Below are 72,089 nucleotides of genomic sequence, written 5' to 3'. Positions count from 1 at the left end.
TATGATTCATCTATGCAAACAAAGCCCGTGTTACATCAAGATCGTTCCATCTCAAGAACACGAGAGGGAGAGAGAGATACAACACATAGCTATTGGTACATACCCTCAACCCTCACAGAGGACTACTCCCTCCTCATCATGGTGGCCGCTGGGATGATGAAGATGGCCACCGGTGATGATTCCCCCTCCGGCATAGTGCCGGAGAAGGCTCTAGATTAGATCTCGCGGTTCTAGAACTGGCGGCAGCTGGAACAAAATTTCGTCGACTCCCCTAGGGTATTTGGAATATTTGGGCATTTATAGAGCGAAGAGGCGGTGCGAGAGGCCAATGAGGTGGGCATAGCCCACCTGGGCGCGCCTGGGCCCAGGAGCGCCCTGGTGGGTTGTGCCCCCCTCGAGGCATCCCCTAGGTGCTTCTCTGGCCCACTGGATGTCTTCTGGTCCAAAAAATTCACAAAAAGTTTCGCTGCATTTGCACTCCGTTTGATATTGATTTCCTGCGATGTAAAAAACAAGCAGAAAACAACAACTGGCACTTGGCACTATGTCAATAGGTTAGTCCCAAAAATGATATAAAATGATTACAAAACATCCAAGAATGATAATATAATAGCATGGAACAATCAAAAATTATAGATACGTTGGAAACGTATCATACGTCTCCAACATATCTATAATTTTTTATTGTTCCATGCAATTATATTATCTGTTTTGGATGTTTAATGGGCTTTAATATGCACTTTTATATTATTTTTGGGACTAACCAATTAACCGAAGGCCTAGTGCAAATTGTTGTTTTTTTGCCTATTTCAGTGTTTCGCAGAAAAGGAATATCAAACGGAATCCAAATGGATTGAAACCTTTGCAAGGATCTTTTTTGGAACAAACGCAATCCAGGAGACTTGGAGTGGATGTCAAGGAAGCAACGGGGCGGCCACGAGGTAGGGCGGCAGGCCCCCCACCCTCGTGGGCCCCTCGTAGCTCCACCAACCTACTTCTTTCGCCTATATATACTCTTATACCCTGAAAACATCCAGGGGAGCCACGAAACCACTTTTCCACCGCCGCAACCTTATGTACCCGTGACATCCCATGTGGGGACCTTTCCCGGTGATCTGTCGGAGGGGGATTCGATCACGGAGGGCTTCTACATCAACACCATAGCCTCTCCGATGATGTGTGAGTAGTTTACCACAGACCTTCGGGTCCACAGTTATTAGCTAGATGGCTTCTTCTCTCTCTCTCTTTGATTTTCAATACAAAGTTCTCCTCGATGTTCTTGGAGATCTATTCGATGTAATACTTTTTGTGATGTGTTTGCTGAGATTCAATGAATTGTGGGTTTATGATCAAGTTTATCTATGAACAATATTTGATTCTTCTCTGAATTCTTATATGCATGACCTGATATCTTTGCAAGTCTCTTCAAATTATCAGTTTGGTTTGGCCTACTAGATTGATCTTTCTTGCAATGGGAGAAGTGCTTAGCTTTGGGTTCAATCTTGTGGTGTCCTTTCCGTGACAGCAGGGGCAGCAAGGCATGTATTGTATTGTTGCCATCGAGGATAAAAAGATGGGGTTTATATCATATTGCTTGAGTTTATCCCTCTACATCATGTCATCTTGCCTAATGCGTTACTATGTTCTTATGAACTTAATACTCTAGATGCATGTTGGATAGTGATCGATGTGTGGAGTAATAGTAGTAGATGCAGAATCGTTTCGGTCTACTTTACATGGACGTGATGCCTATGTTTATGATCATGCCTAGATATTCTCATAACTATGCGCTTTTCTATCAATTGCTCGGCAGTAATTTGTTCACCCACCGTAAGATATGCTATCTTGAGACAAGCCACTAGTGAAACTGTAGGATCGAAAGTATGTCTAGAGGGGGTGATTAGACTACTTGACCAAATAAAAATCTAGCCTTTTCCCAATTTTAGTTCTGGGCAGATTTTAGCAACTTTGGACAAGTCAAGCAATCCTAACACAATTCAAGCAAGCATGCATAGAGTATATGAGCAGCGAAAAATAAAGCATGTAACTTGCAAGAATATAAAGGGAAGGGTTTGGAGGATTCAAACGCAATTGGAGACACAGATGTTTTGTCATGGTTCCAATAGGTGGTGCTATCGTACATCCACGTTGATGGAGACTTCAACCCATGAAGGGTAACGGTTGCGCGAGTCCACGGAGGGCTCCACCCACGAAGGGTCCACGAAGAAGCAACCTTGTCTATCCCACCATGGCCATCGCCCACGAAGGACTTGCCTCACTAGCGGTAGATCTTCACGAAGTAGGCGATCTCCTTGCCCTTACAAACTCCTTGGTTCAACTCCACAATCTTATCGGAGGCTCCCAAGTGACACCTAGCCAATCTAGGAGACACCACTCTCCAAGAAGTAACAAATGGTGTGTTGATGATGAACTCCTTGCTCTTGTGCTTCAAATGATAGTCTCCCCAGTGCTCAACTCTCTCTCACACAGGATATGGATTTGGTGGAAAGAAGATTTGAGTGGAAAGCAGCTTGGGGAAGGCTAGAGATCAAGATTCATATGGTAGGAATGGAATATCTTGGTCTCAACACAAGTGTAGGTGGTTCTCTTTCAGAAAATATAGGTTGGAAGTGTAGGTTTGTTCTGATGGCTCTCTCTACGAATGAAGAGGAGGTGGAGGGGTATTTATAGCCTCCACACAAAATCTAACTGTTACACATAACTTTCCAAACTCGGTGAGACCGAATGATTAAACTCGGTCGGGCTGATTCAGCAAAGCTAGTGATCGTTAGGGTTTTCGGTGGGACCGACATGCAACTCGGTAGGACCGATATGACTAGGGTTAGGGCATAACGTAATCTCGGTGAGACCGATTACACAAACTCGGTGAGACCGATTTTGGTAATAAGCTAGCCAGAGAGTTGGTTAGGTAAACTCAGTGGGACCGATCACTCATTTCGGTGAGACCAAAATGTTATGAAGGGAAAACGGAGAGTTTACATTGCAATCTTGGTGGGACCGATCGCTCATCTCGGTGAGACCAAAATGTTACGAAGGGAAATAGAGAGATTACAACCCCATCTCGGTGAGACCGAGATCCCTATCGGTGAGACCGATTTGCTTAGGGTTTGTGGCAGTGGCTAAGACATTTGAAACTCGGTGGCGCCGGATAAGAAGAATCGGTGGGGCCGATTTTGACTTTTGGTTTAGGTCATATGTGGATGTGAGAAAGTAGTTGAGGGTTTTGGAGCATATCACTAAGCATTTTGATCAAGAACCTCATTAAGCAACACCTCATCCCTCCTTGATAGTATTGGCTTTTCCTATAGACTCAATGTGATCTTGGATCACTAAAATAGAAAATGTAGAGTCTTGAGCTTTGAGCTTGAGCCAATCCTTTGTCCTTGGCATTTTGAGGGGTCCACTTTTCTCATCCATGCCATGCCAATCATTGAGCTTTCCTGAGATATTAATCTTGAAATAGCATTAGCTCAATGAGCTATATCTTGTTAGGAATTACCAAAACCACCTAGGGATAGTTGCACTTTCAATCTCCCCCTTTTTGGTAATTGATGACAACATATAGATCAAAGCTTCGACAAATGATAATAAGAGTGAAAAACATTATCGCTTTGAGAAGTATGTGAAAAGCAAGAGCTCCCCCTAAGTTTGTGCATAGTTTAAGATTTGCTTTGGACTGCAAATGCAAAAAGAGTTAGGATCATGGGTTACTCTTCCATGTCACATACATCTTGGTGGAGCGCTCAAAATGATAATAATTAGAATACATGCACTCATCACCAAGCAAAGTGAATGATCACATAAAAAGGATAATGTCATCCAACAAGCACTAAGGTAGCATATGATCAAACACATGATCATCTAAGCAAGCACAAAGGCATAAAGTATCTCAACCAAGCAAATAAATGAAGTTTAACCACCAAACAAAAAGAGAGAATAAAAAGCAACGCTCTCTCTCGAAGCCTATGATCTATACATTTTCTCCCCCTTTGGCAACAAGTTACCAAAAGGTTCATAAAAAATGCATAGTGCTAAATCAACTCTTAAGCTTGGTCTTCAGGTGGTGGTGTAGACAGAACTCCAAGAACGAAGGCATCAGTCGATGTAGATGGAGCTGGTGGAGTAGGTGCTGGAGCCGGTGGTACTGAAGTTGTAGCTGGTGTAGATGAAGTTGCTCTGGTGTCTGGAACATGCACTGCAGCAGACCTCTGACCTCTGGGCACTCTAGCAAAAGCATCAATGGTTGTCTTGCCCTTCTTCTCCTGCACTTCATCCTGAAGTTTCTCAACGACTGACTGGATCTTAGTGACCTTCACATCTAAGTCATAGAACTTCTGCTCCACGATCCTCTCCAAGCTCTCCTCATTTTGAGTCAGGATGACCAGTCCCTTCTCAATCCTCAGAGTGGAGGCCATCAAGTAACCAAGCTGATCTTGCTTGCTCTTTAGAAGATACTGAGATGCTTCTTCAGTAGTTGGCATCCTTGCAGCCTTTTCAGCCTTTTCAGCCTTTGCCTTCTCCTTCTTGGCTTGTGCGTGCACAGAAGATGGTTCATTTTCATCCATCACCATAGTGTTGTCCTTAAAGTCTGGGTAGATGGGCAGGTGCTCCTTTTCCAGCAAATATGTGGTAGTGCCCATCTTGGAGTTAATCAGCTCCTGGATCTGTGGGGCATATCCACAACTCCTCTTGTGATCTGCAGCTGTCCTCTTTATGGTTTCCATAATTAGGCTCATGACTTAGAACTTCTGTGGGACATCAAAGATGTGAAGCAAGTTAATTGCATGGCCTCTGATCATCTTGTGTTCACCTGACTTTGGCAAGAGAGTGTGCCTGAGGATCCAGTTGATTGTTGGCAAGCCTGACAGAAGGTAATGTACAGATCCAAACTTGTGTGTCTCAAGAGCAGCATCTGGGATCTCCTTGTACATGTGTGCCATCATGTTGTGATCCTTCTTCTTCTTGGCATGGACATCCAAGTCATCTTCACTCTCTTTTGGGGCATTGATCAACTTAGCCCATTCTACAACTGTTGACTGATACCTAGTACCTTCAGACATCCAGACAATCCTTCCATCTGGGTAGAAGTGAGCTGTGGAGTAGAACTGCATGATGAGCTCATCATTCCATTTTGTGAGTGTTTGAGCCACAAACTCATCAACTCCACAAGCCTTGAAGCTGTCATATACACCAGGGAAGTGATCCTCATTTTCCTCAATGAATGACCAATCGACCCATCTCATGTCACACACTATGGGCTTCTTGTCAAGCAAGATGGTCTCATAGAAGTCATGTTGTTCCTTTGTATGGAACATGTAGTCCACATCAGTCCTTCTCCTGGTGGCATATGGATCAGACTCTCTCCATGGCCTTAGACCAAAGTTCTTCCTGACTTTCATGTTCTCTACAACTGGATGAGCATCATTGTGGTCTGGAATTTTTGGCTTCAATTTCCTCAAGACAATAGAATCATCTTCTTCTTCCATTGCAGCTTCAGGCATTGGGGCCTTGTTCTTCTCTGCTGCTGGGATGTTCCTGGTGCTCCTCTTGGGTGCAGTTTTGGGTTTTGGAGCAGCTGGCTTAGGAGTTCCTTTGGGCTTAGATGGAGCAGCCCCTGATCTTATGGCATCTCCCATAAGCTTTTGAGCTTTGGGTGCTGGTGCTGCATCCTCTTCCTCTTCCTCTTCTTTAGAGTCTTTCATTATTGAAGATCTCCCAAGCACTCTGGCAGTGGTCTTCTTGACCCTTTCCTTTCTTTTCTTTTCTGCCACAACCTGCTCTTTGGGTGTAGATCCCAAAGTCTCTTGAGTAGATGTTCTGGCTTTTGACATTGGAGCTCTCTTGGCAAGAACCTTTTGCTTCATCCCTCGCTTACTGGCAGTAGTTGTGCCATATTCCTTTTTCAGGACTTTCCTCTTTGAGGTGGCTTCTTCCTCCTCATCCACATAGTCCTCATCCTCTGACTCTGAGGTTCTTTTCTTGCTGGCCCTGGTGGCAGCCTTTGGCAAATTGTTGGGTGTGCTCCTGCTTCCATCATCTGAGCTGCTAGAGGGATTAGTGCCCTCACTCAAGTGAACCTGTTCCTCTGACTTGTTCTGACTTTCACTCTGATCCGACATGATGCAAACACTGACAGCAGACCCTGTGAATAGATTATAGATGAGGTAGAGTGGATGAGCATCACAAAGTACAGAGGTTTTTGCAAAAGAATGAATTAAAAACTTAGTTTTAGTTTTCCACAGAAAGCATTTCGGATCTACCGATTTGCAAACTCGGTGATACCAAAGCAGCTTTTGGAACCTAAACTAGTGAACTCGGTCAGACCGAGTCACAGTTCGGTGGCACCGAGACTGCTAGGGTTTCACAAAGTGCTGAACTCGGTCACACCGATTTGCAATTCTCGGTCAGACTGAGAATCACATGTGCAATGGCCTGAGCCAAATCGGTGGAACCGATTTCATCAACTCGGTCGGTCCGAGATGGTTTTGGCGGAAACCTAACCCTAAATTTTCAATTCACGACTAAACTACGGAGTGTTTTCGATGGATAGAATGATCTCAATCGTGGCAAGATACATGGCAAAGCAATGTGCTGGGGAATCGGAGTAAGAACAACACAAAGATCAAGTTCATACCCTAGTTCAGCGATGAACTTGCTACAGCGGCAACGACGGAGACGATCCCGTTGACGGCGGCGGAGACCAGCGACAGGAGGCGGCTGGCGACGAGGAGGATGATCCGGAGACCCAGGGAGGCAGAGCAGGCTAAGCGCGGGCGAGGAGGTTCGAAAAGTTTTCCAAAATTTGACCCGTGGATATATATAGCCTGACCCTGTCGATGTGACCGAGTGGAACAACTCGGTGTGACCGAAAAGTTCAAATCGGTTGCACCGAGATTGAAAACCTAGATCGACTTAGTGATCTCGGTATGACCGAAATGGATGAATCGGTCAGACCGAAACACACAAAGAAGTTTTGGAAGTTTAAGTCTATGACGAATCGGGGACTCCGAGTGCTCCTCACACGGAGTGGTTTGAATCTGACTTGATCAAATTTTGTGATGCAACATGAATAGAGTTTGAGACGAGAAAAGCATAGATAGCTAGAGAAGGTTGATACGTCTCCAACATATCTATAATTTTGATTGCTCCATGCTATATTATCTACTATTTTGGACATTATTGGGCTTTATTATCCACTTTTATATTATTTTTGGGACTAACCTATTAACCGGAGGCCCAGACCAGAATTACTGTTTTTTGCCTGTTTTAGGGTTTCGAAGAAAAGGAATATCAAACGGAGTCCAAACGGAATGAAACCTTCGGGAACGTGATTTTCTCAACGAACAAGAGCCGGGAGACTTGGACCCTACGTCAAGAAATAAAATAGGAGGCCATGAGGTAGGGGCGCGCCCACCCCCACTAGGCGCGCCCTCCACCCTCGTGGGCCCCCTATTGCTCCACCGACGTACTCCTTCCTCCTATATATATATATATATATATATATATATATATATATATATATATATCCATGTACCCCAGACGATCAAAACAGGAGCCAAAACCCTAATTCCACCATCGTAACTTTCTGTATCCACGAGATCCCATCTTGGGGCCTGTTTCGGAGCTCCGCCGGAGGGGGCATCGATCATGGAGGGCTTCTACATCAACACCATAGCCTCTCCGATCAAGTGTGAGTAGTTTACCTCAGACCTACGGGTCCATAGTTAGTATCTAGATGGCTTCTTCTCTCTTTTTGGATCTCAATACAATGTTCTCCCCCTCCCTTGTGGAGATATATTTGATGTAATCTTCTTTTTGAGGTGTGTTTGTTGAGACTAATGAATTGTGGGTTTATGATCAAGTCTATCTATGAATAATATTTGAATCTTCTCTGAATTCTTTTATGTATGATTGGTTATCTTTGCAAGTCTCCTCGAATTATTAGTTTGGTTTGGCCTACTAGATTGATCTTTCTTGCAATAGGAGAAGTGCTTAGCTTTGGGTTCAATCTTGCGGTGTCCTTTCCCGGTGACAGTAAGGGCAGCAAGGCACGTATTGTATTGTTGCCATCGAGGATAACAAGATGGGGTTTTCTTCATATTGCATGAGTCTATCCCTCTACATCATGTCATCTTGCTTAAGCCGTTACTCTGTTTTTAACTTAATACTCTAGATGCATGTTGGATAGCGGTCGATGAGTGGAGTAATAGTAGTAAATGCAGGCAGGATTCGGTCTACTTGTCTTAGACGTGATGCCTATATACATGATCATACCTAGATATTCTCATAACTATGCTCAATTCTGTCAATTGCTCAACGGTAATTTGTTCACCCACCGTAGAATACTTATGCTCTCGAGAGAAGCCACTAGTGAAACCTATGGCCCCGGGTCTATCTTTATCATATTGATCTCCTACTACTTAGTTATTTCCTTTGCTATTTACTTTGCCTTTATTTTACTTTGCATCTTTTATCATAAAAATACCAAAAATATTATCTTATCATATCTATCAGATCTCACTCTCGTAAGTGGCCCTATAGGGATTGACAACCCCTATTTGCGTTGGTTGCGAGGATTTATTTGTTTTGTACAGGTGCGAGGGACTTGCATGTAGCCCCCTAGATGTGAGATCCCCCCTAAGAGGGATGAACTAACCTTTGGGTTTTGTTGATGATGACTTCATGTAGGTGTTGAAGATGTGGATGCTCTAAGTTGATGTAGATCATTCGGAGCTGTCCTTTGGAGTGAGTTGCACTTTCAATACCTACACGGGTTAGTCCCACAAGGAACAAACAAGGATATCCATAGACATAGAGTGATGCACACACAATATGATGTCCATGAAAGCATTAGGTTACCTTGTCCCTTGTCTTACCAACAAGAGGGTTTGTGACTCCTTGAACTAGTGCAAGATGTGGAAGTTGGTTGCACTTGTTCTTGCCAAAATGATAAGAGTGAAGTATGTTGGCGGAGTCACCCTCAAGAACTCTCTAGTTCTTCTTCTTCGGGATCCACGCCATCTTGATGGGAATCCTCGGAGTTGTAGTTGTACTTGATGAAGTGGAACTTGAAGTAGTCTTGGGAACCCACTTGACCAAGGCCTTAGGAGCTTCTTCAAATGCATCAATTTCCTCTTGAAGCTTGTCCTTGCCTTTTTCCTTATGGTCTTGTGGTGGAAGATCATCTTGAGCTTGTGTCCCTTTGAAAGAAGTAGGATCGTACTTCTCTTGTTGAGGAACAAACTTCGTCTTGGGGTATTGATCTTCTTCCCACTCACCATTGGCATTGAACTTTCGTTCAAAACCAATACCTTGGTTCTTCCGGTGCCTTCCTTGCTTGCGTACAATTTCCTCGAATTGCTTACTCCCGGCAAGGCTCTTGTAAACACCTTTCTCTATAATTCCCTTCAATAAGCTATTTTCTTTCTCAAGTGTAACTTGGCTAAGAGAATCATTAGTGGAATCAAGAGAACTACTAGAAGCAACAACATTGGATTTAGCATGATTATTGTTACTACTAGAGGAAGAATCCTTCTTGTTCTTGTTACTAGACTTGACTTGAGGCATGTAAGTGGATAAGAGTAAACGCTTGGCAATGTAAGAAGAACTTTTCTTGCGAAGATCATCATTGATTGCCTTTAAGAACTCATGCTCTTGCTCAAGATTGAGCTTCTCAAAACGTAATTTCTCACGAGTCCTTAAAAGTTCTCGATGATCTCCTAAGATAGTTTCATGAGCTAACTTAAGAGTGTTTAGTTCTTTAGTTAGAGACTCAATCTTCTCCTTATCATTGTCATTCATTTCATCTTGATTAGCATGATTAATTGACGTTTCATCATAGTATTCATCACTAGAGTTGTCAACAAGTAAATCATCATCACCTAACAAGTCATCTTCATCACTATTGAAATCAACATACTCGGGGTGTGATACCTTTGGGCCTTTAGCCATGAAGCATCTTCCAATTCCTTCATTTGGTGAATCAAATATGTCGTAGGAGTTGGTTGACACAAATGCTAGACCGACAACACCTTCATCTTGAGTATATTTAGAGTCAGAGTTATAGCTTCTCTTGGAGTGACTGTCGGAGTCGGAGCCGAATACCCATTCACCAACATGAGCTTGATGTCTTCGTTTTGTGTAGCTCCTTGATGAATTGTCCTTCCTTTTCGAATCCTTCCTTCTCCAAGAGGGTCTTCATTCATAACAATCATCCCTACTCCTTCTCTCCCTCGATGGTGATTCTTCTTTTCTACTTCTTCTTTTGGGAGAATCTTCTCTTCTCTTGTAGGGTGTTGTACACTCATTGGAATAGTGTTTGGGTCTTCCACAATTGTAGCAGTTTCGCTCTCGACTAGAAGATCTTTTGTCATTGTAGGACCTTGACTTGGAACTTCTCTCTTTGCTTCTATTCTTGTAGAACTTGTTGAAGTTCTTCACCATTAGGCTCAATTCTTCATTGAAGGTTTGTTTCTCACTTGATGATGTGGGAGCTTCACATGAGGCTTTCTAAGCACCACTTGACTTGTTATGGAGCTCCTCCTTATCCTTGAGTGACATCTCATGAGCAACAATTCTTCCAATGACTTCCGTTGGCTTGAGATCTTTGTAATTTGGCATCATTTGGATCAACGTGCATACGGTATCATATTTTCCATCCAAGGCTCTTAGGATCTTCTTGATGATGAATTTGTCGGTCATCTCTTCACTTCCTAAGCCGACAATCTCATTTGTGATAATAGCAAGCCTAGAGTACATTTCAGCGACAACTTCACCATCCTTCATTTTGAACTTGTCAAGTTGACTTTGAAGCACATCCAACTTGGATTGCTTGACGGAGTCGGTACCTTCGTGCATATCAATCAAAGTATCCCAAATTTCCTTTGCATTCTCAAGACGGCTGATTTTGTTGAATTCTTCGGGGCACAATCCGTTAAAGAGGATATCACAAGCTTGAGCATTGTATTGCAACATCTTCAACTCTTCCGCGCTAGCTTCACGGTTCGATTCTCTCCCATCAAAGAATTCACCTTGCAAGTCAACACACATAATAGCCCAAACGGCGAGGTTATTGTAGGATCGAAAGTATGTCTAGAGGGGGGTGATTAGACTACTTGACCAAATAAAAACTTAACATTTTCCCAATTTTAGTTTTTGGCAGATTTTAGCTAATTTAGGACAAGTCAAGCAATCATCACATAATTCAAGCAAGCATGCAAAGAGTATATAGGCAGCGGAAAGTAAAGCATGCAACTTGCGAGAATGTAAAGGGAAGGGTTTGGAGAATTCAAACGCTATTGGAGACACTGATGTTTTTCCCGTGGTTCGGATAGGTGGTGCTATCCTACATCCACGTTGATGGAGACTTCAACCCACGAAGGGTAATGGTTGCGCGAGTCCACACAGGGCTCCACCCAAGGGCAACGGTTGCGCGAGTCCACACTGGGCTCCACCCACGAAGGGTCCACGAAGAAGCAACCACCCACAAAGGGTCCACGAAGAAGCAACCTTGTCTATCCCACCATGGCCATCGCCCACGAAGGACTTGCCTCACTAGCGGTGGATCTTCATGAAGTAGGCGATCTCCTTGCCCTTACAAACTCCTTGGTTCAACTCCACACTCTTGTCGGAGGCTCCCAAGTGACACCTAGCCAATCTAGGAGACACCACTCTCCAAGAAGTAACAAATGGTGTGTAGGTAATGAACTCCTTGCTCTTGTGCTTCAAATGATAGTCTCCCCAACACTCAACTCTCTCTCATAGGATTTGGATTTGGTGGAAAGAGGGTTTTTGTGGAGAGCAACTTGGGAAGGCTAGAGATCAAGATTCATATGGTAGGAATGGAATGTCTTGATCTCAACACATGAGTAGGTGGTTCTCTCTCAGAACATATGAGTTGGAATGGTGTGTGTGTTCTGATGGCTCTCTCTCGAATGAGAAGGAGGTGAAGGGGTATATATAGCCTCCACACAAAATCCAACCGTTACACAGTTTTCCAATCTCGGTGGGACCGAATCAATAAACTCGGTCGGACCGAAAATGTAAACCTAGTGACCGTTAGGAATTTCGGTGGGACTGACATGCAACTCGGTAGGACCGATTTGGTTAGGGTTTGGGCATAACGTAATCTCGGTAAGACCGATTACACAAACTCGGTGAGACCGAATTTGGTAATTAGCTAACCAGAGAGTTGGTCAGGCAAACTCGTTGGGACCGATTTGCTCTTTCAGTGAGACCGAGTGGAACTTGGTGAGACCGAAAAGTTACAAAGGGAAATAGAGAGTTTGCAACCCCATCTCGGTGAGACCGAGATCCCTATCGGTAGGACCGAATTGCTAGGGTTTGGCAGTGGCTAATGACAAGTGAAACTCGGTGGCGCCGGATAGGAAGAATCGGTAGGACCGAGTTTGGCTTGGGGTTTAGGTCATATGTGGATATGGAAAAGTAGTTGAGGGTTTTGGAGCATATCACTAAGCACATGAAGCAAGAGGCTCATTAAGCAACACCTCATCCCTCCTTAATAGTATTGGCTTTTCCTAAAGACTCAATGTGATCTTGGATCACTAAAAAATAAAATGAAGAGTCTTGAGCTTTTGAGCTTGAGCCAATCCTTTGTCCTTAGCATTTTGAGGGTTCCACTTTCACATCCATGCCATGCCAAACATTGAGCTTTCCTGAAATAATCATCTTGGAATAGCATTAGCTCAATGAGCTATATGTTGTTATGAATTACCAAAACCACCTAGGGATAGTTGCACTTTCAATCTCCCCCTTTTTGGTAATTGATGACAACATATAGATCAAAGCTTCGACAAAAGATAATAATCATGAAATTTATCGTCGCTTTGAGAAGTATGTGATAAGTAAGAGCTCCCCCTAAATTTGTGCATATTTAAAATTTGCTTTTGGACTGCAAATGCACAAAGAGTTAGAGTCATGGGTTACTCTTCCATGTCACATACATCTTGGTGGAGCACTCAAAATGATAAGAATGAAATACATGCACTCATCACCAAGAATAATAAATGATCACACAAGATAGATAGGATAATAGCATTAAGCAAGCATTAAGTGTAGCTTATGATCAAACACATGATCATCAATGTCTCACAAATAATGACGTAGTATCAAGCACTCAAAAGCAGAAAAGGTTCGAAAAACCGCCAAATAAAGCAAGAGAGAAAAGCAAGCAACACTCTCTCTCTCGAAGCCTATGATCTATACATCTTCTCCCCCTTTGGCAACAAGTTACCAAAAAGTTCCTAGAAAGTGCATAGCACTAGATCGACGCTCAGGCTTGATCTTCTGGTGGTGGTGGAGTCCGGATCACTCCAAGGACGAAGGCTTCTGTAGATGTTGAAGTAGTCGCTGGAGTTGGAGCGGAAGTAGATGCTGGAGCTGAGGCTGTAGCTGGTGCTAAAGTGGTGGCTCTGGTGTCAGCAACTGGCACGGCAGATGACCTTGGGCCTCGTGGCACTCTAGAAAAAGCATGAGTCATGGTCCTGCCTCTCCTCTCATTCATGTCCTCCTGGAGCTGCTCCACTACAGACTGAACTTCCGTTACCTTGACGTCCAAGACATAGAACTTCTGTTCCATGATCCTCTCTAGGCTCTGCTAATTCTTGGTGAGGGTGGCCAGACTTTGCTCAATTCTCAGCGTGGATGCAATCAAGTAACCAAGCTGCTCTTGTTTGGTCTTCAAGAAGTACTCAGATGCCTCCTCTTGAGTAGGCATCTTGGCAGCTTTCTCCTTCCTCGCCTTCTCCTTCTTTGCAAATGCTTGAGCAGATGATGGCTCGTTCTCAGTCATCACAACTTCATTATCCTCGAAATCTGGATGGATGGGCAGGTGCTCCTTATCCAACAAATATATGCCCGTGCCCATCTTGGAGTTGATGAGCTCCTGAATCTGAGGGGCATATCCACAGCTCCTCTTCTGATCTGCCGCAGTCCTCTTAATTGTTTCCACTATGAGGCTCATGACTTTGAATTTTTGAGGCACGTCAAAGACATGAAGCAAATTGATCGCGTGACCTCTGATCATCTTGTGATCTCCAGACTTGGGCAGAAGGGTGTGCCTAAGGATCCAGTTGATCATAGGCAATCCTGATAGCAGATAATGCACTGAGCCAAACTTGAATGTGTCAAGAGCTTCATTAGGAATTTCCTTGTACATATTTGACATGGAGTTATGGTCCATCTTCTTCTTGGCATAGATGTCCAAGTCATCTGCTTGCTCCTCTGGGGCATTGATTAGCTTCGCCCATTCCTCAACAGTAGAGTTGTACCTTGTACCTTCTAACATCCATGTGATCCTGCCATCCGGATAAAAGTGTGATGTGGAGTAGAATTGCATGATCAGTTCCTCGTTCCACTTTGTGAGCTTCTGCCCAACAAAGTCTGCAACTCCACACGCACTAAAGCTGTCAAATACTCCAGGGTAGTACTCTTCATTGTCCTTGATATAGGTCCAGTCGACCCATCTCATGTCACATACAATTGGCTTCTTGTCAAGTAGCACTGTCTCATAGAAATCCTGCTACTCCTTGGTGTGAAATCTGTAGTCCATGATAGTCCTTCTCCTAGAAGCATATGGATCTGCTTCTCTCCATTTCCTGAGCCCTGAGTCTCTCCTGAGCTTCATATCCTGAGCCACAGGATGAGCATCGTTGTGGTCTGGGATCTTGGGCTTGAGCTTCCGAAGGACATTTTCTTCCTCGTCCTCTGCAACAGTCTCAGGCACTGGGGCCTTGTTCTTCTCAGTGGCTGGGATGCTTCTTGTGTTTCCCTTTGGTGCACTCTTAGGCTTAGATGCAGCCTTAGGTGCTTCCTTGGGCTTGGATGCAGCTCCCCCTGACCTTATGGCATCTCCCATAAGCTTGGGTGCCTTGGGCGCTGGTGCAGCTGCCTCTTCTTCCTCTTCCTCTTCCATGATGGAAGCTTTGCCAAGAACCCTAGACACAGTCTTTTGACCCTCTCCTTCCTTTTCTTGCCCTCAGCTGCAGCTGGCTCTTGGGAAGTGGGCTTCTCAGTTGAGGCTCTAGCCTTTGACATGGGCTGCCTGCCTGCTGGCCTTTTGATTTTCAGACCTGGCTTAGTGCCTTGGGCTGGCTCAATTCTCTTGGAAGTGGCCTCTTCCTCTGCCACATAGTCCTCATCTTCTGAATCTGAGGTTCTCTTCTTCCTTTGTCTCGTGGCAGCCTTTGGCAAATTGCTAGGAGTGCTCCTGCTGCCTTCATCAGATGAACTGGAGGGACTAGTGCCCTCACTCATGACCACTTGTTGCTCTGACAGATTCTGGCTATCACTCTGGTCTGACATGCTGCAAACTGACTGCTGACCCTGTGAGTAGATTATAGAAGAGATAGAGTGGATGAGCATCACAAAATGCAGAGATTTTTGCAAAAAGAATGATCCAAAAACTTAGTTTTAGTTTCCCACTGAAATCATCTCGGATCTACCGATTTTCAAACTCGGTGATACCAAAACAGTTTTGGAACCTAAACTGGTGAACTCGGTAGGACCGAGTCACAGTTCGGTGGCACCGAGACTGCTAGGGTTTCACTGAGTTCAAAAACCGGTCACACCGATAAGTAATTCTCGGTCAGACCGAGTCTCACTTGTGCAATGGCATAAGCCAAATCGGTGGGACCGAGTTTTTCAACTCGGTGGGTCCGAGATGGTTTCGGCGGAGACCTAAACCTAGAATTTTCGAATCAAACCTAACCTATGAGCGTTTTGACTGGATAGAAGTTTATCAAACGTGGCTAGAAACAGTATGATCACAATGTGCTAGGAATCAGATTGAGGAATAGCACAAAGATCAAGTCCATACCCTAGTTCGGCTGGGACTTGCTACGGCAGCAACGGCGGGGCAGAATTCCCGTTGACGGCGACGGAAACCAGCGACTGGAGGCTGCTGGCGGTGAGAAGACGATCCGGAGACCTCGAGGGCAGAGCAGGCTATCGCGCGGGCGAAGGGGTTCGGAGAAATTTCCAAATTTTGCCCGTGACTATATATAGCCCGACCCTATCGGTGTGACCGAGTGGAACAACTCGGTGGCACCGAGATTCATAACTGCGCGCAGTTATTGAAACTCGGTGTGACCGAAAGGTTCAAATCGGTTGCACCGAGATCGAAAACCTAGATCAACTTAATGATCTCGGTAGGACCGAAAGTGGAGTATCGGTCAGACCGAGAATCATAAAGAGGTTTTGGAAGTTTAAGTCTATGACGAATCGGGGACTCCGAGCGCTCCTCACACAGAGTGGTTCGAATCTGACTTGATCAAATTTTGTGATGCAGCATGAATATAGTTTGAGACGAGAAAAGCATAGATAGCTAGAGGAGGTTCTTAGGCATTCTTGTCCATCCACTTGGCAAAAAAAAGATAAAGCCAAACAATCAAAGCAACAAGTGGATGTCCTCGAATGAGTAAAATATGCAACCAGCATGCTCACACAATAAGATGGCAAATGAAATATGTGGCAAGGCATGCACAACCAATTCTAGCATCTATCAAGCAATTTGCGATGACTAGGTCATCTATATATGAGTATATTGACTTAGGAGTCAAGTGAGAACACTTGATCATAGGTCATACTCATCGTTTAAGCTCAAGTGGGGTTACCACTTTTACATAAAGCATTGTTGTGTTCACATCTTTAGAGTTGCTTTAGCTCAAGTCTTAGAGTAAAGCTCCCCCTAGATGTGATATCCCTCCTAAGAGGGATGAACTAACCTTGGGTTTTGTCGATGATGACTTCATGTAGATATTGAAGATGTGGATGCTCAATGTTGATGTAGATCTCTTGGAGCTATCCTTTTGAGTGAATTGCACTTTCAATACCTACATGGGTTAGTCCCACAAGGAACAAACAAGGATATCCATAGACATAGAGTGATGCACACAAAAGATGATGTCCATGAAAACTTTTAGGTTACTTTGTCCCTTGTCTTACCAACAAGAGGGTTTGTGACTCCTTGAACTAGTGCAAGATGTGGAAGTTGATTGCACTTGTTCTTGCCAAAATGATAAGAGTGAAGTATGTTGGCGGAGTCACCCTCAAGAACTCTCTAGTTCTTCTTCTTTTGGATCCACATCATCTTGATGGGAATCCTTGGAGTTGTAGTCGTACTTGATGAAGTGGAATTTGAAGTAGTCTTGGGAATCCACTTGACTAAGATCTTAGGAGCTTCTTCAAATGCATCAATTTCCTCTTGAAGCTTGTCCTTGCCTTTTTTCTCGTAGTCTTGTGGTGGAAGATCATCTTGAGCTTGTGTCCCCTTGAAAGAAGTATACTTCTCTTGTTGAGGGACAAACTTTGTCTTGGGGTATTGATCTTCTTCCCATTCAACTCCATTGGCATTGAACTTTCGTTCAAAACCAACACCTTGATTCTTCCGGTGCATTCCTTGCTTGCGCACAATTTCCTCGAATTGCTTACTCCCGGCAAGGCTTTTGTACACTCCTTTCTCTATAATTCCCTTCAATAAGCTATTTTCTTGCTCAAGTGTAACTTGGCTAAGAGAATCATTAGTGGAATCAAGAGAACTACTAGAAGCAACAATATTGGATTTAGCATGATCATTGTTACTACTAGAGGAAGAATATTTCTTGTTAGACTTGACTTGAGGCATGTAAGTGGATAAGAGTAAACGCTTGGCAATGTAAGAAGAACTTTTCTTGCGGAGATCATCATTGATTGCCTTTAAGAACTCATGCTCTTGCTCAAGATTGAGCTTTTCAAAGCGTAGTTTCTCATGAGCTCTTAAAAGTTCTCGATGATCTTCGAAGATAGTGTCATGAGCTAACTTAAGAGTTTTTAGTTCTTTAGTTAGAGCCTGAATCTTCTCCTTATCATTGTCACTCGTTTTAGCATGATTAATTGGTCTTTCATCATAGTATTCATCACTAGAGTCGTCACCAAGCAAATCATCACCTAACAAGTCATCTTCATCACTATTGAAATCAACATACTCGGGGTGTGTTACCTTAGGACCTTTGGCCATGAAGCATCTTCCGATTCCTTCATTTGGTGAGTCAAATATGTCGTAGGAGTTGGTTGACACAAGTGCTAGACCGGCAACACCTTCATCTTGAGTATCTTCGGAGTCGGAGTGATAACTTCTCTCGGAGTGGCTGTCGGAGTCGGAGTCGGATACCCATTCACCAACATGAGCTTGATGTCTTCGTCTTGTGTAGCTCCTTGATGATTTTTCCTTCCTTTCCGAATCCTTGCTTCTCCGTGAGTATCTTCGTTCATAACGATCATCTCTACTCCTTATCTCTCTTGGTGGTGATCCTTTGCTTCTTCTTTTTGGAGAATCTTCTCTTCTCTTGTAGGGAGCCGTACACTCATTGGAATAGTGTCCGGGTCTTCCACAATTGTAACAGTTTCGCTCTCGACTAGAAGATCTTTTGTCATTGTAGGACCTTGACTTGGAGCTTCTATCTTTGCTTCTACTCTTGTAGAACTTGTTGAAGTTCTTCACCATTAAGCTCAATTCTTCATTGAAGTCTTGTTTTTCACTTGATGATGTAGGGGCTTCACATGAGGCTTTATAGGCACCACTTGATTTGTTGTGAAGTTCCTCTTTATCCTTAAGTGACATCTCATGAGCAACAATTCTTCCAATCACCTCCGTTGGCTTGAGATCTTTGTAATTGGGCATCATTTGGATCAATGTGCACACGGTATCATATTTTCCATCCAAGGCTCTTAGGATCTTCTTGATGATGAATCTATCGGTCATCTCTTCACTTCCTAAGCCGGCAATCTCATTTGTGATGAGAGCAAGCCTAGAGTACATTTCAGCGACACCTTCACCATCCTTCATCTTGAACTTGTCAAGTTGGCTTTGAAGCACATCCAACTTGGATTCCTTGATGGAGTCGGTACCTTCGTGCATATCAATCAAAGTGTCCCAATTTTCTTTGCATTCTCAAGGCGGCTGATTTTGTTGAATTCTTCGGGGCACAATCCGTTGAAGAGAATATCGCAAGCTTGATCATTGTATTGCAACATCTTCAACTCATCCGCAGTAGCTTCACGGTTTGGTTCTCTCCCATCAAAGAAGTCACCTTGCAAACCAACACACACAATAGCCCAAATGGTGGGGTTATGTCCAAGAATATGCATTTTCATTTTATGCTTCCAACTAGCAAAATTAGTACCATCAAAGTAAGGACCTCTACGGTGATAATTTCCCTCGCTAGACGCCATACTCTCCTAGGTTGTGAAACCAAGGCTATGACCACCAAAAGCTATGGAGATCAAGCAAATGGAGACCAAAGCTCTAATACCACTTGTAGGATCGAAAGTATGTCTAGAGGGGGGTGATTAGACTACTTGACCAAATAAAAACTTAACCTTTTCCCAATTTTAGTTCTTGGCAGATTTTAGCTAATTTAGGACAAGTCAAGCAATCATCACATAATTCAAGCAAGCATGCAAAGAGTATATAGGCAGCGGAAAGTAAAGCATGCAACTTGCGAGAATGTAAAGGGAAGGGTTTGGAGAATTCAAACGCTATTGGAGACACGGATGTTTTTCCCGTGGTTCGGATAGGTGGTGCTATCCTACATCCACGTTGATGGAGACTTCAACCCACGAAGGGTAACGGTTGCGCGAGTCCACACAGGGCTCCACCCAAGGGCAACGGTTGCGCGAGTCCACACAAGGCTCCACCCATGAAGGGTCCACGAAGAAGCAACCACCCACAAAGGGTCCACGAAGAAGCAACCTTGTCTATCCCACCATGGCCATCGCCCACGAAGGACTTGCCTCACTAGCGGTAGATCTTCACGAAGTAGGTGATCTCCTTGCCCTTACAAACTCCTTGGTTCAACTCCACACTCTTGTCGGAGGCTCCCAAGTGACACCTAGCCAATCTAGGAGACACCACTCTCCAAGAAGTAACAAATGGTGTGTAGGTAATGAACTCCTTGCTCTTGTGCTTCAAATGATAGTCTCCCCAACACTCAACTCTCTCTCATAGGATTTGGATTTGGTGGAAAGAGGGTTTTTGTGGAGAGCAACTTGGGAAGGCTAGAGATCAAGATTCATATGGTAGGAATGGAATGTCTTGATCTCAACACATGAGTAGGTGGTTCTCTCTCAGAACATATGAGTTGGAATGGTGTGTGTGTTCTGATGGCTCTCTCTCGAATGAGAAGGAGGTGGAGGGGTATATATAGCCTCCACACAAAATCCAACCGTTACACAGTTTTCCAATCTTGGTGGGACCGAATCAATAAACTCGGTCGGACCGAAAATGTAAACCTAGTGACCGTTAGGAATTTCGGTGGGACTGACATGCAACTCGGTAGGACCGATTCGGTTAGGGTTTGGGCATTAATCTCGGTGAGACCGATTACACAAACTCGGTGAGACCGAATTTGATAATTAGCTAACCAGAGAGTTGGTCAGGCAAACTCGGTGGGACTGATTTGCTCTTTCGGTGAGACCGAGTGGAACTCGGTGAGACCAAAAAGTTACAAAGGGAAACAGAGAGTTTGCAACCCATCTCGGTGAGACCGAGATCCCTATCGGTAGGACCGAATTGCTAGGGTTTGGCAGTGGCTAATGACAAGTGAAACTCGGTGGCGCCGGATAGGAAGAATCGGTAGGACCAAGTTTGGCTTGGGGTTTAGGTCATATGTGGATATGGAAAAGTAGTTGAGGGTTTTGGAGCATATCACTAAGCACATGAAGCAAGAGGATCATTAAGCAACACCTCATCCCTCCTTAATAGTATTGGCTTTTCCTAAAGACTCAATGTGATCTTGGGTCACTAAAAAATAAAATGAAGAGTCTTGAGCTTTTGAGCTTGAGCCAATCCTTTGTCCTTAGCATTTTGAGGGTTCCACTTTCACATCCATGCCATGCCAAACATTGAGCTTTCCTGAAATAATCATCTTGGAATAGCATTAGCTCAATGAGCTATATGTTGTTATGAATTACCAAAACCACCTAGGGATAGTTGCACTTTCAGTTATGTCCAAGAATATGCATTTTCATCTTATGCTTCCAACTAGCAAAATTAGTACCATCAAAGTAAGGACCTCTACGATGGTAATTTCCCTCACTAGACGCCATACTCTCCTAAGTTGTGAAACCAAGGCTATGACTTCCAAAAGCTATGAAAATCAAGGCAAATGGAGACTAAAGCTCTGATACCACTTGTAGGATCGAAAGTATGTCTAGAGGGGGGTGATTAGACTACTTGACCAAATAAAAATCTATCCTTTTCCCAATTTTAGTTCTTGGCAGATTTTAGCAACTTTGGACAAGTCAAGCAATCTTAACACAATTCAAGCAAGCATGCATCGAGTATATGAGCAGTGGAAAGTAAAGCATGTAACTTGCAAGAATGTAAAGGGAAGGGTTTGGAGGATTCAAACGCAATTGGAGACACAGATGTTTTGTCATGGTTCCGATAGGTGGTGCTATCGTACATCCACGTTGATGGAGACTTCAACCCATGAAGGGTAACGGTTGCGCGAGTCCACGGAGGGCTCCACCCACGAAGGGTCCACGAAGAAGCAACCTTGTCTATCCCACCATGGCCATCGCCCACGAAGGACTTGCCTCACTAACGGTAGATCTTCACGAAGTAGGCGATCTCCTTGCCCTTACAAACTCCTTGCTTCAACTCCACAATCTTGTTGGAGGCTCCCAAGTGACACCTAGCCAATCTAGGAGACACCACTCTCCAAGAAGTAACAAATGGCGTGTTGATGATGAACTCCTTGCTCTTGTGCTTCAAATGATAGTCTCCCCAACACTCAACTCTCTCTCACAGGATATGGATTTGGTGGAAAGAATATTTGAGTGGAAAGCAACTTGGGGAAGGCTAGAGATCAAGATTCATATGGTAGGAATGGAATATCTTGGTCTCAACACAAGTGTAGGTGGTTCTCTTTCAGAAAATATAGGTTGGAAGTGTAGGTTTGTTCTGATGGCTCTCTCTACGAATGAAGAGGAGGTGGAGGGGTATTTATAGCATCCACACAAAATCTAACCGTTACACATAACTTCCCAAACTCGGTGAGACCGAATGATTAAACTCGGTCGGACCGATTCAGCAAAGCTAGTGACCGTTAGGGTTTTCAGTGGGACCGACATGCAACTCGGTAGGACCGATATGATTAGGGTTAGGGCATAACGTAATATCGATGAGACCGATTACACAAACTCGGTGAGACTAATTTTGGTAATAAGCTAGCCAGAGAGTTGGTCAAGTAAACTCGATGGGACCGATCGCTCATTTCGGTGAGACCGAAACGTTACAAAGGGAAAACAGAGAGTTTACATTGCAATCTCGGTGGGACCGATCTCTCATCTCGGTGAGACCGAAATGTTATGAAGGGAAACAGAGAGATTACAACCCCATCTCGGTGAGACCGAGATCCCTATCGGTGAGACCGATTTGCCTAGGGTTTGTGGCAGTGGCTAAGACATTTGAAACTCGGTGGCGCCGGATAAGAAGAATCAGTGGGGCCGAATTTGACTTTTGGTTTAGGTCATATGTGGATGTGAGAAAGTAGTTGAGGGTTTTGGAGCATATCACTAAGCATTTTGAGCAAGAACCTCAATAAGAAACACCTCATCCCTCCTTGATAGTATTGGTTTTTCCTATAGACTCAATGTGATCTTGGATCACTAAAATAGAAAATGTAGAGTCTTGAGCTTTGAGCTTGAGCCAATCCTTTGTCCTTAGCATTTTGAGGGGTCCACTTTTCTCATCCATGCCATGCCAATCATTGAGCTTTCCTGAGATATTAATCTTGAAATAGCATTATCTCAATGAGCTATATGTTGTTAGGAATTACCAAAACCACCTAGGGATAGTTGCACTTTCAGAAACCTATGGCCCCGGGTCTACTTTACATCATATTAATTTCCCGTCAACTAGCTATTTCTGTCGCTGTTTATTTTGCAATCTTTATTGTCCAATCTATACAATAAAAATACCAAAAATATTTATCTTATTATCTTTATTAGATCTCACTTTTGCAAGTGGCTGTGAAGGGAGTGAAAACCCCTTTATCGCGTTGGTTGCAAGGTTCTTATTTGTTTGTGCAGCTACTAGGCGACTTGCGTGTAGTCTCATACTGGATTGATACCTTGGTTCTCAAAAACTGAGTGAAATACTTATGCTACTTTGTTGCACCACCCTTTCCTCTTCAAGGGAAAACCAACACATGCTCAAGAGGTAGCAACGTATCACGCCGCTACGAGACCCAGCAGCAGATCCGGGCGAGGGAAGCCACGCACGCCGCCCGCATCACTGTCGAGCTGGCTCTGAACTCGCCGAAGCCGGAGGAGGAGGAGCCGGGGGAAGAGGAGGAGGAGGAGGAGGAGATGGCTTCGATGGAGGTGGAGGAGGCAGACCAGCAGGTGCCGGCTTCAACATGGAGCAGGCGGAGGTGGAGTTTGTCGTCGCCCAGTCTGACGAGATGGCCGAGCAGTAGGCCATCCTGGAGTCCATCCAGGATGAGGCCTATGTGGAGGCCAATCGGGCGTTCCTACGACGGGAGCAAACAGAGTTTGATGTGCTCTTCACCGAGCTCGACGCGAAGATAGAGGCGGAGGAGGCCGGAGCGGAGCAGCCGGAGGAGTCGGAGCTGCAGCTGCCGCCCATGCTGCCGGAGCCGGGCACGGAGATCATCGTGATCTCCGACGAGGAGTAGCTAGGATCGACGTAGTATATAGGTTTCTTTCCTTTTGCATGTCTTTGTATGGATATAAGAATCGAGTATGAGATGTGCAGATGCAACAAATGAAATTTGAGGTGTGCCCGGTTGATGTCGCTTGAAGCTACGTCGGTATTTCCCCAAAGAGGAAGGGATGATGCAGCACAACGGCAGTAGGTATTTCCCTTAGATATGAAACCAAGGTTATCGAACCAGTAGGAGAACCAAGCAACACAACATAAGCAGTCCCTGCACACAGATAACAAATCCTCGCAACCCATCGTGTTAAAGGGGTTGTCAATCCCTTTCGGGTAACGGTGCCAAAAATTGGTGCGTGGCGCGAGAAAGTTGTAATAGATTAAATAAATATATCGCAAATAAAATAAAGTGCAGCAAAGTATTTTTGGGTTTTTTGATTAATAGATCTGAAAATAAATGCAAGAGAAAAGTAGATCGCAAAGGCAAATAAATGAGAAAGAAGACCCGGGGGCCGTAGGTTTCACTAGTGGCTTCTCTCAAGAAAAATAGCAAACCGTGGGTAAACAAATTACTGTTGGGCAATTGATAAACCTCAAATAATTGTGACGATATCCAGGCAATGATCATTACATAGGCATCACGTCCAAGATTAGTAGACCGACTCCTGCCTGCATCTACTATTATTACTCCACACATCAACCGCTATCCAGCATGCATCTAGTGTATTAGGTTCATGGAGAAACGGAGTAATGCAATAAGAACGATGACATGATGTAGACAAGATCTATCTATGTAGAGATAGATCCCATCATTTTATCCTTAGTAGCAACGATACACACGTGTTGTTTCCCTTTCTGTCACTGGGATCAAGCACCGTAAGATCGAACCCACTACAAAGCACATCTTTCCATTGCAAGATAAATAGATCAAGTTGGGAAAATAAAACCCAAATATCGGAGAAGAAATACGAGGCTATAAGTAATCATGCATGTAAGAGATCAAAGAAACTCAAATAACTTTCGTGGATATATAAAGATAGATCTGATCATAAACTCAAAGTTCATCGATCCCAACAAACACACCGCAAAAGAGTTGCATCATATGGATCTCCAAGAGACCATTGTATTGAGAATCAAGAGAGAGAGAGATGAAGCCATCTAGCTACTAACTACGGAGCCGAAGGTCTACAAAGAACTACTCACGCATCATCGGAGAGGCACCAATGGAGGTGGTGAACCCCATCCGAGATGGTGTCTAGATTGGATTTGGTGGTTCTGGACTCTGCAGCGGTTAGATGAATATTTCATCGACTCCCCTATGTTTCTGGGATTTTTGGGGTATTTATAGAGAAAAGAGGCGGTTCGGGGGGCACCCGAGGTGGACACAACCCACCAGGGTGCGCCTGGGCCTCCTGGCGTGCCCTGGTGGGCTGTCCCCTCCTCAGGATTCCCCCAGGTGCAACCAGGGCCCATCATGTGAAGGAAATATGCCCTAGAGGCAATAATAAAGTTATTATTTATTTCCTTATTTCATGATAAATGTTTATTATTCATACTAGAATTGTATTAACCGGAAACATAATACATGTGTGAATACATAGACAAACAGAGTGTCACTAGTATGCCTCTACTTGACTAGCTCGTTGATCGAAGATGGTTATGTTTCCTAACCATAGACAAAGAGTTGTTATTTGATTAACGGGATCACATTATTAAGAGAATGATGTGATTGACATGACCCATTCCATTAGCTTAGCACCCGATCGTTTAGTATGTTGCTATTGCTTTCTTCATGACTTATACATGTTCCTATGACTATGAGATTATGCAACTCCCGTTTGCCGGAGGAACACTTTGTGTGCTACCAAACATCACAACGTAACTGGGTGATTATAAAGGAGCTCTACAGGTGTCTCCAAAGGTAAATGTTGGGTTGGCATATTTCGAGATTAGGATTTGTCACTCCGATTGTCGGAGAGGTATCTCTGGGCCCTCTCGGTAATACACATCACATAAGCTTTGCAAGCATTGCAACTAATAAGTTAGTTGCGAGATGATGTATTACGAAACGAGTAAAGAGACTTGCCGGTAACGAGATTGAACTAGGTATTGAGATACCACGATCGAATCTCGGGCAAGTAACATACCGATGACAAAGGGAACAACGTATGTTGTTATGCGGTCTGACTGATAAAGATCTTCATACAATATGTGGGAGCCAATATGAGCATCCAGGTTCCGCTATTGGTTATTGACCGGAAACGTGTCTCGGTCATGTCTACATTGTTCTCGAACCCGTAGGGTCCACACACTGTAGGTTTCGATGACAGTTATATTATGAGTTTATGAGTTTTGATGTACCGAAGTTAGTTCGGAGTCCCGGATGTAATCACGGACATGACGAGGAGTCTCAAAATGGTCGAGACATAAAGATTGATATATTGGACGGCTATATTCGGACACCGGAAGTGTTCCGGGTGATTTCAGAGAAAACCGGAGTGCCGGAGGGTTACCGGAAACCCCCCGAGAGAAGTAATGGGCCTTACGGGCCCTAGTGGAGAGAGAGAGGGGTGGCCAGGGTGGGCCGCACGCCCCCTCCCCCTCTGGTCCGAATTGGACTAGGAGAGGGGGGCGGCGCCCCCCTTCCCTTCTCCCTCTCCCCCTTCCTTTTCCCCTCCTAGTAGGAGTAGGAAAGAGGGGAGTCCTACTCCTACTAGGAGGAGGACTCCTCCTCCTTGGCGCACCCTAGGGCCGGCCGGCCTCCTCCCCTTGCTCCTTTATATACGGGGCCAGGGGGCAACCCTAGACACACAAGTTGATCCACGTGATCGTTTTCTTAGCCGTGTGCGGTGCCCCCTTCCACCATACTCCTCGATAATATTGTAGCGGTGCTTAGGCGAAGCCCTGCGATGGTAGAACATCAAGATCGTCACCACGCCGTCGTGCTGACGAAACTCTTCTCTGACACTTTGCTGGATCGGAGTCCGGGGATCGTCATCGAGCTGAACGTGTGCTAAAAATCGGAGGTGCCGTAGTTTCAGAGCTTGATCGGTCGGGCCGTGAAGACGCACGACTACATCAACCGCGTTGTCATAATGCTTCCGCTGTCGGTCTACAAGGGTACGTAGATCACACTCTCCCCTCTCATTGCTATGCATCACCATGATCTTGCGTGTGCGTAGGAATTTTTTTGAAATTACTACGTTCCCCAACAGTGGTATCAGAGCTAGGTTTTATGCGTTGATGTTGTGCACGAGTAGAACACAAGTGAGTTGTGGGCGATATAAGTCATACTGCTTACCAGCATGTCATACTTTGGTTCAGCAGTATTGTTGGATGAAGCGGCCCGGACCGACATTACGCGTACGCTTACGCGAGACTGGTTCTACCGACGTGATTTGCACACAGGTGGCTGGCGGGTGTCAGTTTCTCCAACTTTAATTGAACCGAGTGTGGCTATGCCCGGTCCTTGCGAAGGTTAAAACAGCACCAACTTGACAAACTATCGTTGTGGTTTTGATGCGTAGGTAAGAACGGTTCTTGCTAAGCCCGTAGCAGCCACGTAAAACTTGCAACAACAAAGTAGAGGACGTCTAACTAGTTTTTGCAGGGCATGTTGTGATGTGATATGGTCAAGACGTGATGAGATATAAGTTGTTGTATGAGATAATCATGTTTTGTTGAAGTTATCGGCAACTAGCAAAAGCCTTATGGTTGTCTCTCTATTGCATAATATGCAAGCGCCAAATAATTGCTTTACTTTATCGCGATGCGATAGCAATAGTTGCAAGAGCAGTAGTTGGCGAGACGACCGTGTGATGACACATTGATATAGATCAAGATGATGGAGATCATGGTGTCATGCCGGTGATGATGGAAATCATGACGATACTTTGGAGATAGAGATCAAAGGCACAAGATGATGATGGCCATATCATGTCACATATTTTGATTGCATGTGATGTTTATCTTTTATACATCTTATTTTTCTTAGTTCGACGGTAGCATTTTAAGATGATCTCTCGCTAATTATCAAGAAGTGTTCTCCCTGAGTATGCACCGTTGCGAAAGTTCTTCTGCTGAGACACCACGTGATGATCGGGTGTGATAGGCTCTACGTTCAAATACAATGGGTGCAAAACAGTTGCACATGCGGAATACTCAGGTTAAACTTGACGAGCCTAGCATATAACAGATATGGCCTCGGGACATGGAGACCGAAAGGTTGAGCGTGAATCATATAGTAGATATGATCAACATAGTGATGTTCACCAATGAAGCTACTCCATCTCACGTGATGATCGGACATGGTTTAGTTGATTTGGATCACGTGATCACTTAGAGGATTAGAGGGATGTCTATCTAAGTGGGAGTTCTTAAGTAATATGATTAATTGAACTTTAATTTATCATGAACTTAGTCCTGGTAGTATTAGCATATCTATGTTGTAGATCAATAGCTCGCGTTGTTGCTTTCATATGTTTATTTTGATATGTTCCTAGAGAAAATTGTGTTGAAAGATGTTAGTAGCAATGATGTGGATTGGATCCGTGATCTGAGGTTTATCCTCATTGCTGCACAGAAGAATTATGTCCTTGATGCACCACTAGGTGACAGACCTATTGCAGGATCAGATGTAGACGTTATGAACATTTGGCTAGCTCAATATGATGACTACTTGATAGTTTAGTGCACCATGCTTAACGGCTTAGAATCGGGACTTCAAAGACGTTTTGAACGTCATGGACCATATGAGATGTTCCAGGAGTTGAAGTTAATATTTCAAGCAAATACCCGAGTTAAGAGATATGAAGTCTCCAACAAGTTCTATAGCTAAAAGATGGAGGAGAATAGCTCAAGCAGTGAGCATGTGCTCAGATTGTCTGGGTACTACAATCGCTTGAAACAAGTGGGAGTTAATCTTCCAGATAAAATAGTGATTGACAGAATTCTCTAGTCACCATCACCAAGTTAGTAGAACTTCGTGATGAACTATGATATGCAAGGGATAAACGGAAACGATCCCCAAGCTCTTCGTAATGCTGAAATCGACGAAGGTAGAAATCAAGAAAAATATCAAGTGTTGATAGTAGACAAGACCACTAGTTTCAAGAAAAGGGCAAAGGGAAGAAGGGGAATTTCAAGAAGAACGGCAAGCAAGTTGCTGCTCAAGTGAAGAAGCCCAAGTCTGGTCCTAAGCCTGAGACTAAGTGCTTCTACTTCAAAGGGACTGGTCACTGGAAGCGGAACTACCCCAAGTGATTGGCGGATAAGAAGGATGGCAAAGTGAACATAAGTATATTTGATATACATGTTATTGATGTGTACTTTAATAGTGTTTATAGCAACCCCTCAGTATTTGATACTAGTTCAGTTGCTAAGATTAGTAACTCGAAACGGGAGTTGCAGAATAAACAGAGACTAGTTAAGGGTGAAGTGACGATGTGTGTTGGAAGTGGTTCCAAGATTGATATGATCATCATCGCACACTCCCTATACTTTCGGGGTTAGTGTTGAACCTAAATACGTGTTATTTGGTGTTTGCATTGAGCATGAATATGATTTGATCATGTTTATTGTAATACAATTATTCATTTAAGTAAGAGAATAAAATGTTGTTCTGTTTACATGAATAAAACCTTATATGGTTACACACCCAATGAAAATAGTTCATTGGATCTTGATCGTAGTGATACACATATTCATAATATTGAAGCCAAAAGATGCAAAGTTAATAATGATAGTGCAACTTATTTGTGGCACTGCCGTTTAAGTCATATTGGTGTAAAGCGCATGAAGAAACTCCATGCTGATGGGATTTTGGAATCACTTGATTATGAATCACTTGATGCTTGCGAACTATGTCTCTTGAGCAAGATGACTAAGACTCCATTCTCCGGAACAATGGAGCGAGCAACAAACTTATTGGAAATAATACATACTGATGTATGCGGTCCAATGAGTATTAAGGCTCGCGGCAAGTATCATTATTTTCTAATCTTCATAGATGATTTGAGCAGATATGAGTATATCTACTTGATGAAACACAAGTCTGAAATATTTGAAAAGTTCAAAGAATTTCAGAGTGAAGTGGAGAATTATCGTAACAAAAATAAAAGTTTCTACGATATGATCGCAGAAGTAAAATATTTGAGTTATGAGTTTGGTCTTCAATTAAAACTATGTGGAATAGTTTCACAAATTCATGCCACCTGGAACACCACAGCATAATGGTGTGTTCGAACGTCATAACCATACTTTATTGGATATAGTGCAATCTATGATGTTTCTTACCGATTTACCACTATAGTTTTGGGGTTATGCATTAGAGACAGCTGCATTCACGTTAAATAGGGCAGCATCTAAATCTGTTGAGATGACACAATCTGAACTGTGGTTTGGCAAGAAACCAAAGTTGTCGTTTCTTAAAGTTTGGGGTTGTGATGCTTATATGAAAAAGTTTCATCCTGATAAGCTCAAACCCAAATCGGACAAATATGTCTTCATAGGATACCCAAAGGAGACTGTTGGGTACACCTTCTATTAGGGGTGGGCATAAAAACCGACGAACCGAAGACCGAACCGAAGCCGATACCGAAAAAACCGAATTTATGGTTTTTCTTGCTGCTACAGGAAATTTCGGTTTCTAGTTGTATTAACCGAATTAAATTCGGCAGGTTCGGTTTTATACGGAATCACCGAAACAAAAACCGAAGTAACCTCAAAGAACAGAACAAAGCCTGCCTTCTTGGTGCCCATGTAGCTAACAACAAAAAGAAACGACGTAGCCAGGCTACGGCCGCTCGCGAGTCCCACAATCACGTGTGGCCGCACTCGCTTGGGCTGACCACACGTACGTGGTACTATGAAGGCCCAATTTTCTTGTGCATAGCATCTCCCAACCCATGTAACTCTTCGCTAAAAAAGCAGTGTGTGTGCGAGCGTCCGGCCGGCAAGACTTTAGTCCCACATCGCCTGGCTGCTGAGAAAACGTGGAGACTTGCGGCTATATTAGAGGGTACTCTGACCACAGTCTATAAAGGCAAGGTACAATCGGTATTAACCGAATACCGTACCGAATCAGTCGGTTAACCGAATTTTCGGTTTTCTGATTTATGTTGGCATTTTCGGTTTCTAGTTTTGCAAACCGAATTTGAATAAAAACCGAATGGTAGAAACCAAAAATTCGGTTTATACCGAATGCCCACCCCTACCTTCTATCACAGATCCAAAAGGCAAGTTATTCATTGCTGAGAATGGATCCTTTCTAGAGAAGGAGTTTCTCTCGAAAGAAGTGAGTGGGAGGAAAGTAGAACTTGATGAGGTAACTGTACCTGCTCCCTTATTGGAAAGTAGTTCATCACAGAAATCTGTTCCTGTGACTACTAGACCGATTAGCGAGGAAGCTAATGATGATGATAATGTAACTTCAGATCAAGTTACTACCGAACCTCGTAGGTAAACCGGAGTGAGATCCGCACCAGAGTGGTACGGTAATCCAGTTCTGGAGGTCATGTTACTTGACCATGACAAGCCTACGAACTATGAGGAAGCGATGATGAGCCCAGATTCCGCGAAATGGCTTGAGGCCATGAAATCTGAGATGAGATCCATGTATGAGAACAAAGTATGGACTTTGATTGACTTGCCCAATGATCGGCGAGCCATTGAGATTAAATGGATCTTCAAGAGGAAGACGGACGCTGATAGTAGTGTTACTATCTACAAAGCTAGAATTGTCGCAAAAAGGTTTTCGACAAGTACAAGGTGTTGACTACGATGAGAGTTTCTCACTCGTATCTATGCTTAAGTCTGTCCAAATCATGTTAGCAATTGCCGCATTTTACGAAATCCGCAAAATGGATAAACAAAACTGCATTCCTTACTGGATTTATTAAAGAAGAGTTGTATATGATACAACCAAAAGGTTTTGAAAATCCTAAAGGTGCTAACAAAATGTGCAAGCTCCAGCGATCCATCTATGGACTGGTGCAAGCATCTCAGAGTTGGAATATGCGCTTTGATGAGATGATCAAAGCATATAGTTTTATACAGACTTGCGGTGAAGCCTGTATTTACAAGAAAGTGAGTGGGAGCTCTGTAGCATTTCTGATATTATATGTGGATGCCATATTGCTAATCGAAAATGATATAGAATTTCTGGATGGCATAAAAGGATACTTGAATAAGAGTTTTTCAATGAAAGACCTCGGTGAAGCTGCTTACATATTGGGCATTAAGATCTATAGAGATAGATCAAGACGCTTAATTGGACTTTCACAAAGCACATACCTTGACAAAGTTTTGAAGAAGTTCAAAATGGATCAAGCAAAGAAAGGATTCTTGCCTGTGTTACAAGGTGTGAAGTTGAGCAAGACTCAAAGCCTGACCACGGCAAAAGATAGAAAGAGAATGAAAGTCATTCCCTATGCCTCAGCCATAGGTTCTATAAAGTATGACATGTTGTGTACCAGATCTATTGTATACCCTACACTATTTTTGGCAAGGGAGTACAATAGTGATCTAGGAGTAGATCACTGGACATCGGTCAAAATTATCCTTAGTGGAATAAGGATATGTTTCTCGATTATGGAGGTGACAAAAGGTTCATCGTAAAGGGTTACGTCGATGCAAGTTTTGACACTGATCTAGATGACTCTAAGTCTCAATCTGGATACATATTGAAAGTGGGAGCAATTAGCTAGAGTAGCTCCGTGCAGAGCATTGTTGACATAGAAATTTGCAAAATACTTACGGATCTGAATGTGACAGACCCGTTGACTAAAATTATCTCACAAGCAAAACATGATCACACCTTAGTACTCTTTGGGTGTTAATCACATAGCGATGTGAACTAGATTACTGACTCTAGTAAACCCTTTGGGTGTTGGTCACATGTCGATGTCAACTATGGGTGTTAATCACATGATGATGTGAACTATCGATGTTAATCACATGGTGATGTGATCTAGATTATTGACTCTAGTGCAAGTGGGAGACTGAAGGAAATATGCCCTAGAGGCAATAATAAAGTTATTATTTATTTCCTTATTTCATGATAAATGTTTATTATTCATTCTAGAATTGTATTAACCGGAAACATAATACATGTGTGAATACATAGACAAACAGAGTGTCACTAGTATGCCTCTACTTGACTAGCTCATTGATCAAAGATGGTTATGTTTCCTAACCATAGACAAAGAGTTGTTATCTGATTAATGGGATCACATTATTAAGAGAATGATGTGATTGACATGACCCATTCCATTAGCTTAGCACCCGATCATTTAGTATGTTGTTATTGCTTTCTTCATGACTTATACATGTTCCTATGACTATGAGATTATGCAAATCCCGTTTGCCGGAGGAACACTTTGTGTGCTACCAAACGTCACAACGTAACCGGGTGATTATAAAGGAGCTCTACAGGTGTCTCCAAAGGTAAATGTTGGGTTGGCATATTTCGAGATTAGGATTTGTCACTCTGATTGTCGGAGAGGTATCTCTGGGCCCTCTCGGTAATGCACATCACATAAGCCTTGCAAGCATTGCAACTAATAAGTTAGTTGCGAGATGATGTATTACGAAACGAGTAAAGAGACTTGCCGGTAACGAGATTGAACTAGGTATTGAGATACCGACGATCGAATCTCGGGCAAGTAACATACCGATGACAAAGGGAACAACGTATGTTGTTATGCGGTCTGACCGATAAAGATCTTCGTAGAATATGTGGGAGCCAATATGAGCATCCAGGTTCCGCTATTGGTTATTGACCGGAGACGTGTCTCGGTCATGTCTACATTGTTCTTGAACCTGTAGGGTCCGCACACTCTAGGTTTCGATGATAGTTATATTATGAGTTTATGAGTTTTGATGTACCGAAGTTAGTTCGGAGTCCCGGATGTGATCACGAACATGACGAGGAGTCTCGAAATGGTCGAGACATAAAGATTGATATATTGGACGGCTATATTCGGACACCGGAAGTGTTCTGGGTGATTTCGGAGAAAACCGGAGTGCCGGAGGGTTACCGGAAACCCCCCGGGAGAAGTAATGGGCCTTATGGGCCCTAGTGGAGAGAGAAAGGGGCGGCCAGGGTGGGCCGCGCGCCCCTCCCCCTCTGGTCCGAATTGGACTAGGAGAGGGGGGGGGGGGGCGGTGCCCCCCTTTCCTTCTCCCTTTCCCCCTTCCTAGTAGGAGTAGGAAAGAGGGGAGTCCTACTCCTATTAGGAGGAGGACTCCTCCTCCTTGGCGCGCCCTAGGGCCGGACGGCCTCCTCCCCTTGCTCCTTTATATACGGGGGCAGGGGGCACCCCTAGACACACAAGTTGATCCACGTTATCGTTTTCTTGGCCGTGTGCGGTGCCCCCTTCCACCATACTCCTCGATAATATTGTAGCGGTGCTTAGGCGAAGCCCTGCGACGGTAGAACATCAAGATCGTCACGACGCCGTCGTGCTGACGGAACTCTTCCCCGACACTTTGCTGGATCAGAGTCCGGGGATCGTCATCGAGCTGAACGTGTGCTAAAACTCGGAGGTGCCATAGTTTCGGTGCTTGATCGGTCGGGCCGTGAAGACGTACGACTACATCAACCGCGTTGTCATAACGCTTCCGCTGTCGGTCTACGAGGGTACGTAGATCACACTCTCCCCTCTCGTTGCTATGCATCACCATGATCTTGCATGTGCGTAGGATTTTTTTTGAAATTACTACGTTCCCCAACAACATGTTCCTTCTGGTCCATAAAAAATCTCCGTAAAGTTTTGTGGCATTTGGACTCCGTCTGATATTGATTTTCTGCGATGTAAAAACACGGAAAAAACAGGAAGTGACACTTGGCACTATGTCAATAGGTTAGTACAAAAAATGATATAAAATGATTATAAAACATTCAAGATTGATAATATAACAGCATGGAACAATCAAAAATTATAGATATGTTGGAGACGTATCACCGGTCACTGCTGCGGGCGCGTCCGCGGGCGTTTGAGGGGCCGGATTTGCCATATGTGGCTGTAGATGCTCTTATCTTTGATGGCCTTTGAGTGATGTAGGTGCGGAGGACCTCAACCCCCTCGCCCGCTGGCGGGAGGGATCTTGTTCTCATTCTTGTTAGGTTCAACATCCTGGTTAGGGCTGTGTGGTGGCGGTGATTGATGGAGCTAAATTCAGCAGATCTCAAGTTAGGGGTCCCAAATTGGTGATCTCGGCTGGATGGTAACAAAACGAACAAGAGACACAATGTTTATCTAGGTTCGGACCCTCTCAAAGAGGTAAAACCCTATGTTCTGCTTCTGTTTTTATTGATTGTGATGGGTTACAAAGTACATGGTGATCTATGTAGATATTGTATGAATGTATCTAACTTTGCCCTATGGACTAAACCTATCGGCTTATACAAGGACTGGAGTATCTAGGGTTACATGTAGGTTGGTTACATCTACTGATAAGCTTGCTGATGATTTGAACATGCCTTGAAATGTGCGCCAGGTCTTCGGAGGATTCCAACTTGAGCATGCCGGGACCATGGTAAACATGGCCCATTCTTTGGTTGTGTTGGGTCCTCGGCCCGGCCCATGACTTGGCAGGCCGACGTGGTTTGCACCCCCTAGTGCAGAACACCGTCAGCGATGTCGAATAATGTCTCCCACGTTATATCCCCATCCCGATGGTGCATCTAGTTTCGTCGGTGGGTGTGTGGAGGTGTGTCTTCGTCGGATTTCACGAGATTTGGTCGGCGCTGGTTTCGACGGATCGGTCTGGATCCGATTTTTGTTCATTTTTGTTTGGGTGTTTATATTTTTGATCCTTCCAATATATGACTTTCTTCATCGACGATGACTGCTGCTCTGGTGCGCTGGTACTTTGGGGCCTTAGCACGACAATTTTTCCGACTGTCACTACAACAAGATTTACCTGGCTCCGGTGAGAGAGGGGTGATGACGGCGACACACCTTCTGCTCGCAGTCATCTAGGAGGTCCACGGACCTGCTTGTTCTTTTTATTACCTTCCGCTCGCTGTGGGAGCAGAAGCACCGTGTCATCAAACGAGAAAAACGAGGGGGCAACACATATCGGACACACAATGCGTACTACCGGACAGGAACGGACTACGTCTTCCGGCGACGGGGGCCTTGACACTAGAACCTTCTCCCCTCTCCTATCCGCACCGACCCTGACAGCCCGCTCCACGCGGCCGGGCCCACCTACCCCGCATCACGCAAGGCGATCCCAGCCGTCCGTCCCCGCCTCAAGGCCCCTCTCCGCCGCCCGATCCTCAGCCCACAGCCGTTCTTCCTCCTCCGGCAAAGCGAACGCTCGTACAAAAGCGAGAGAAAAGAGGGGAACGGGCGGACGGACGGACGAACTCGCGCACACAGCACGGCACAAGCCACAAACCCCTCCCCCTCCCCCTCTCTCACACTCCACACACCGGATCGGGGCGGAGGCCGGCCGGATCGACCCTCGGGCCAGCGGCATGGGCGGGGCGGGCGGCGAGCCCGCGGGAGCGGCCGCGGCCGCGCAGGCGACGCTGCACATCCGCGGCACCAGCGGGAACAAGTTCGCGGTGCGGGCCGACCTGGGCGCCACCGTCGGGGAGTTCAAGGCGGTCGTCGCCGAGAGCTGCGACGTGCCCGCGCCGCAGCAGCGGCTGATCTACAAGGGCCGGATCTTGAAGGACGACCAAACCCTAGCCAGCTACGGTGCGTGCGTGCGCTCCCTCCCCCCCTCCCTGAGAAGCTTGGGCTTCGGCGCGACTTCCTGTAGTCTATTCCGCGTGGCTGATGATGTGGTTAGTCAGGTCTGATGCTTGCGCTGCGTTGGTCTGCTTATGGTGGTGCCTCTATGTTGGATGCAATGCCCGCCTCACTTGCTTTGCTAGGAGGTGGGCGAGATGCAGCTTAGCACTTTCGAGAATGTATGCGATGGGTGTCTTATAATTTTCTGTGGTCCTTGCCTCCTTGGTTGATGGATTGGTGCAGAGGCATAGCCCAATAAGTAGCCTCAGGCGTTGAATGATAGCACACCTTAGTGAACATTATGCTATATAAGTGAAATGAACGCTGCTCTGATGCCTCCACATGAATGTAGTTCCAGACACCATGGCGCCATGCAAGTGCCAGTGTCACGTCTGCACTTTGCGTTGGTAAGCAAAAAAATCCTAGGTGCTGGCATACAGACAGTAAGCATGCACGAATCAACTCATCTTGCTGGATTGCAGCATGACAGCACCTTAGCAGCCACTGATTTAGCCACTAGGAAGGCTATTGTTAATGCTTTCGGGTTCCCGCCCATAACTGTATTTAGATTGGTTTCAAGTGCTTGTTATTAGGGTTACGTGTTATCAACCATTGTCATCCACGTGTAACGTGTTTTCATTCAGCCGGCACGATGCTATTATTCCTATTATGGCATTAAAGTCTTGTCGTGTTTCGACAACAATAGAAACCATCTTTTATTGCATTATCCACGTGGTACTCTTCATCAAACAGGAAATTCTGTTTGAAACTACTGCAAAGTTTTAGTGCATCCTCGCCTATTTTAATATGTACCTACAAATTACCATATCAGATCTACTGTTCTGTAGATATCGTTTTGTACATGTATTTAAGTAGTTTTGATCTTCATGAAAAAGGTTTTTTCTCTAACCATTGCTTCATTGCTTCATGTTCATGTTTGGTGCTTGGCAAAGTTGAATAAGCTAGCACTTTTGCTGCAAGTCACAACATCAACATGACATGTTTAGCTTGTTCCTTTGGACAAGTATGAGTAAACTTGCCATACATTGCTATCCTAACATACTTGAACTGGCCATACAAAGAATATGTATAATTTGGAAAATTCCTTGCAATTGTCATTAACTCCATTCAATAAAAAGGAACTAAACGTGGACAAATTTCTCATGCCAGACTGGTACCTCCAGTAAAAAAAATCCAACTATCTTTATTTGACAATCTATTGGAAAGATTTTTTTTGTTTTCATGCCTTTGAGCTATGTGTCACAAGTCATGACAGAACAATATGGAGCCACATCATATCTGCGTGTTTTAGTGTGTGAAATGTAAGTACAGAAGATCCTGTCCAGTTAAGTCAGCACTTCCAGAACACGCTAACTTTGGATATAGAAATGCCCTTTGTGATTGTGTAGGACCGACTGCTTTATATAGAGTTGCTGTCAGTAGTCTGTTGCTTGATTCTAGGAACTTCAGTAGGTACACACAGATTTGAAGCACAAACGAAGTGATCATTCTAATAACTTACCTGTCCATGTGCTTCAGGATTATGGATGGTGATGCATGGAAGTACACCTTGTTAATTTTACAAATTCACTCTCATTCTGGTGCATTTTCCCCCTTCCCTTTTGAAGGTGCGGAGACCGATCACACCATCCATATGGTGCGGGGTGCTGCACCACCAGCAACATCGGCTCAAGTGTGTCGACCGAGACTCAGCTAAATCTCAGTTGACTGATATTTAGCAAGCCCGAGCGATAAAAGCAATTCCAACTCTCCACACTTATTTTTGAAGTTCTTTTTTCTGGAGCGGTTGATGGAATTTCATCTTCTTCCATGAGTCGATGCAAAAGCTTAGCACCGTAACAACTAGGGAGCAGAGCAGTACTGTGTCAAATGACAAAAACGAGGGAGCAACACGTATCGGACACACAATGCATACTACCGGACAGGACGGACTACGTGTTCCGGCGACGGGGCCTTGACACTAGAACCTTCTCCACTCCCATTCACACCAACCCTGACAGCCTGTTCCACGCGGCGGGGTCTACCTACCCCACATCACGCAAAGCGTTCCCAACCGTCCATCCCATGCCACACGCCCTCGCTTAGATCTCCCCCACAACCACTCTTGCTCATCTGGCGAAGCGAACGCTCGTACAAAAGCGAGAGAAAAGAGGAGAATGGACGAACTCGCGCACACAACAGACAACACGACACAAACCCCTCCCCTCTCCCACTCCACAGGCTGGATCTGGGTGGAAGCCGGCCAGATCGACCCTTGGGCTAGGGGCATGGGCGGCGGCGAGGGCGAGGTGGGCAGCGAGCCTGCGGGAGCGGCCTCAGATGTGGCCGCGCTGGTACCGCTGTACATCCGGGACACTAGGGGGAACGATTTCTCGGTGTGGGCCGACCTGGGCGACACCGTCGGGGAGTTCAAGGTGGACTTCGCCAGGACCTGCAACGTGCCGGCGCCGCGGCAGCGGCTGATTTACAAGGGCCGGATCTTGAAGGACGACCGGACCCTAGCCAGCTACGGTGCGTGCGTGTGCTCCCTTACCCCCATCCTGAGAAGCTTGTTCTTCGCTGTGATTTCCTAATCTGGCGTCGCTGATGGTGTGATTGGTTAGTTCCTATGCGTGCGCTATGCTGGTCTGCCTTGGGTGGCGCCTGTGTCTTAGATGCTGCCTGCCATATTTGTTTTGCTAGCAGGAGGGTGAGATGCAGCTTAGCCCCTTTGACGATGTGTACAAGTAGTGCCCTACTTTTTTTTTTTGGGGGGGGGGGGGGTTCTTGCCTCCTTGGTTGACGGAATGATGGTGAAGAGGCATAGCCGCATGAACAGATGCTATAGAAGTGAAATGAACACAGTTATGATGCCTCTATGCAAATGTAGTTTCGGACAATACGATGTCATGCAAGTGCCAGCGGCACGTATGCACCTTGCGTTTGTAAGCAAAATTCTAGGTGGTGATACATCGGTAGGGTGGTATACAGCCAGTAAGCATGCACGAATCGACACATCTTGCTGGATTGCAGCATGACAGCATCTTAGCAATCACTGATTAGCCACTAGGAATGCTATTATTAATGCTTTCAGGTTGCCACCCATAACTGTATTTAGATTGATTTTCAAGTGCTTGTTATTAGGGTTACATGTTATCAACCATTGTCATCCACATGTAACGTGTTTTCATTCAGCTGGTACAATGCTATTATTCCTATTATGGCATTAAGTCTTATCGTGTTTCGACAACAATAGGAACCATCTTTGATTGCATTATCCATCTGGCACTCTTCATCAAACAGAGAAATTCTATGGGAAACTACTTCAAAGTTTTAGTGCATCCTCGCCTTTTAATCTGTACCTGCAAATTACCATGTCAGATCTACAGTTCTGTAGATTTCTTTTTGTACATGTAGTTAAGTAGTTTTGATCTTCATGAAAAAGGTACTCCGTATTTTTTTAACCATTCCTTCATTGATTCATGTTCATGTTTGGTACTTGGCAAAGTTGAATAAGCTAGCATTTTTTATGTAAGTCACAACATCAACATGATATGTTTAGCTTGTTCCTTTAGATAAGTATGAGTAAACTTGACATACATTACTATCCTAACATACTTCAACTGGCCATACAAATAAGATGTATAATTTGGAAAATTCCTTGCAATTGTCATTAACTCCATGTAATAAAAAGGAACGAGACATGGACAAATTTCCCATGCTAGACTGGTACCTCCAGTAAAAAAATTCAACTATCTGTATGCGACAATTTATGGAAAAGAATTTTTGTGTTCCGTTCATGCCTTGAGCTATGTGAGACACATTATATCTGCTTGTTTTAGTGTGTGAATGTAAGTACTGGAGATCCTGTCCAGTTAAGTCTAACACTTTCAGAACATGCTAACTTTGGATATAGAAATGCCCTTTGTGGTTGTGTAGGACTGATTGCTTATATAGAGTTCAGTCAGTAGTCTGTTGGTTGATTCTAGGAACTTCAGTAGGTACACACAGTTTTTGAAGCGCAAATGAACTGTTAATTCTTATAACTTACCTGTCCATGTGCTTCAGGATTAGTGGACCTACCCTTGATTGGTTAATGCATGGAAGTACAACTTACTAATTTTATGAATCACTCTCATTCTGGTGCCTTTTTTCTCCTTCGCTTTTGAAGGTGTGGAGGCCGATCACACCATCCATATGGTGCGTGGTGCTGCACCACCACCAACATCGGCTGCCCCGTCTGCAGCCAACCTTGGGACTTCAACTACGACTCCTGCAAATACCCCGCCAGCTGGTCTTGGAGGCTTGTTTCAAGGTCTTGGTAGTACAGGAACTGCTGGCAGTGGAGCTTTTGGTTTATCTGGCTCTGGCCTTCCAGGATTAGAGCAGATGCAACAACAGTTAACTGAGAATCCCAACTTAATGAGAGAAGTATTGAATACACCAGCCATGCAAAACATAATGAATAGCCCTGATCTGATACGCGATTTAATTATGAACAATCCTCAAATGCGTGAGCTCGTCGACCGTAATCCGGATCTGGCACATGTCCTGAATGATCCAAGCATTCTCCGCCAAACTGTTGAAGCAGCTAGGAATCCTGAACTTATGAGAGAGATGATGCGGAACACAGATAGAGCCATGAGCAACATTGAATCTTCTCCAGAAGGGTTTAATATGCTGCGCCGCATGTATGAAACTGTTCAAGAGCCATTTATGAATGCAACCACAATGGCTGGGGAGGGCGACACAAATGCAAACCCATTTGCAGCTCTTCTAGGAAACCAGGGGTCTAACCAAGCCAGAGATCCAACTGGAGATGCACCAACTACTGCTCCTGCTCCAAATACTAATCCACTCCCAAATCCCTGGGGTGCAAATGGTAGGTTTGGCCGTTTGGGTACTCCCATATTTTTGGTGTTCATATGTGCATTTGTTCTTGTCCTGTTTTGCTATCTAAGACTTAAATCTACAGCTGGGGCTGCACAAGGAGCAGCAAGGCCTTCTGCTGCTGCAAGGAGTGCCACAAGCGGTGGCCTAGGAGGGTTGGGTTCTGCAGATTTGGGAAGTATGCTGGGTGGTGGCTCTGATGCTTCCTTATTGAACCAGGTTTTACAAAACCCTGCCATGATGCAAATGATGCAAAACATTATGTCTAATCCTCAGACCATGAATCAGGTACACAGCTTCAACTATTTCTGTTTTTGAATAGTGCATAATGTTTTGGCCTGAGTGCATAATGTTTTGGCCTGAGTGCTTAATGTTTTGGCCTGAGTGCTTAATGTTTTGGCCCACTCCTAATGTTTTCTTGCATGTAGTTGCTCAACATGAACCCGAATGTACGTAACATGATGGAATCAAATACCCAAATGAGAGAAATGTTTCAGAATCCAGAATTTCTTCGCCAGTTGACATCTCCTGAAACATTGCAGGTGAAATTTATACTGCTATATGTATGTGCACAGCATGTGATTATATGATAAACTAAATTGCTTTCCTTTTATGTAGCAATTAGCTTCATTCCAGCAGGCATTGACGTCACAGCTTGGTCAACAAGCTGCTGGCCAGTAAGTATCTTCAGCTCAACTTGACCTCCTTAGTTCATGATGTTTTTTATTCCCCCCTATCTAATGCGCTTCTTGTTGCGTCTTGTTGAACCTAAAATGAAGAGAGTAGGCATTTATAGTTGAATCTGTTTTCATGTTTATGACAAAAAAAAGGCTTTGTTGTTGTTGTTGATGCTAATATGGTAAGCCTTGCTCTATACACTCTTTGTTGAATCTGTTTTCTTGCTTGATTCAGGGAGCGGACCCAAGCGGGCACTACTCCAGGTAATTTGCTCATTACCTAGTTACCATTTGAATGGCTTATCTTACCTAGCATTGATATATGCATAATTCATTAATGAGCATCCTGCCTGAATCTATATATCTGTATTTTTTATGGTTGTGTTCCTTTACATTCTTTTGATAAGTTAAACATCACTTTTTTATATTGCTCTCCATGAGTTCTGTTTTTGTCTAGCACACTGAGATTTCCCCCCTTTTGGGTCTGTACCGTGGTTGTATAATAAATTAACACCCTTTGGGCGATCAACAAACTCTACTTGGAAACAGTTTTGCGTTCCTGATTTGTTACATATTCATTCCGTGCTTTCTTTTTTATATCCTTGATGAGATGCCTCATCCAACTCTTTCATGCAAAGTCAATGATTTTTTTAATCTTATACTCTACTTGCAAACTCGTGTTAAGTGAAAACATGCTTAAACTTTTAGCTGTAATTACACAAACATCTAGCTATTTTTCTAATAATGTATTGGATGCTAGGCAACGTTAACCTCAACAGCTTGATGAGCATGTTCAGTGGGCTTGGAGCTGGCGGTGGCCTGGGTGGTGTCCCAAATATCCCGACTGGTTAGTATGTGTTTCATTGTTTAATAATATTGAAAGAAACGCCGTCTGATAGTGCGATTGTGTATTGTCCATGAACCTTGCTCATCGGTTTAGTTTCTGAATTGACAGTGCCACCGGAAGAGCGCTACGCGACACAGCTAGCTCAACTCCAAGAAATGGGTTTCTTCGACCCACAGGAGAACATCCGGGCGCTGTTGGCTACCAATGGGAATGTCCATGCGGCGGTGGAGCGCCTTCTTGGGAACTTTGGGCAATAGTAGTAGTTGGCATTGTGAGGTTTGATTGGTTGTATACCCTAGCCGGTCTCGGTGAGATTGAAAGGCAGCATCTCTAGATTCTATGTGGTTTTAAGATGGATGAATAAACCAGTGTATCTACTGGCTACCCTTTGCATGCATGCATGCATACATGAGTCCTGTGTCGTGTCGTGGTGGTTAAACTGTGGTATATTGCTGTTGGTAGTAGTACCTTGGGTCGTCGGTGTACATACATATTGAATCGTGGTGGTCTTAAAAGTACAATCATGTGTCCGCTGTCTTTCTGCCCTGATCTTAGCGCCCATGTATTTTTGCTGTCTATATAATTCATAGAAGACGCGGCGCCAGATTTGCTTGATTCCTATGCAGGCACCTTTGGTGAATGCTTACAGAGCAGTTTTGAAAAAGGTTTTGTAAGATGGTGTGTGAAGCACCGAAGAGAGAAGCACACTGAAGCGAGCGGCACAAGCTCTGACGTCTCGAGTAATTTTCGCGCAATGCCCAACGTGTAACTTGGCGGTTCACTTGACGCATGAGGTGAAAAATCTTCATCAGTAGCAGTAGGAGAAAAGAGGTGAGGTGAAAAATCTCTTCTTTTTTTTGTCTGGCTACTAGTTCCTTCCGGGCAAGGCAGGCGGCTCTTCCGGCGTGGCACGGTCGCGTGCGTGCCATGGCCATGTGCCAAATTCGCATCCCCCGCCCCGTTCACACCCAGTTCACGTTTATCCGACGGCCGCGCCGGAAACTGCCCGTTTTATTCTGGCCGGGGAGCGCCCGGCGGGGCGCGCGTGGATGAGGCGCGCGCGGCCCGTATCCGCCCACCCGACCCCCGGAGCAGGCACAAGCACACGTACGCCCACGATCAAAACAACCCAGAAGCGTCCGGCACGGGGACAAATCTTTCTCGCCCTCTCGTTCCCGCTATAAAGCATCCGCGCCGCGCGGCGGGGCTCGCCTAGTCGTCATTCCGCGCGCGCACCGCCGGCCGTCCGTCGAGTCGATCGATCGTTGCTTCCTCCGTTCGCCATGGACCCCTACAAGGTGCGTGCTCTGCTCTCCGCTGCCCAGGTAGCTCGCGCTGGTTCTTGGCTTGCGGTTTTGATGGGGAGTCGTGTGCGCTGCGTGTGTGGTGCAGTACCGGCCGTCGAGCTCCTTCAACGCCCCGATGTGGAGCACCAACTCCGGCGCGCCCGTCTGGAACAACGACAACTCCCTCACCGTCGGATCCCGAGGTACCCTACCCTATACCATCCGCTCTCCTTCCCTTCCCTTCCCTTCGTGTCCCACTGCTTGCCGAACCACGGACGTGTGGTGTGGCCGCTCTCTCTCCATCCGAGTCATAGTAGCACTACAGCAGAGCAAAGTGGTGCGCCGTAGCTTTAATTTGTTACTAATAAAATCGTCCGGAGTTTCTTTTTTCATCAGAGGAGCCTCCAGGCCCCCGTTTTCAATTAAGGAAACAGAGTATTTTTCTAGTACAAAGATGTGGCAATAACAGCCATACACTCCTCAAGACATACATCCGGCCTACATCAGATCAGAGGTCTAAACTAGAAGTAACACAAACTTAACTAGGGGTAGGGGAGATACAAACCCTGTCACACCCAGCAACTACTCCCTCCGTTTGGAATTACTTGTCTCGGGAATGGATGCATCTAGAACTAAAATACGTCTAGATACATCCATTTCTGCGACAAGTAATTTCGAACGGAGGGAGTACACGCTAAGCATCAAGCACTGCCTAGATTAACTAGGTGACTCAACTCAGATAAGAGACTTGTTATATACTAGCAAGTATTACACACAACATGTAAAGAGAAAAACACTGAAACCATTCAGCAAAGCCCAAAATCACTTCACTGATACGCATGCATCCTTTTGACCGTAGGCCCCCAGCCATGCCCTCCCTTGAAGATTTCACTCGTCTTCTACACATTATGAGCAGCAATTCTCTGCAACCCTCTTTTCTATAGAACAATCCATGAACACGAATCCAGCAGACAACATAAAGAAAATATAACAATCGTTAGATCATTAGAAAATATAACTTTGAAAGCAAGATTTGTTCATTCTTTTCCAAATTGATCCATAAAAGTCCAGCAACGCCTATAGAGATCATAGCCCTATCCTTGCCAGTATAGCTAGGTAACCAATTCTGGCATAAATCGAGAAAAGATTTTGGAATTTCCCAAAGCAGCCCCAGTAACATTCCATAAGAATCTAGTTAGTGAGCAAGAAAAGAATAAGTGATCAATGCTCTCTTCATTGTTACAAAATTCACATCAGTCTTGCTAAGTCTCAGTCGACTGAGACTTTGTCATGCCTCAGTCGATAGTATCTTCCTTTGATATGTCTCAGTTTTTTCTTCTTCTTACATACTACTATATCACTTGATTTAGACTTGGTTAAGTCGTCAACTAAGACCTAGCCACACCCAATTCACATTTCCTACTTTCTACCATAAGAATTCCATTAAGTCGTCGAGGATTAACACCAGCTTGTAGAAGTGAAACCTGGTACTAGCTTTAATTTCAGACAGCACAAAGAAAGTTGATTACCTTGCAATCCTAAGTGATTAGTGGCTCGCTGGGGATTCAAATTGTCAGGGCAAACTGAGCTAGATACGAAGTCCGAGATTACAAAAAATGTTCAGACATACTATAGTGATGTTCGCAGTAAGCAAATAAGTGTTTTGGGTTCTTACACCCCCCCCCCCCACCCCCCCCAAAAAAAAGAAGTGATTTAGGATTGGGAACAACTGAATCATTCATGGTGAAAGAAAGACACAAAGAACTTGATTATTCTTTAAGTGTTAATAATCATAGAGGAGATTAAGAACAATTCAGGACAAACATACCATGCATATCAAATTATCAATCGAGTGTTTGATGCTGACGACGCCTGCAAATTGATTTACTGACGATGCTTGTATGTACTGTGACTGTGAATTCAGGCCCAATCCTGCTGGAGGACTACCACCTGGTGGAGAAGATCGCCGACTTCGACCGCGAGCGCATCCCGGAGCGGGTGGTGCACGCCCGGGGCGCCAGCGCCAAGGGCTTCTTCGAGGTGACCCACGACGTGTCCCACCTCACCTGCGCCGACTTCCTCCGTGCCCCCGGCGTGCAGACCCCCGTCATCGTGCGCTTCTCCACCGTGATCCACGAGCGCGGCTCCCCCGAGACGCTCCGCGACCCGCGCGGCTTCGCCATCAAGTTCTACACCCGGGAGGGCAACTGGGACCTGGTCGGCAACAACTTCCCCGTCTTCTTCATCCGCGACGGCATGAAGTTCCCGGACATGGTGCACGCGCTCAAGCCCAACCCCAAGACCCACATCCAGGAGAACTGGCGCATCCTCGACTTCTTCTCCCACCACCCGGAGTCGCTCCACATGTTCACCTTCCTCTTCGACGACGTGGGCGTGCCCGCCGACTACCGCCACATGGACGGCTCCGGCGTCAACACCTACACGCTCGTCAACCGCGCCGGCAAGGCGCACTACGTCAAGTTCCACTGGAAGCCCACCTGCGGCGTCAAGTCCCTCCTCGAGGACGAGGCGGTCACCGTGGGCGGCACCAACCACAGCCACGCCACCAAGGACCTGACCGACTCCATCGCCGCCGGCAACTACCCGGAGTGGACCTTCTACATCCAGACCATCGACCCGGACCACGAGGAGCGGTTCGACTTCGACCCGCTGGACGTGACCAAGACGTGGCCCGAGGACGTGGTGCCGCTGCAGCCGGTGGGGCGGCTGGTGCTCAACCGCAACATCGACAACTTCTTCGCGGAGAACGAGCAGCTGGCCTTCTGCCCCGGGATCATCGTCCCCGGGGTGTACTACTCGGACGACAAGCTGCTGCAGACGAGGATCTTCTCCTACTCGGACACGCAGCGCCACCGGCTGGGGCCCAACTACCTGCTGCTGCCGGCCAACGCGCCCAAGTGCTCCCACCACAACAACCACTACGACGGGCTCATGAACTTCATGCACCGCGACGAGGAGGTCGACTACTTCCCCTCCAGGTTCGACCCCGCCAAGCACGCGCCCCGCTACCCCATCCCCTCCCGCACCCTCAACGGCCGCCGCGAGAAGGTACTCCTGCTACCTCCTCATCTCTTCTTCTCACAAGTCAGCAAGTTCAAAACTTAAAATGCATGAATTGTAGACGGTGATCGAGAAGGAGAACAACTTCAAGCAGCCCGGGGAGAGGTACCGCTCCATGGACCCGGCAAGGTGCGTAGTACCAAGCTATTGTATCAATTACTCTCTCCGTAAACTAATATAAGAGCGTTTAGATCACTATTAATTTACAGAGGGAGTAACATAGCCAGCAATTGTTCTAACTGAATGGTGTGTGTGTGTGTGTGTGTGTGCAGGCAAGAGCGATTCATCAACAGATGGATCGATGCGCTGTCCGACCCCCGCCTCACCCACGAGATCAAGGCCATCTGGCTCTCCTACTGGTCTCAGGTAATCAAACACGACAACATTCTTACAGATGTGCACCACACATGCAATGTCCTCTGAAGAAGTTTGTGTAATTTTTTCCATGTTCTGTGAAAAATACTACTATCAAGATGCTGAATTTGCTTCTTGTGCGGTCGTGCAGGCTGACAAGTCTCTCGGCCAGAAGCTCGCGAGCCGTCTCAGCTCGAAGCCGAGCATGTAAGATCAGTCCATGGAGTGCGCAAATCAGAAATCTGCTTCGGCCGTCGAGGTTCATCCCTCTTATCGGCGAGGAATTACATACCAAATGCTGCATCTAGTTACTTCATTTTACTGAGCCTATTTTGAAAAGAGGACATACATATGATTCCAGCACACGTTATGCGCATTCTCGCCCGTCATTCATGTAATAATTTGTACAAGAGCCTGTTTCTCCTCATACTTCATGATTATTGTAAAGTGAATGCATCTTGATTAATGAACCGAATTAAGAATAAGTTGAAGAGTAAGTATATCAATAATCTCTTGAGTTTATCCATTGCAATGGCTTCTTTTCTTGGAACAACACCCAAACTTTTGCAAGTGGTTATCTCTGAGTTTGACTTAGAAATACTTATTTCGCGCTCAACAAACCCGATAGCTCTCCAATCAAAATCTTCTACTTCCTCTGTTTACTTGCATGAATCCCATGGTCTTCATCGACCGGTTCTCAGTGGCGAGTTAGAAGGTTATTTCTTAGTTGTTGAAGAATAGAAAAACCCATTTATGATTAAGAAATGTATATAAGTCTGGTGCTGAAATAAATCGCACGTGACAAGGCACTCAGACTATACCACTTTAGCAGACTACCATTTCTTAGGTAAATTAAATTTTCCTTTCCATGCTAGCAACACACACTTTTTTGTTACAATGTTCTACAGAATTCTCAGAAAACAAACAATAAATATAAATAATAAAGTTGCATGTTGTCTAAGTTCGTTCATCAAACCTCGTATTAGGCCGGGGGATAACCTCCTTTTCGGAAAAAAAAAATCAAACCTCGTGTAGGTTATATTGGAGTCACAGAGTAAATTATGTTTTTCAGCTCGCCGTATGTTCCTGCAAGGACTAAGCATTGCTCTTCCTCAACTTCGAGGATGATAGGTATCACAACAAGTAATACATGATAGTAATACTCCAAAAGAAATATTAATGACAGCGATAATGGAACATGACAAAACCTGAAGGACGACACATCTACCTTCTCAATATGCAGGTCTAGCAGCACCTCACTAGTACACATTTATCTTTATTATTAATCAATCGCCAAGCAATCATTATTCACGAAGGCAGTGACTCCAATATTTGGATAAATGAGCTCTTAAGAGTAAAATGTATTTTTATGTTAATTTAGTTGGTTGCAGCTGTTCTTAGCAAAGGAATGTTCAGTCTGCATGCCCGCCTAGTGTCTACTTCATACTTCAGAGAGTACCCGACTCAGTTCCAGAGAGTACCCGATTCAGTTCCAGTTCCAAGCCTTGTACCCTTTTCTTTCCATCCAAAAATCTACTGCTTATACAGTTTACAAATATCTTAAATGTACTCTTAAGAGCTCATTTATGTGGCTACTCTTGTCGATGTGTCGCTACCAGGATTCGGCAACTCTCCTCAAATTAAGTGTAGCTACCAGGATCCGAGCAAGTCTGTTCATATCTCAATGGTAGTCTTTTGTATATATAAAAAACATCATGGCTCACTTAATTATGCCTTTTTCAGGTATATCCCCACAAAAAGAAACCTATGCAAATGAATGCTATGAAGAAGTTTTAGAACACACTATAAATGATTGTGTGTTCATTTTTTCTTACTACCGACTACAACCACCGGTTCTCAAGATTCGAACGCCTACAAGTGTGTTGTCAAATCATCTTATATGTACAGATTGTAAGGAACCCAAGTGCCTCTGTAGTCTCCACCTGCAAGTCATCTTGTGTTTGAACTTCCTAGATGATTTATGCATGCACCTACATATAAATTGAAAGTTGTTATCTAACTAGTTTATTATATGTGTGTTGCAGACCAATTATCTAAATTATTCGTACTACTGTGAGGTACACAAGCACCTGCATACGCATATGCGCCTGCCAATGGCCTTGTATTTTGAAGTGCAGAGGTGAAAAACACTGGCTAGCCCTAGTGCATAGGAAATGGCTCTCCACCATTTCCTACGATGTTCTGTATGAACTTTGGTGACAATGGGTATGCGTATTTTACACCAGGTCACCAGATGTGTGTTGGCAGGCAACCACCGTGCCCTCCTATCTGTGCAAACCGTAAACCCCGGTCCATTTGCATATATACTGAGTCAAAAATGTCAATGCTTCGTAAGTTTGACCAAACATGTATAAAAAAATATGAAGAATTTTGCTAAAGCATTCGACTCCGTCAATTGGGTTATGGAGGTGCGCGGCTTCCCTGAGAGGTGGTGCGCGTGGATGGATGCTATCCTTCGCTCCTCCCGCTCCACCATGCTGCTCAACGGCGTGCCTGGGGCGTGGTTCCCGGTCAGGTGTGGCCTTCGCCAAGGGGACCCGATATCGCCCCACCTCTTCCTCCTGGCGGCGGACGTCCTGCAACGGATGGTGCGGCGAGACCCTCTGCTCAGGCATCCGGTGGTGGACGGCGACCCACCGATTGTGCTCCAATACGCCGACGACACCCTCATCATCATCGCGCGTCGGTGAAAGCGGCGGCGTATCTTCGGCACATCCTGGACGACTTTGCCGCGGCCACTGGGCTGGGCATCAACTACAGCAAAAGCACTCTGGTGCCGATCCATCACTACTAGGGAAAACCTTATACACAGAACTTTAACAGTAGCGCGTGTTAAAAAAGCACGCTGGTGCTAATTAGCAGTAGCAGCTGATGTAAACGGTGCCACAGATACAGTTGTAGCAGTAGCGCGCCTGGTGATAAAAGCGCTACTACTAAAATTCTCACGGCTTAGCCGATAGGCTACACATAGTAGGAGCGATCTATGTCGAACCGCGCTACCGCTACTTGCTTTGTAGTAGCGCGTTTACGCTGAAAGGCGCTACTGCTAAAGGAAATAAAATTAAATAAAAATCAAATAGAAAAGTAAATGAAACTGGAAGAAATAGAGAAAGGTGAAAGAAAAAAATGTAAAGAAAAATAAATGAAAAGGGGAAAAAGAGAAAGGAATAGCAGTAGCGTGTATAGAGGAACGCGCTGTAGCTAGCTTAGCAGCAGCGCTCTTCCTGAAACGCGCTACTGCTACTTCTGACTTAACCGCACGGTTCGTTCTTCCCAACGGCCACTTCCACCAAATCCAACTCCTCTGCTGTCGCCGCCGCCGTCGCCCGTCGGCCGCCGCACGCTCTCCCGTCACTCTCCGCACACCCTCGACGCCACCCCCGACCCCGGATTCAACGCCGCCCCCGACCCCGACCTCGACGCCGCCCCCTACCCCGACCTCGACGCCGCCCTCCGCCGCGCACCCGAGCCACGACCCCGACCTCGACGCCGCCTGCCCTTCCCTCGTCGCAGGCACCCGAGGTGAGCACGCCTGCTCCTCCCCCTCCCCTACCTCTGCCTAGAGTTCTTCAAATTTTAGTTGCATCAAATTAGTTAGGGTTATGGGTGGAAACGAATCGGATGCGGATGTCATCGGATACGAACGTGGCTCTGATGTTTTCTTAGATGATGAATAAACACTATTGTAATGCATAATAAAACGAGTAAAATTTGACCATTTATTTCACTTTTAATTGGATAATTGGAATATCCGCTACCACTTTCCACCCCTAGGTTCATCAAATTAGATGGTAATTAGGGAAGTAGTTCCTATGTACTAATTAGTTAGTAAGAACTAGGTACTAATTAGGTACTAGTTTATTTTTATTTATAGTAAGTTTATTTTTAGTAAGAACTAGAGAAAATTCCTTATTTGACACTGTCTTAAAATCTGGTTTCTTATTTGACACTGGAAAAGTTTTTCTTCCCTATTTGACACTAGTCTTAAATTTTATTCCCTATACGACACTTCCGTCCATTTTGAGCCTAAATGACATCTGAAAAGACGATTTTGCCCTTCATGTGGTATGTGTGCGCGCGCGCATGTGCTGTTGCGTGTGTGGGTGCACGCGCACATGTGTGCTGCTGCTGCATGTGTGTGTGCATGTGTGTTTGCTGCTGCGTGTGTACGTGCGTGCGTGTGTGTGTGTGCTGTTGCGTGCCTATGTGCTGCCTGCGTGTGTGCTGCTGCTGCATGTGTGCTGCTGCGTGTGTTTGCTACTGCGTGTGTACGTGCGCGCGCGGGTGTGTGTGTGCGGTTGTGTGCCTATGTGCTGCCTGCGTGTGTGTGTATGTGTGTGTGCTGCGTGAAGTGTGTGTTGCTGCGTGTGTGTGCGTGTGCATGTGTGTTGCTGCGTGTGTGTGTGTGTGCACGCGCGCGCGTGTTGTTGCGTGTGTACGCCTGCGTTGTGTGTTGGTGCATGTGTATGTGTTGCTGCGTGTGTGCTCCTGCCCTCGCACTGATGCTGCGTGTGCGCCCTATTGCCCCCCACACACATACCACATATTGGGCAAAAGAGTCTTTTCAGATGTCATTTAGGCTCAAAATGGACGAAAATGTCATATAGGAAATAAAATTTAGAACTTGTGTCAAATAGGGAAGAACAACTTTTCCAGTGTCAAATAAGGAAGCAGATTTTAAGATAATGTCAAATAAGGAATTTTCTCTAAGAACTAGTTGAATATGTCACATTTGTTGTTATTTTTTAGTTAAAGCAATTTTTCCCGCATCGACATCGACGATGCCTATCCCGCATCCTCGTCGTCGACTCGGTGGAGGACGCCTGCTGGACCAGATGGGCCATGTCCGGGACTGGGCTCCGCCGGGCTGGTACTGGGAGACGCTACCTACCAGGGGGCGCAGCTTGGTGAGGAGTCAGCCCGTCGTTGACACGAACCTTCTTTGGTGGCGGTCGCATGGGCCAGTGACGGTCGAGAGGCTTGAGGACCCCGTGAAGGTGGTACGTCACCGTGTGCGCGAGGAGGACGCGCACGTCCGTCGCTACTTGGTTGCGCTGGAGCACATGTTCTCCAATACCTGGCAGGTTCTCCAGGGATCTCACTGGAGCTATGATCCTGTGATGGTTCCTTCTCTTTGGGTGTCCACCGCCCGCGCCGATACCCGTCGTTCGCTAGGGTTTTAGTTGTATTAGTGATGTTATATGTATGATACTATTCGGGATGTATTAGTGATAATATTCGATGATGTACGGAGCAAGAGATGATTTACTTTTGCTTATTGAATGCATGCTAATTTGAATACTTATTTATTTTACGATTTGGTTTTGCTTATTGAATGCTCATGTCAATATGAGTCCTATAAGATATTCTGAAATGTATATCTTGTGTTGCTCAAATAGGACATGTGCTTGCCCAAGTGGCCGGTCATGTTTGCAGGTTACACCTCCGAGTGGCCTATGTTTTGCCAGAGTGTTGATTCATTTCTGTTCCGGCAAAATTCAGGCGCTCGATATGTCCTATTTTAGCAAAGGTCATGCCGGATTTTTCCGTGAATTTTGGCATGACTTGTGCCAGAATATGTTGGAAATATCGAGTGCCCCGAATTTGTGTGTTGAGTATCCTGGTAGTTGTCTTCGATCGATTTTCAATTAATGTTTCAACTATGAACATAGAAAATGTCTGACGACGAAAAGGATTTCGGTATTTGCAAATACTGCGAAGACGAGCGTGGCCTGTGCGACAGAATCTTCCTAGATGATGATAGGCGCTTCAGCATCAAGCTGGACGAGAACTTCGAAGTGGATACAGTAAGTCACAACGACAAGTCTTTTTTTGTAATTAAGCATGACATCTGCTTCATTTGCTTCAACTTATAATTTAATTTTTTTACTATTCTACTAGCGTATCCCCTGCCATGCAAGAGTTTTTGTCTTGGATAAGATAGGTTTCAGTCATATAGAAACTACTATGGAGGTAAAGAGAGTTTACTTGAAGACCGAACATGGTTATATTTTCCATGTAAAATTATACAACATAGACACCTACACCTATTTTGGATGCAAAACTTGGCAAGCACTATGCAAGACTTATGCATTTGAGTCTGATATGGTTATCACCTTTGATACTCGTTCGAAAGATTATATTGAAGGTAATATCGACATCTGGGTCGATGTGCAGACGCCTCCAGTTATACCATTATGTGAGTTTCTCAACCATATTTATATATTTGATATTGTTTATTCAAAAATAGTTGACAACTATTTTCTATTGATAGCTTATTTCCGTTCAAGCAAACATGTCCAGCGCTTGGTAGACAGGACCTACTACTGTCCCGGGGCTGAACTAAACTACAAGGAGATAAGTCATTATGTTTCATGGCTTGAGGATCTTCATGATGTCAAGACAAATTATTTTTCTGGACTTATCTTAGTACTCAAAACATGCGACCAATAGTGATTATACTGAACTACGGTCACATCTATTTAGGAAAGATGGTAAGATTTTTACTATTTGTCCTCAGTGCATCTTTTGCATACATTATTTTTAAGCTAAATTTCAATGCTAAGTATGTTACTATACGATGTTCTTCAACAGGGACTCCTGATGAATGTTGTGCCTCATTGGATTGAGACTAAAGGTCGCATGAGAATTGTTAGCTTACGACCAAGATTTCCTACAACGCACTTTAGTGCATTCAGGATTTCTAATAGCGAGGAATGCTTAATAGTGAAAGACTGGAGCAAACTTGTGAACGATCGCAGAGAAGTACTAGGGGGCAGCAATCAGACGCGCATCCCATGATTAGGAGACATGTTCATCTGCATGCTCCAACTTGATGAAGCAGGAGTGCTACACATGTTTTATATTATTTTACCTGAGAGAGAGCAGCAGGAGTGATTAGCTAGCTAGAAATGAGTTTGAAGATGATGATGTGCTACACTATGACTATGATGATTAAATAACTACTATTGGTGCTAATCACTATGATGATGATTAAATAGCTTGTGCTAGCAGATTAGATTCAAGTGGAGGCAACATGTGGTGCACATCGAAAGTACTACTAGTCCAAACTAGATCAAGTTTGGATTAGTAGTATACTTTTGACATGCACCACATATTGCCTCCACTTGAACCTAATCCACCTTCATTTGACACCCTGTTATGGACATAATGATATAAACCTCATAATTGGTATTGTACCAAAATTTGTATAACGGCGTATAAATACACTCAAAATAAAAAAAGAATACTAGTAGCGGTGGATAGTAAACACGCTGCTACTAGTTAGATTAGCAGCAGCGCGAGAGAGAACAAACGCTGCAGCTATGTGCCTTAGCAGTAGCGCGTGTCGCACGCGCTACTGCTAAGTAATAGCTGTACCGCCTTATTAGTAGCGCGGGAGTGGGCATTAAAGCCGCGCTACTACTAGGGTTTTCCCTAGTAGTGCATGTTGCTGACGACGTGGTTACCGAGGCTGTGGAGGCCCTCTCCTGCTCCGTCCAGGGGTTCCCGCAACCCTACATGGGCCTGCCACTGTTCTGGGAAAAGCTGTCGGCGACTGACTTCGCGCCGATGATCGCCAAGGTCGATGCTTACTTGGCGGGGCGGCGGGCGCGCCTTCTCTCCCCCGCGGGGCGCCTGGTCCTGATCAATGCGGTGCTGGACTCTCTCCCCACGTATGCCATGGCTGCGGTCGTCCTTCCGCCGGCTGTTGTCAAGACCATGGATGCTCTTCGCCACGCCTTCCTTTGGAATGCGGCCGACCGCGCCACGGGAGCTCAGTGTTTGATTGCATGGAGCCAAGTCTGCAGGGCGAAGAGCGAAGGCAGTGTCGGGGTGCGGGATCTCGCTACCCAGAACACGTGCTTGCTGCTCAGGATGCTTCATCGTCTCCACTCGTCGGCGTCCCGGTGGGCGTCGTGGATATGGACGGAGCTGAATGGGCGATCCCTTCTCCACCCTGGGAGCTGCCGCCTTGCCGGGGCACATGGGCGATCTCTCCGTGGCATGCTGCCGCTTTACCGTGCCATTGTTGGAAATATGCCCTAGAGGCAATAATAAAATGGTTATTATTATATTTCTTTGTTCTTGACAATTGTCTATTGTTCATGCTATAATTGTGTTATCCGGAAATCGTAATACATGTGTGAATACATAGAACACAACACGTCCCTAGTGAGCCTCTAGTTGACTAGCTCGTTGATCAAAGGATAGTCATGGTTTCCTGACTATGGACATTGGATGTCATTGATAATAGGATCACATCATTAGAAGAATGATGTGATGGACAAGACCCAATCCTAAGCATAGCTCAAAGATCGTGTAGTTCGTTTGCTGTAGCTTTTCTGAATGTCAAGTACCATTTCCTTAGACCATGAGATTGTGCAACTCCCGGATACCGTAGGAGTGCCTTGGGTGTGCCAAACGTCACAACGTAACTGGGTGACTATAAAGGTACATTACAGGTATCTTCGAAAGTGTCTGTTGGGTTGGCACGAATCGAGACTGGGATTTGTCACTCCGTATGACGGAGAGGTATCTCTGGGCCCACTCAGTAATGCATCATCATAATGAGCTCAATGTGATCAAGTGGTTGATCACGGGATCATGCATTACGGTACGAGTAAAGTGACTTGTCGGTAACGAGACTGGACAAGGTATTGGGATACCGACGATCGAGTCTCGGGCAAGTAACGTACCGATTGACAAAGGGAATTGTATACGGATTGATTGAATCCTTGACATCGTGGTTCATCTGATGAGATCATCGTGGAGCATGTGGGAGCCAACATGGGTATCCAGATCCCGCTGTTGGTTATTGACCGGAGAGTCGTCTCGGTCATGTCTGCATGTCTCCCGAACCCGTAGGGTCTACACACTTAAGGTTCGGTGGCGCTAGGGTTGTTAGGAAGACTTGTATGTGATTACCGAATGTTGTTCGGAGTCCAGGATGAGATCCCAGACGTCACGAGGAGTTCCGGAATGGTCCAGAGGTAAAGATTTATATATGGGAAGTTGTCATACGGTCGCCCGAAAGGTTCGGGGGCATATCGATATTGTACCGGGGCCACCGGAGGGGTTCCGGGGGTCCACCGGGAGGGGCCACCCTTCCGGTGGGCCTTATGGGCTGTATGGAGAAGGGAACCAGCCCAAGTGGGCTGGGGCGCCACAACCCCCCTAGGGCCCATGCGCCTAGGGTTGGGGGGAAACCCTAAAGGGGGCGTCCCCTTGCTTGGGGGACAAGCCCCCCTCCCCTTGACCGCCACCCCCCCTCTAGATCTCATCTAGAGGGGGCCGCCCCCCTTCCCCCTTCCCATATAAATAGAGGGGTGAGGGGAGGGCTGCACACAACATCCAAGGCGCAACCCCTCCCCTCCCCAACACCTCTCCTCCTCCGTAAGAGCTTGGCGAAGCCCTGCCGGAGTACTGCAGCTTCACCACCACCACGTCGTCGTGCTGCTGTTGGAGCCCTCTTCCTCAACCTCTCCCTCCTCCTTGCTGGATCAAGGCGCAGGAGACGTCCTCGCTCCGTACGTGTGTTGAACGCGGAGGTGCCGTCCGTTCGGCGCTAGGATCTTCGGTGATTTGGATCACGACAAGTACGACTCCATCAACCCCGTTCTCTTGAACGCTTCCGCTCGTGATCTATAAGGGTATGTAGATGCACTCCTCTCTCCCTCGTTGCTAGATGACTCCATAGATTGATCTTGGTGATGCGTAGAAAATTTTAAAATTCTGCTACATTCCCCAATAGTGGCATCATGAGCTAGGTCTATGCGTAGTTACTATGCACGAGTAGAACAGAAAGCAGTTGTGGGAGTCGATATTGTCAATTATCTTGCCGTTGCTAGTCTTATCTTGATTCGGCGGCATTGTGGGATGAAGCGGCCCGGACCAACCTTACACGTACGCTTACGTGAGACCGGTTCCACCGACTGACATGCACTAGTTGCATAAGGTGGCTGGCGGGTGTCTGTCTCTCCCACTTTAGTCGGATCGGATTTGATGAACAGGGTCCTTATGAAGGTAAATAGAAATTGGCAATTCACGTTGTGGTTTTGGCGTAGGTAAGAAACATTCTTGCTAGAAACCTATAGCAGCCATGTAAAAACTTGCAACAACAATTAGAGGACGTCTAACTTGTTTTTGCGGCAAGTGTTTTGTGATGTGATATGGCCAAAGGATGTGATGAATGATATATGTGATGTATGAGATGATCATGTTCTTGTAATAGGAATCACGACTAGCATGTCGATGAGTATGACAACCGACAGGAGCCATAGGAGTTGTCTTTATTTATTTATGACCTGCGTGTCAACATAAACGTCATGTAATTACTTTACTTTATTGCTAAAGCGTTAGCCATAGTAGTAGAAGTAATAGATGACGAGACAACTTCAAGAAGACACGATGATGGAGATCATGGTGTCATCCCGGTGACAACAATGATCATGGAGCCCCAAAGATGGAGATCAAAAGGAGCAAATGATATTGGCCATATCATGTCACTATTTGATTGCATGTGATGTTTATCATGTTTTGCATCTTATTTGCTTAGAACGACGGTAGCTTAAATAAGATGATCCCTCGAAATAATTTCAAGAAAGTGTTCCCCCTAACTGTGCACCGTTGCGAAGGTTCGTTGTTTCGAAGCTCCACGTGATGATCGGGTGTGATAGATTCTAACGTTCGAATACAACGGGTGTAAGCCAGATTTACACACGCAATACACTTAGGTTGACTTGATGAGCCTAGCATGTACAGACATGGCCTCGGAACACAGAAGACCGAAAGGTCGAGCATGAGTCGTATAAAGATACGATCAACATGAAGATGTTCACCGATGTTGACTAGTCCGTCTCACGTGATGATCGGACACGGCCTAGTTAACTCGGATCATGTTATACTTAGATGACTGGAGGGATGTCTATTTGAGTGGGAGTTCATTGAATAATTTGATTAGATGAACTTAATTATCATGAACTTAGTCTAAAATCTTTACAACATGTCTTGTAGATCAAATGGCCCACGTTGTCCTCAACTTCAACGCGTTCCTAGAGAAAACCAAGCTGAAAGACGATGGCAGCAACTATACGGACTGGGTCCGAACCTGAGGATCATCCTCATAGCTGCCAAGAAAGATTATGTCCTAGAAGCACCGCTAGGTGACGCACCTGTACCAGAGAACCAAGACGTTATGAACGCTTGGCAGTCACGTGCTGATGATTACTCCCTCGTTTAGTGCGGCATGCTTTACAGCTTAGAACCGGGGCTCCAAAAGCGTTTTGAGAGACACGGAGCATATGAGATGTTCGAAGAGCTGAAAATGGTTTTTCAAGCTCATGCCCGGGTCGAGAGATATGAAGTCTCCGACAAGTTCTTCAGCTGTAAGATGGAGGAAAATAGTTCTGTCAGTGAGCACATACTCAAAATGTCTGGGTTGCATAACCGCTTGACTCAGCTGGGAGTTAATCTCCCGGATGACGCGGTCATTGACAGAATCCTTCAGTCGCTTCCACCAAGCTACAAGAGCTTTGTGATGAACTTCAATATGCAGGGGATGGAAAAGACCATTCCTGAGGTATATTCAATGCTGAAATCAGCAGAGGTGGAAATCAAAAAGGAACATCAAGTGTTGATGGTGAATAAAACCACTAAGTTCAAGAAAGGCAAGGGTAAAAAGAACTTCAAGAAGGACGGCAAGGGAGTTGCCGCGCCCGGTAAGCAAGCTGTCGGGAAGAAGCCAAAGAATGGACCCAAGCCCGAGACTGAGTGTTTTTATTGCAAGGGAAGTGGTCACTGGAAGCGGAACTGCCCCAAATACTTAGCGGACAAGAAGGCCGGCAACACGAAAGGTATATGTGATATACATGTAATTGATGTGTACCTTACCAGTACTCGTAGTAGCTCCTGGGTATTTGATACCGGTGCGGTTGCTCACATTTGTAACTCAAAGCAGGAGCTGCGGAATAAGCGGAGACTGGCGAAGGACGAGGTGACGATGCGCGTCGGGAATGGTTCCAAGGTCGATGTGATCGCCGTCGGCACGCTACCTCTACATTTACCTACGGGATTAGTTTTAAACCTCAATAATTGTTATTTAGTGCCAGCTTTGAGCATGAACATTGTATCAGGATCTCGTTTAATTCGAGATGGCTACTCATTTAAATCCGAGAATAATGGTTGTTCTATTTATATGAGAGATATGTTTTATGGTCATGCTCCGATGGTGAATGGTTTATTCTTAATGAATCTCGAGCGTAATGCTACACATATTCATAGTGTGAATACCAAAAGATGTAAGGTTGATAATGATAGTCCCACATACTTGTGGCACTGCCGCCTTGGTCACATAGGTGTCAAACGCATGAAGAAGCTCCATGCAGATGGACTTTTAGAGTCTCTTGATTACGAATCATTTGACACGTGCGAACCATGCCTCATGGGTAAAATGACCAAGACTCCGTTCTCAGGAACAATGGAGCGAGCAACCAACTTATTGGAAATCATACATACTGATGTGTGCGGTCCAATGAGTGTTGAGGCTCGCGGTGGCTATCGTTATGTTCTCACCCTCACTGATGACTTGAGTAGATATGGGTATGTCTACTTAATGAAACACAAGTCTGAGACCTTTGAAAAGTTCAAGGAATTTCAGAGTGAGGTTGAGAATCAACGTGACAGAAAATCAAGTTCTTGCGATCAGATCGTGGGGGAGAATACTTGAGTCACGAATTTGGCACACACTTAAGAAAATGTGGAATAGTTTCACAACTCACGCCGCCTGGAACACCTCAGCGTAATGGTGTGTCCGAACGTCGTAATCGCACTCTATTGGATATGGTGCGATCTATGATGTCTCTTACCGATTTACCGCTGTCATTTTGGGGCTATGCTTTAGAGACTGCCGCATTCACTTTAAATAGGGCTCCGTCAAAATCCGTTGAGACGACACCGTATGAATTATGGTTTGGGAAGAAACCTAAGCTGTCGTTTCTAAAAGTTTGGGGATGCGATGCTTATGTCAAGAAACTTCAACCTGAAAAGCTCGAACCCAAGTCGGAAAAATGCGTCTTCATAGGATACCCTAAAGAAACTGTTGGGTATACCTTCTACCTCAGATCCGAAGGCAAGATCTTTGTTGCCAAGAATGGGTCCTTTCTAGAGAAAGAGTTTCTCTCGAAAGAAATAAGTGGGAGGAAGGTAGAACTTGATGAAGTATTACCTCTTGAACCGGTAAGTGGCGCAGCTCAAGAAAATGTTCCTGAGGTGCCTGCACCGACTAGAGAGGAAGTTGATGATGATGATCATGAAACTTCAGATCAAGTTGCTACTGAACTTCGTAGGTCCACAAGGACACGTTCCGCACCAGAGTGGTACGGCAACCCTGTCTTGGAAATCATGTTGTTAGACAACGGTGAACCTTCGAACTATGAAGAAGCGATGGCGGGCCCGGATTCCGACAAATGGCTGGAAGCCATGAAATCCGAGATAGGATCCATGTATGAAAACGAAGTATGGACTTTGACTGACTTGCCCGTTGATCGGCGAGCCATAGAAAATAAATGGATCTTTAAGAAGAAGACAGACGCGGATGGTAATGTGACCATCTATAAAGCTCGGCTTGTCGCTAAGGGTTATCGACAAGTTCAAGGGGTTGACTACGATGAGACTTTCTCACCCGTAGCGAAGCTGAAGTCCGTCCGAATCATGTTAGCAATTGCCGCATTCTATGATTATGAGATATGGCAAATGGACGTCAAAACGGCATTCCTTAATGGTTTCCTTAAGGAAGAATTGTATATGATGCAGCCGGAAGGTTTTGTCGATCCTAAGAATGCTGACAAGGTGTGCAAGCTCCAACGCTCGATTTATGGGCTGGTGCAAGCATCTCGGAGTTGGAACATTCGTTTTGATGAGATGATCAAAGCGTTTGGGTTTATGCAGACTTATGGAGAAGCCTGCATTTACAAGAAAGTGAGTGGGAGCTCTGTAGCATTTCTCATATTGTATGTGGATGACATACTGTTGATGGGAAATGATATAGAATTCTTGGAAAGCATAAAGGCCTACTTGAACAAGTGTTTTTCAATGAAGGACCTTGGAGAAGCTGCTTATATATTAGGCATCAAGATCTATAGAGATAGATCGAGACGCCTCATTGGTCTTTCACAGAGTACGTACCTTGACAAGATATTGAAGAAGTTCAAAATGGATCAGTCAAAGAAGGGGTTCTTGCCTGTATTGCAAGGTACGAGATTGAGCACGGCTCAATGCCCGACCACGGCAGAAGATAGAGAAAAGATGAGTGTCGTCCCCTATGCCTCGGCCATAGGGTCTATCATGTATGCTATGCTGTGTACCAGACCTGATGTAAACCTTGCCGTAAGTTTGGTAGGAAGGTACCAAAGTAATCCCGGCATGGAACACTGGACAGCGGTCAAGAATATCCTGAAGTACCTGAAAAGGACTAAGGAAATGTTTCTCGTTTATGGAGGTGACGAAGAGCTCGTCGTAAAGGGTTACGTCGATGCTAGCTTCGACACAGATCTGGATGACTCTAAGTCACAAACCGGATACGTGTATATTTTGAATGGTGGGGCAGTAAGCTGGTGCAGTTGCAAGCAAAGCGTTGTGGCGGGATCTACATGTGAAGCGGAGTACATGGCAGCCTCGGAGGCAGCACAAGAAGCAGTCTGGGTGAAGGAGTTCATTACCGACCTAGGAGTCATACCCAATGCGTCGGGCCCGATGACTCTCTTCTGTGACAACACTGGAGCTATTGCCCTTGCCAAGGAGCCCAGGTTTCACAGGAAGACCAGGCATATCAAGCGTCGCTTCAACTCCATTCGTGAAAGTGTTCAAAATGGAGACATAGAGATTTGTAAAGTACATACGGACCTGAATGTGGCAGATCCGTTGACTAAACCTCTCCCTAGAGCAAAACATGATCAACACCAGAACTGCATGGGTGTTCGATTCATCACAATGTAACTAGAATATTGACTCTAGTGCAAGTGGGAGACTGTTGGAAATATGCCCTAGAGGCAATAATAAAATGGTTATTATTATATTTCTTTGTTCATGATAATTGTCTATTGTTCATGCTATAATTGTGTTATCCGGAAATCGTAATACATGTGTGAATACATAGACCACAACACGTCCCTAGTGAGCCTCTAGTTGACTAGCTCGTTGATCAAAAGATAGTCATGGTTTCCTGACTATGGACATTGGATGTCATTGATAACGGGATCACATCATTAGGAGAATGATGTGATGGACAAGACCCAATCCTAAGCATAGCTCAAAGATCGTGTAGTTCGTTTGCTGTAGCTTTTCTGAATGTCAAGTATCATTTCCTTAGACCATGAGATTGTGCAACTCCCGGATACCGTAGGAGTGCCTTGGGTGTGCCAAACGTCACAACGTAACTGGGTGACTATAAAGGTACATTACAGGTATCTCCGAAAGTGTCTGTTGGGTTGGCACGAATCGAGACTGGGATTTGTCACTCCGTATGACGGAGAGGTATCTCTGGGCCCACTCGGTAATGCATCATCATAATGAGCTCGATGTGATCAAGTGGTTGATCATGGGATCATGCATTATGGTACGAGTAAAGTGACTTGCCGGTAACGAGACTGAACAAGGTATTGGGATACCGACGATCGAGTCTCGGGCAAGTAACGTACCGATTGACAAAGGGAATTGTATACGGATTGATTGAATCCTCGACATCGTGGTTCATCCGATGAGATCATCATGGAGCATGTGGGAGCCAACATGGGTATCCAGATCCCGCTGTTGGTTATTGACCGGAGAGTCGTCTCGGTCATGTCTGCATGTCTCCCGAACCCGTAGGGTCTACACACTTAAGGTTCGGTGACGCTAGGGTTGTTAGGAAGACTTGTATGTGATTACCGAATGTTGTTCGGAGTCCCGGATGAGATCCGGACATCACGAGGAGTTCCGGAATGGTCCGGAGGTAAAGATTTATATATGGGAAGTTGTCATACGGTCGCCGGAAAGGTTCGGGGGGCATATCGGTATTGTACCGGGGCCACCGGAGGGGTTCCGGGGGTCCACCGGGAGGGGCCACCTCTTCCGGAGGGCCTTATGGGCTGTATGGAGAAGGGAACCAGCCCAAGTGGGCTGGGGCGCCACACCCCCCTAGGGCCCATGCGCCTAGGGTTGGGGGGAAACCCTAAAGAGGGCGCCCCCTTGCTTGGGGGGCAAGCCCCCCTCCCCTTGGCCGCCGCCCCCCCTCTAGATCCCATCTAGAGGGGGCCAGCCCCCTTCCCCCTTCCCGTATAAATAGAGGGGTGAGGGGAGGGTTGCACACAACATCCAAGGTGCAACCCCTCCCCTCCCCAACACCTCTCCTCCTCCGTAAGAGCTTGGCGAAGCCCTGCCGGAGTACTGCAGCTTCACCACCACCACGCCGTCGTGCTGCTGTTGGAGCCCTCTTCCTCAACCTCTCCCTCCTCCTTGCTGGATCAAGGCGCGGGAGACGTCCTCGCTCCGTACGTGTGTTGAACGTGGAGGTGCCGTCCGTTCGGCGCTAGGATCTTCAGTGATTTGGATCACGACGAGTACGACTCCATCAACCCCGTTCTTTTGAACGCTTCCACTCATGATCTACAAGGGTATGTAGATGCACTCCTCTCTCCCTCGTTGCTAGATGACTCCATAGATTGATCTTGGTGATGCGTAGAAAATTTTAAAATTCTGCTACGTTCCCCAACAGCCATGACTCGTGTGCGTGTGAAAGACGGGCGGAGGACCTCCTTCTGGCATGACTGGTGGCTGCCTTGCGGCCCCTGAGTGTCGCCTTTCCGGCTCCACTCGCATACCACGTGCCCCGAGGCCACCGTGTCTCGAGTGTGGGAGTCCGGGCTCAACCACATCCTGGTCCCAAGGTTCACCGGGGCTGGCGCTAGGGAGCGCGCGGCCCTCCTCGCCCTCCTCCCGGCTTCCCAAGCGACGCCGGGCGTGGATGAGAGGGCGCTGCCGCTCTGTGGGCATCCACGGACGGGGCCCTTGTCACGAGCCACGCTTACGCCCTGCTGCGTTTTGGCGGGTGTTTCTCGCCGCATGCGGCCTTCATTTGGGGGGCGCGCATGCCGTCCCGGGTGAAATTCTTCTGCTGGTTGCTTATCCACCACGGGGTTAACACCCGGGTTGTCCTCCTTCGGAAAACCATTGTTGATCGGGCGGGGGGCGGATGCCCCGTATGCTTGGCCGAGCTGGAAACTGCGGACCACTTGATGTTTGGCTGCCCATTCGCGAGCGCGTTCTGGCGCGCCGTGGGGGTTGCAGTAATCGCGAGGAACACTTCGGTGGGTCGGCTCCACGCCTTCGATGTGAGGGCAACTGTCGGAGAGGCCTCTCCTGACGCCTTTGTCCTTCTTTGCTGCTGGCACCTATGGAAGCATTGGAATGGTGTGCTCTTTCAAGCTATGGTGCCGTCTCTAGATCGGGCGTTAAGCTGCTGTCGCGAGGATGATGTTCTCTGGCGGGAGCGGTTACGTCCCAGTGATCGCTCGCATGTTGATGCTTGGGTGAGTGCGTTGGTGCGGTGATCTAGTCTGTGTTGTTAGATCTCCCCCCCCCCCCTAAGTGTGCGTTGCTGTTTGTAAAAATGAGGGCCTCCCCCCTTCCTTATGGTGATTTGGCAATAAAAAATACAGGTGGAGGGATTGTTATCCCTCCCCCGGTGACAGTTCAAAAAAAAATATGAAGATAAATAATATCAAATCAATTTCAATATACCCACCATTAGATATATTTTCATAATGTGTTTATTCAATATTTTCGTAATGCACTGTGTGACTCATTTGTATGTAAACTACTCCCTCTATTTCTTTACTCTCATATAAGATTTGTCTTGACTCAAACTTTGTAAAGTTTGGCCAATTTTATACAAAAAATTATCAACATTCACTATACCAAATCAATATCATTAGATGCATCATGGAATAAAATTTCAAATTATATATCTTTAGTATTGTATAGATGTTGATATTTTTTAATATAAATTTGATGAAAATTTATAAAATTTGAGTTAAGACAGTTTTATATGCGGAGTAAAAAGAAACAGAGAGAGAGAGAGAGTACCTAAATGTTTGTGTGTTGCTGTGTAATTTCCTTTTATTTATGTATCTGTAGTTGTTTAAATGATTGGGCGCCATTAGAATAAGAAACTATTATGTCAACATAAAGCAACTGCACATCCTGTAGTTTTAAAATGATGTGATGCCAAAGTATGCATGGATGTTGAACTTCATCTAAACCGGTAAATTTACATGACTTAAAAGCCCCTCGACTTTGCCTTCGAAGAGAGGGAAACATGATATGTGGGTCATGTGGGCTGAACTAGGAAGGCATGTATGAGGGGCGGAGCTAGCCTAATGCATTCTGCAATAGATATTTAGTCTAGATGCTCATATATGCATATATATCATGCATGGTGTTCATTTCACACGTAGAACTCACTAAAAATGAGAAAGAACAACGCTCCAGTGTCCTCCTGCGACCAGGCTTCCTTGGGCTAAGATCCACTTTCGGCAAGCACGGGCCTTCAATTCTCGTTCTGGGCCCAGGAACACACGACTCGTCGGAAAGCCAGGAACTGGGGCGTCGTGCTGTCGCCTGATCGTGGATCGCCAATCGGGACACTGCAATATCTCGAGGCAGGTGCTTTCGCCTTTGTTTAATTGAATTTTTTTCGACTCGTTAAGCTCATGGCTCGCTTCTTAATGAATAGAGTCAATCATTGATTTTAGCTTGTTAAGCTTTATGAGCTTAACGAATGAGCTAACGAGTTTCACGAGTAGCTCGTTAAACTCGTTAGTAACAAGACAACACATATTTTTATCGCACGTGACAAAATTTTTGTAGCACTTCATCCCATCTATTCAATCTACTCTACATAGGAGACAACAAGCTAGTGCATTTTCTTTTGTACTCGCCATGTTCCTTCTTATAAAACGCATATACACACTCATCATGCAGACCGTGACACATCAGAATCTGTTAACGAGCGCTCACGAGTTTAACGAGTTTCAAACGAATCGAGCCGAGCAGGGTTTCCTGCTCGTTAATCGTAACGAGCTTAACGAGCCGAGCAGCTCATTAATCCACCCCTAGATGACACTGCTCAAATCTGGCTTTACCTTTTCATTTTCTCAATGTGTATTCATTTGTTTGCAAATAAATGTGTATTCGAATTTGGATCTGGAACTTTTAAGGATGATAGATATATGTCTTGTGAACGTTCATAAATCCTTTTAGCTATTTTTAAAACACATAAATTCTCTTTTTTTTCCTTCTGAAGTGGGAGCATGGAAACAAAGGAGAGTTGGTATCACCGGATTATTCTCCCGGGCCATGGTATCCCAACGGGAAGAAAATGTGACGCGTAAAGTTGCATGAAAATCTGCACCTAGTATGCTACAGTGCATCGCTACGGGACACATGACATGAACTGATTGACAGACTTTTTTACGACAAATGATCGAAAGACTTGGGCACGAAGACACGGGAACCATTGGCCAATTGACTATTTGACCGCAAAGACGGTCGTCTGCATCTCTGACGCGGGTACAGGACTGGGTCCCACTGGGGCAGCTGACGAGCCCAGCGGCTGTGCTGTGGCAGCCATGAATACGGCCGTAGCAGCCACAGCCACGCCTTCCGAGTCCTGGCAAATTCCTGTTTTGACTCCTTTCTGAACCTTAGTTTGAAATTTTTTCATAATCTGACCCTTTTGCTACCGCTAGAGACCATGGCGGTAGGCTGGTAGACTGGCTCCAGCCTACCGCCATGGTCTCTGGCGGTAGGAAACATCGGTATTGTTAACCGGGCCGGCGGTAGCCTGCACAACCCTACCGGCAAGATGCTTGGCGATAGATACGAGCACGCATTGTGTTCAATACTTAGGAGTTTTTTTGGTGGTAGGGCATATAACCCTACCGCTAGGGACCTTGGCGATAGACTGTTATACCTTACCACCATAGTCCCTGGCGGTAGCAAAAGGGTCAAATCTTGATTTTTCTTAAATTAGAATCAAATCTTGAATAGGTTTCAAAAAAGGGTCAAAACACGAGATTTAGCCCCGAGTCATGAAGGATTGAGATGGCCCGTGAGCATCTCCTGGCCGGAAACACAGAACAGTTCTTGTGCATTGTGTTTGTATCTTTTTATGCTCTATTTTAAGTTTAAAATTTCCCGTATTTTTTATTAAAAAGGCAACCACCACATACCGCCTATGTAATTACTGTCTTTGTATCGAAGGTATATATACCTTAATGTTTAATCAGCGAAATCAACTGTTCATTCTCTCAAACGCAACACGTTTTTATCAGCACTCGAAAGGGCGGTTTCGTTAATGAAAGAACAGGTGGCAAAATCAACATTTTTTGCTCACCACCTTTAGTTTCTCAAAAGAAATTGAGTGGGGAGTTTCTCAATTTATAGTGTGTGTAAAAAAGGTAATTTAATTAGCATAATGCTGTAATGGTTGTTTGCATCAATCAAGAGGCCCTCCTTTTCAAATTGAAAAGGAAAACACCATGGTTTCTTGTAGCACAAAGAATACTACTAGTACTCCCTCCGGTCCTTTTTACTCTGCATATTAGATTTGTCCGAAGTCAATCTCATCCAACTTTGATCAAGTTTATATAAAAAATTATAGACATTCACATAACAACACCAATATCATTAGATTCATCTTAGAATATATTTTCATATTATATTTATTAGATATTATAGATGCTAATAATTTCTAATATAAATTTGGTCAAACTTAGCAAAGTTTGACTTTCGGCAAATCCAATGTGCAAAGTAAAAAGGACCGGAGGGAGTACTACCTGCCCCCTCATGACTCGTTAGAACCCCTCAAAATTTTGAGCCTTTTTATGGCGTATAACTCAAAATTCGAGGGGGCTTATAAACTCGGACGGAGGAAATAATTTTGTAAGTTGAGTGCATGAAAAATACTTTTTTTGCACTACCACGAGTGAGGCTATTCTTTAATAAGTACATACAAGTAACATATATAGGTTACTAACTTTTGTTATAGTTTCCGGCAGAGCATATTATTCGTGAAAGTATATGCTAGCAAGATCTAAAACAGTAGGGCCATGAACATTAATAGAAAAAACAACCAGAAAATAGAGAAAAACGAAAATCTTTAATCTGTGTATTCATGCTTCATGATGACAACTCTTACAAATTATGCACTCCACCCCTTTTCGTATAACTGATGTAAGAATGAATGAATGATGAAGTTGAAGCTACTTGGAGATTTAGTCATTTAGACAAGATGAATGCTCAAATTTATGATCCATTCAAGCAAGAGATAACCCTGCGCAATATTTCCCCAAAATGAATGCAAATGAGGATAGCAATTGGCACATTTAGCCATGTGAATGAACTACTCCTAGTAATCAAATTAATACGTAGTATCGTAATGCAATCCAAGACCAACAAGCCGTTCAAATTTTCTCTTCATGTAATTAAGCTCACAATGCCCACCATGTTTAGGATCATGAACATTGCTCCCTCCGTTCCTAAATACTTGTCTTTCTAGAGATTTCAACAAATGACTACATACGGCGCAAAATGAGTGAATCTACACTTTAAAATATGTCTACATACATCCGTATGTTGAGTTCATTTGAAATGCCTAGAAAGACAAGTATTTGGGAACGGAGGGAGTAGTATAGTACTCCTACTGGTTTAGCAAAGATTTCTCAGCTGCAAAACCAAACATACTCGCTAATGCCATTGCCTCTTGAACAACTCCAGCCCCGCCGGCGCCGCTAGCCCCCTCATCTCTCCGGCGAGGTCGACGCCGAACAGCCTCACGACATGGGCTTCTTCTCTTTTGCCTGTCTCCACCACCGGCGGCGGCGACGCCGCTGCGCCGCCACTCGCCGTCATGGTCTTCTTGTAGTCGATGAAGAAGTGCTTCTCCTGTCCGTACTCTGAGCAGGAGAACACGACGACGTCGCCGGCGACGAGGCCCTTCTCCCGGACGAACCGGCTCCAGCCCTTGGTGAGCACGTAGCTCTGGCTGCTGTTCCAGTACGAGTACCTGAACCGCCACACCTTCCCCTCGCCGTCCTCGAAGTTGAGCAGCACGCACTTGTCAGCGGCGGTCGTTGTCTCCGGCGCGCGCTTCAGGGGGATGTGCTTCTCGGCGTGCTGCTTCGGCAACACGATGCGGTTCAGCTTGCCGACGTCGCTCGGCGTCAGGACCTTCTCGAAGAGCGGCTCCCTCGCCCACGACGGCGTCGGCTCCGCGCGGCCCCCAATGCCGCGGCCGCGGCGCAGGCCCCGGCGGAGCTCGTCGGAGTAGGTGTGCTTGCGGAGCATGTCGACGATCTCGGCCTTGGAGTGCGCCGCCAGGAAGGCGAGCTCCGTCGACGCGGCCGTGCGCGGGAAGTTGGTGGCGGCGTCGAGGCCGCGGTAGCGGAGCGCGGCCACGTCGTAGGCGCGCGCCGCGGCGTCCTCGTCGGGGAACGTGCCGATCCAGACGCGCGCGTGGCGATCGTAGATCTGGGCGCCCCACCGCCCGTTGGGCTGCGGCACCACGCCCTTGAACCGCGACGACGCCGACTGCGCCGATGCCGACGCCGAGCGCGAGGTCACGGCCTCGTCGGGGATGGCGACAGGTAGGCCCAGCGGCGTCGGCAGCCGGCCGGCGGCACCCGACTCGGTCGTGGCCGTGGACGCGCCGGAAGAGTGCTGGGAGGAGTGCTCCGGCGTGGAGCTGAGGATCTGCAGTCCCATGGACTGCTGCTTTTCTGTGGCTTGGCATCTGCCCTTTGGGGAAGGGACGTCCTTTTGGAGGGTGTGTATGGGCCAATTCTTTTCCCCCATGATTCTTCAGAATGTGATTTTGGTAATCTGCCCACAAAATCAACTGCTCATAAAATCCACCGTCTAGTTCTTTTCTGAGATTTCAGCCTATGATTGTTGTATGAGTTGTGTGATGAAATGTCTCTAACAGCCCTAGATTGGAACTGAGTGTTGAATTGCTAACACTTATTTATTTCGGACAGTTTCACGTGTAATATGAACGAGCGGGGCGGTTACGATCGCGAGCTTCGATTACATGATTAGGGTCAGATGGTTGAGTATCGTCTTTGGCGACCAGCGAACGGAGGGCTAAAACCTATAGTTTTGGAGTAAGGAATGAGCGTGAAAGTTGTTGTGCTTCTGTACACGCACATATGTTTTCTTGCTGGGGCGGACACGGATTTCTCACTAAAGGTGAAGAAAAAGATAATACGGATTACCATATCTTCGGCTTTAAGCTCTTTCTTTCGTCGTACTAAATTATACTACAGAAACACAACCTTGAAGGGAATAGTTAATCACACAATCAATTTTCCGAACTTCCAATTTTCTCCAACTAAAATATTAGATGGCCAGTACTAGCAAGATATGATCAAGGGCACAGAAACAACTCCCCGCAAAAAGAAAGGACATATAAACAACGGGCTGCATTTAAGATTTGATGGGTAGTTGGGGGTGGTCGTTGGAGATGATGAGGTGCCACTGGTCAGGCATTTGACTTGTTCAAATGCATACGATAATATATAGAGGGATATATAGGATTGTTGAATCATGAAATACATCCTGACTAATATAGTGGAGATAAAACTTTCAATGAGTAAGGGAGTACTTGATAGAGATTGCAAACACCATTTTCCTCATGTTTGAATAGTTGGTATCGTCAAACGTTCTTATTGACGGAGGTTAAAACCACAACATTTCTATGATTTAATTGTTGGAAATATGCCCTAGAGGCAATAATAAAAGCATTATTATTATATTTCCTTGTTCATGATAATTGTCTTTATTCATGCTATAATTGTGTTATCCGGAAATCGTAATACATGTGTGAATAACAGACATCAACATGTCCCTAGTGAGCCTCTAGTTGACTAGCTCGTTGATCAACAGATAGTCATGGTTTCCTGACTATGGACACTGGATGTCATTGATAACGAGATCACATCATTAGGAGAATGATGTGATGGACAAGACCCAATCCTAAACATAGCACAAGATCGTATAGTTCATTTGCTAGAGTTTTCCAATGTCAAGTATCTTTTCCTTAGACCATGAGATCGTGTAACTCCCGGATACCGTAGGAGTGCTTTGGGTATGCCAAACGTCACAACGTAACTGGGTGACTATAAAGGTAGACTACGGGTATCTCCGAAAGTGTCTGTTGGGTGACATGGATCAAGACTGGGATTTGTCACTCCGTATGACGGAGAGGTATCACTGGGCCCACTCGGTAATGCATCATCATAATGAGCTCAGAGTGACCAAGTGTCTGGTCACGGGATCATGCATTACGGTACGAGTAAAGTGACTTGCCGGTAACGAGATTGAACGAGGTATTGGGATACCGACGATCGAATCTCGGGCAAGTAACATATCGATAGACAAAGGGAATAG

At 45.5% G+C, this 72,089-nt stretch overlaps 3 protein-coding genes across 4 annotated transcripts; 2 read left to right on the top strand and 1 right to left on the bottom strand.

Annotated features, from left to right (window-relative positions):
* Window positions 1–36,021: 36,021 nt before the first annotated feature.
* Window positions 36,022–43,401, top strand: LOC123105809 (ubiquitin domain-containing protein DSK2a). Of its 2 annotated transcripts, none has more exons than XM_044527960.1 (8): window positions 36,022–36,414; window positions 40,622–41,332; window positions 41,426–41,628; window positions 41,769–41,882; window positions 41,959–42,017; window positions 42,253–42,281; window positions 42,778–42,864; window positions 42,973–43,401. In XM_044527960.1, exons 1-8 carry the CDS (start codon window positions 36,189–36,191, stop codon window positions 43,119–43,121), a joined length of 1,578 nt encoding a protein of 525 aa, XP_044383895.1. In that variant the 5' UTR covers window positions 36,022–36,188; the 3' UTR covers window positions 43,122–43,401. The 2 variants fall into 2 exon arrangements, with proteins under 2 accessions (XP_044383895.1, XP_044383894.1); XM_044527959.1 differs by lacking the exon at window positions 36,022–36,414 and adding an exon at window positions 38,259–38,982.
* Window positions 43,402–43,856: 455 nt separating this feature from the next.
* Window positions 43,857–48,094, top strand: LOC123105808 (catalase-1-like). Its single transcript, XM_044527958.1, has 6 exons — window positions 43,857–44,162; window positions 44,257–44,353; window positions 46,075–47,219; window positions 47,293–47,360; window positions 47,504–47,597; window positions 47,737–48,094. The coding sequence occupies exons 1-6, from the start codon at window positions 44,148–44,150 to the stop codon at window positions 47,794–47,796; spliced, it is 1,479 nt and encodes a 492-aa protein (XP_044383893.1). The 5' UTR covers window positions 43,857–44,147; the 3' UTR covers window positions 47,797–48,094.
* A 21,140-nt stretch (window positions 48,095–69,234) lies between these two features.
* LOC123108302 (AP2/ERF and B3 domain-containing protein Os01g0141000-like) lies at window positions 69,235–70,627 on the bottom strand. Its single transcript, XM_044530125.1, has one exon. It carries the CDS (start codon window positions 70,494–70,496, stop codon window positions 69,390–69,392), a length of 1,107 nt encoding a protein of 368 aa, XP_044386060.1. The 5' UTR covers window positions 70,497–70,627; the 3' UTR covers window positions 69,235–69,389.
* Between the last annotated feature and the right edge of the window lie 1,462 nt (window positions 70,628–72,089).

Source organism: Triticum aestivum, chromosome 5A (assembly GCF_018294505.1).
Source record: "Triticum aestivum cultivar Chinese Spring chromosome 5A, IWGSC CS RefSeq v2.1, whole genome shotgun sequence".
Lineage (NCBI taxonomy): Eukaryota > Viridiplantae > Streptophyta > Magnoliopsida > Poales > Poaceae > Triticum > Triticum aestivum.
This window is presented reverse-complemented; position numbering and strand designations above follow the sequence as displayed.

What these genes read in the sequence shown, in the direction of transcription:
- LOC123105809 (XM_044527959.1), top strand. Translation starts at nt 38,628, where the DNA reads ATGGACGAACTCGCGCACACAACAGACAACACGACACAAACCCCTCCC. An exon ending in AAATCCCTGGGGTGCAAATG is followed by an intron (nt 41,333 to 41,425) that starts GTAGGTTTGGCC and finishes TTAAATCTACAG; the next exon opens with CTGGGGCTGCACAAGGAGCA. An exon ending in ATCCTCAGACCATGAATCAG is followed by an intron (nt 41,629 to 41,768) that starts GTACACAGCTTC and finishes TCTTGCATGTAG; the next exon opens with TTGCTCAACATGAACCCGAA.
- LOC123105808 (XM_044527958.1), top strand. An exon ending in CCTCACCGTCGGATCCCGAG is followed by an intron (nt 44,354 to 46,074) that starts GTACCCTACCCT and finishes CTGTGAATTCAG; the next exon opens with GCCCAATCCTGCTGGAGGAC. An exon ending in GGCTCTCCTACTGGTCTCAG is followed by an intron (nt 47,598 to 47,736) that starts GTAATCAAACAC and finishes GCGGTCGTGCAG; the next exon opens with GCTGACAAGTCTCTCGGCCA.
- LOC123108302 (XM_044530125.1), bottom strand. Translation starts at nt 70,496, where the DNA reads ATGGGGGAAAAGAATTGGCCCATACACACCCTCCAAAAGGACGTCCCT.